The sequence below is a fragment of the Saccopteryx leptura genome, chromosome 1 (genome assembly GCF_036850995.1).
Source record: "Saccopteryx leptura isolate mSacLep1 chromosome 1, mSacLep1_pri_phased_curated, whole genome shotgun sequence".
In the NCBI taxonomy this organism is placed as follows: domain Eukaryota; kingdom Metazoa; phylum Chordata; class Mammalia; order Chiroptera; family Emballonuridae; genus Saccopteryx; species Saccopteryx leptura.
Genome location: NC_089503.1, coordinates 378727305 through 378797961, shown reverse-complemented (window position 1 = coordinate 378797961; position 70657 = coordinate 378727305). Strand labels below are relative to the sequence as shown.

Genomic DNA, 70657 nt, shown 5'->3' with positions numbered 1-70657 from the left:
CTAAACACTGATTTAACTGCATCCTACAAGTTTTAGTATACTGTATTTTTGTTTGAATCTATCTCAAAGTATTTTCTAATTTCCCTTGTGATCTCTTCTTTGACCAATTGGTCACTTCAGTATTTGTTGTTTTATTTCCACATATTTGTAAATCTCTAATATTTACTAATTGTGGTTAGAGAACATACTGCATATGATTTCAAATCTTTTTTTTTAAGCAAGAGAGACAAACAGACACACAAGAAGGGAAAGAGATGAGAAGCATCAACTCGTAATTATGGCACGTTATTTATTCAGTGATTGCTACTCATATGTGCCTTGACCAGGAGGCTCCAGCTGAGCCAGTGACCCCTTACTCAAGCCAGTGACATTGGGCTCAAACCAGCGACCTTGGGCTTTAAGCCAGCAACCTCTGGGCTCAAGCCAAAGACCATGGGGTCATGTCTATGATCCCATGCTCAAGCCAGCGACTCCACACTCAAACCAGTGAGCCTGAACTCAAGCTGGCGACCTGGGGGTTTCGAACCTGAATCCTCAGTGTCCCATGTTGATGCTCTGTCCACGGTGCTACCAATTGGTCAGGCTGATTTTAAACGTCTTAAATTTATGTTCATTTATTTATGGCCTAATATATGATCTATCCTTTGCCAGATGCACTTGAAAAGAGTCTGTATTCTGTATCCTGCTAGGTTGGCAGGGCAGTGTTTTATAGATGTTGGTTAGATCTAATTGGCTTATAGCATTGCTCAAGTCTTCTAGTACCTTGTTGATCTTCTGCCTAGGTGTTCTATCTATTATTAAAAGAGGGGTATGAAGTCTCCTATTAATATTGTTTATTTCCCCTTTCTTTTCTGTTAGTTTTTGCATCATGTATCTTGGGGCACTGTTGATAGGTGTTTATATGTTTATAGTATACAATAAATACATATTCCTGATAGATTGACCCTTTTATCATCATGAAATGTTTTCCTTTGTCTCTAGCAACAATTTTTTATGTTAAAACTTATTTTATTTGATATTGGTATAGCCATACCAGCTGTCTTTTGATTACTGTTTGCATTGCATATTTCTCCCATAGTTTTACATTCAATCTCTTCATGTCTTTGAATCTAAAACATGTTTCTTATAAACAGCATATAGTTAGTTCATGTTCTTTTTTTCATTCTTTCAATCTCTGCTTTTTGATTGGAGTGTTTAATACATTTACACTTAATGTAATTACTGATAAATTAGGATCTATGTTTTCCATTTTGCTATTTCTTTTCTTCCTGCCTTATGTGATTTTTGTTCTTGTATTTATCCTTTACTGTCTTCTCTTGTGTGAAGTAGATACTTACTGTATACTATTTTGATGCCCTTAAATTTTTAATGGCTGTCCTGAGGATTTTATTTCACATTTTAAGAATCTTTGTTCTACTATAGCTTCATTTCCTCCCTCACTCATTTTTGCTATTATTGCCATATAAATTACACCTTTAAACATTATAAACCCATCAACACAGTTTTATAGTTATTGCTGTATGCAGTTGTTTTTTTAACCAGATAGGGGAAGAATTATAAACAAAATAATATATGTAAACTGTCTTTTATATCTACCTATGTAGTTATGTTTCCAGTGGTGCTTATTTCTTCACATGAAGTCCAGTTATTGTTTAGTGTCTTTTCATTTCTGCCCAATAGATTTTCTTTAATATTTCTTATAGGGTGAGACTGCTAGCACAGAAGTCCTTCAGCTCTCATTTTATTTCACCTTCATTTTAGAGAGATAATTTTGATAGCTACATAATTTTTGGTTACAATCTCTTCCTGCTAGATAACAAATCCATAAGTATAGTTGGAATTGCTTAACCCTCCTTTACTGATAATGAGCAAAACACATACACCAAAAAAAATCAGTAAAGGTATAAATATTTGAACAAAACTATCAACCAACTTGACTTAACTGACATTTATATACCTAATTACTGAAAAATACACATTCTTTTTAAGTACATATTTTACAGCATATGCTAGACCACACTATACAATGCAATAAATTTAAAAATATTGAAGCCATATAGAGTGTGTTCTATGACTATGATAGAATTATGAGTGAGGGAGGAATTACAAAAACGAGTGAGGGAGGAATTACAAATCAAAGGAATACAATATCTAAATACTTAAATCATTGGGAAATAATCAACTCTTTTTTTTCAAATAAACCCATGGGTCAAAGAAGAACCTAGAGAAATTAAAATATATTTTGAACTTAAAGATCTAGATAAAGCTGTCTTACAGAAATATAAGGTTTAAATGCTTATATTAGAAAAGTAGAAAGGTCCCCTTTAGGGCAGCATGCTAAGTGAAATGACTCAGAAAGAGAAAGACAAATACTCTATGATATCACTTAGATATGGAATTTAGAAAACCGAGCCCAGAGAAACAGAGTGGTGGCTACCAGGAACTTGAGGGGAGGGAGGAAGAATGGGGAGAAAACTGCAATAATAAAAAACCAAAAACGTGGTCAAAGGGTACAAACTTCCAGTTATAAGATTAGCAAGTTCTGAGGATCTAAGGTATAACATGGTTACTATAGGTAACAATACTGTGCCATGTATGAAAGTTGCTAAGCGTGTAGATCTTAAATGTTCTCACCACAAAAGAGAAATGGTCATATTTGATAGGATGCAGGTGTTAGCTAATGCTATGATGGTAATCATATAGCAATATCTGAGCATATGAAATCAGGATGTTATACATCTTAAACCTACACAATGTCACATATTAATTACATCTCCACAAAGCTAAGGGAAGAATAGAAATGTTTAAAATCAGTGCTCCAAGCTTTTACATTAAGAAGCTTGGAAAAAAAGAGCAAATTTTAAATGAAAGTATATAAAAGGATATAAAAAATGAATGGAAATCAATGAAATAGAAGACAAGTAATAGAGAAAACTAACAAAACTAAGGGTCTTTAAAAAATTGATACATCTGTTAAACTTCAGCTAAACTGATTAAGAAAAAAGAAAAAAGAAAAATGATAAAGAAGCATTTCTACAGATCTCTCTATATATTAAAAGAATGTAATATTATGAAGCTCTTTATGCCTATTAATTTGACAACTTAGATGAAATGAATAAATTAATTGATATATACATCTTACTGAAACTAACACAAAAAGAAATTTAAAATCTAGATAACCTCATATTTATTTTATAGTTATTTCTTTAGTTCTTTTATATTTTCTTGTTTAACATTTATCTCTTTAATTCATTTAGAATTTATTTTAGATTACTGTGTGAAGAGAGGGTAAAATAAAATTTTTTTCCAAATGGTTAAACATGCTCCAGTTCCATCTGTTAAATAAACCTACTGATGTGGATGGCTCTTTGTAATATATGAAATGTATCTACATGTTTGGGCTGTATACATTTGCCAGCCCAGCACCTCCATTCACCTCTGAGGCTGCCTTAAATAGTAACATTTATAGTGATTCACTAACCTTCAAAAAACAAAGGGAATGAAAGATGAGAACACAAGAAAAAAATACCATGTGCTAGGAAAAAAAGAATAACAAATTGAACAAATCTATCACAGAGAAACAAATGTAACAATCTTTTACAGAGGAAGAACTATCAGAACACTAATTTAAAATAAGTATAAAATTGTCAGGAGATAAGGGACAGTATTAGAAGCAAGAAACTGGAGCAAATCAATAGTGAAAAATATTAAATTAGAGATACTGACTTATAGAAAGGATAGAGTCAAGGAATACTATCAGGAAGCGTTTAGAAGGGATAAAGTAACAAAATATAAGAGAAAAATTAAAAGGTATGGAGGACAGAAATAGAAATCTAATATCCCCTGAAAGAAGTCCCAAAAGGAGAAAAAGAAGAATAAATGAAGGAAAGATTTATAAAAATAATATGGAGAATTTAAAGAAATATGTAAGACATCAGATTGAATATGTTCAGAGTTCCGAATGGATAACTAAATACCTCATATTTAGACAGATTATAATAAAAATTTCATATAGAAAATTCTAAAACATTTCAGAGAGATAAACAGGCCAGTCCAAATGAACAAAAGTGATATTAATATCATATTTTTCCATCACAACACTGAAGGTAAAGCAATGATGTTATAATATCTTTGCATTTTTTAGACATTAGCTTAAAGCATAGAATTTATTACAAGCTTAAAAAATAGTGTGGAGGAAATTAAACTATTTTTTTTTCAATTACAGTTGACATTCAATATAATTTTATATTAGTTTCAGGTGGGAAGTAAGCAATTTGAAACCAAGACTGTCAAAATAAAATATTTAAAAGTTATACCTAAAGGTTTGCTCTTAATCCACCTCTTCCTTATTGCTAATGTTCTTTAAATGAATCTCAAAATGTCTGCAGTGTTAGAGTGAATTTGTCCAAATCCACTATATATAGTTCTATAAGTTCAAGAAATCGAGAAATGATTGGGTTAAGCCATGTAGAATTGAAAATCAAATAGCTGTGGCTTCAACACGAGTGTTTACATATATGTATTATTTGTATTCTAAAAATTTCCAAGCATACACAAAAATAAAGGGAGTTATACATCTAACCCCCAGGTGCCATCACTCGGTTTTATTTCTTCTCATTGCCCCTTTTTTTTTCCTGACAAAAATCATCCTATAGGTGGTGCTGTGTACTTCATATAGACTCACAACAGGAAGCACATACTAGATTAGTGGTACAGGTGTCACAAATTGGGCACCATTAAGTGTCTGAGATCCTGCAACAACCCCTCTAGTGCCACCCAGGTATAAATGTTAAATGAAGTCGCACATGATTCCACAAGAGAGTATGATGGAGGATATTTATCGCTTCACTGATTGCAACGTGGGGAATGGAGTTCAAAGCGGCATTTCCACGCTGAGTGACACGCTGCGGAGGAACACGCCCACGAACTGTGCCGCGGCACTGGAAACAGCGGGCTGTGGATTTGCACCAGCAACGAGAGAAGTGAGCATGCAAAGAAGAGTGCCATGATTTCTTTAACAGAGTGAAAAAATACAGTCACCGAAACAATACCAGATGTTTTACAAGAATACGTTCAAATTCAAGGTTAAATATCAAATGCGTTAGCGTGGCTGCCTCTGAGCCGTGCGCAAGCAGGGAGAGAGAATGGGGACAAAAAAATAAACTGAAGGAAGGAAGCGAAGTGGAGCCTCACAGGACGGGTGATGGCCCTGTGGCACGAGCTGAACGGAGAAGACAGTGGTGTGCAGAGAAGTCTGTGCTCCCGTGGGTGGCTTCTCCCGGCCGGTGTTCCGCGGGTCGGCCCTGGGAGCACCCGTCAGCGTCCTGGTGGGCACGAATTCCGAGGGTCCAATGCCCAGGCCTGACTGGATGTGAATTGTTCCCAATATGACTGGTCTTTTCTTGTTCCACGGATGTGACATCCTCTTCTGTTTCCTAAAGCATTTATTTTTCTCTTACAGTCAATTACCCTGTTTGTTTAACTTGATTTTCTCCTTTAAGCCATGACTCTCCTCGCATGGAGAACGAGCGTAAGGGACTGGCTGTCCCGCCCGCTTTACGGGCAGAGCGTTTTGGCTTCCGCTCATGTTTTGAGCTGCCGAGTCATCTGGGTTTTTTTGTTTGTTTTTTTTTGTTTTGTTTTGTTTTGTTTTAGTATTTTTCTGAAGCTGGAAACGGGGAGAGACAGTCAGACAGACTCCCGCATGCGCCCGACCAGGATCCACCCGGCACGCCCACCAGGGGCTACGCTCTGCCCACCAGGGGGCGATGCTCTGCCCATCCTGGGCGTCGCTCTGCCACGACCAGAGCCACTCTAGCGCCTGGGGCAGAGGCCAGGGAGCCATCCCCAGCGCCCGGGCCATCTTTGCTCCAATGGAGCCTTGGCTGCGGGAGGGGAAGAGAGAGACAGAGAGGAAGGAGGGGGTGGGTGGAGAAGCAAATGGGCGCTTCTCCTGTGTGCCCTGGCCGGGAATCGAACCCGGGTCCCCCGCACGCCAGGCCGATGCTCTACTGCTGAGCCAACCGGCCAGGGCCCCGAGTCATCTGTTCTTGCCATTTTAATTGCATCTAATTTTTTTTTTCTCTCCAACTTCTAGGAATTCCTCAGTTTCTGGTCTGCTGGTTACAGCCTTTCTTATTTTCAATCTTAGGATTTATTTTTAAGTCATTTCTGTCTCATTTTAAGACATCTGGGTGGGAGGAGAGGAAGGCTGGGGGGGGGGCTGGCCTGCCTTCTTGCTCAGTTTCCCGTTTCCCCTCCACATTTCGGTTCGAGGGCTTGGACTTGGGCACAGCAGCAAACGCACCGGAGCTCTTCAGCAGCAGAGTCAGGACACAGAAAAGGTGAGGAATCGTGGTGTCCCCTGAGGCAGGGGGAGGGACCCTGGGAACCCTGGGAGGAGCAGGCGCATAGGAGCGGGAGCCGACTGAGCAGGGCTTTGGCCCACAGAGTGGAGGTGCTCACCCAGATGCTGATAAACCTTCCGTGGGTGGTGGGTGTGTGGAAAGGTCAGGGCTGGGTTAGCAGATCTCACTGTACTCAGTACCCCGTTGAAAAGTTCATCTTTGTATTTAGTGTTAGGTAAGGATCCTCTTTTTCGTTTTTGTTTTTGTATTTTTTTTTTTTTGTGTGTGTGTGTTTTGTGTTTTATTTTGGTTGATTTATTTTTTAATGTGTTTTGTCAGTTTTCCTAAGGACGTCTACCAAATGGTGGGCACTTTGCCCTGCTAATTCGTGGTGCGTCCTTGTCATAGGGTCTGTTCCTGTCGGGCATCTATCGGGAACGCTTGGCCTGTCCCTTGCTCAGTCACCAGTTCCGGCAGCCAGCAGCACCCGTCCCCAGTTGTATTACTTGGTAGTACACTGTAATATCTGTCAGACAAGTCCTCTCTTTTTATTTTTATATTTTCATAGTTGACATAGGTATTCATGTGTCTTTACTTTTCATAGAATTGTACAGTAAGTTTATCAAGTTTTTAAAATAATAATTAAACTAAAATTGTGTTTGGGATTACATTTAGAAACTTTTAATTTGGGGGAAATTGACATCTTTATAATATTGTCTCATCCAAGATCACAAACTATTTCTATGTATTCCAATCACCTCCTATAGCACATTGAAGTTTTCTGCAAAGAGGGCTTGGTTAAATTAATTCTTCCCAGATATGGGATAGGTTTCATTGCTATTATGAATTGTGCCTTATTTTGATTAAATTTTCTAAGTGATTATTTCTAGTATACAGAAATTACTTTTGATTTTTGTTATTTGATCTTGTATTCAGAAGGCTTGCTGAAGTCTCTCATGAGAGCTAATAGTTTGTGGATTCTGCTTTTTTTTTTTTCTAAATAGAAGACAGTTTTAGACACTTTCCTTGTCTATCCTTCATTCCTCTTATCTGTTTTCCTTTTCCGATAGCATTGGCCAGGACCTCTAATAGAATCTTAAGCATTAGCGGTGGCTGTGGAAATCCTTGATTTGCATCAAACAGAAGCTTGCTGGTTGGTGAACACGCGGAGGTGCTGAGAGGCGTCTGCGAGGGGAGGGCGTGGAAGCTTGGCACCCCGCCCCCAATGGCTGCCCCCTCATTGCCCCCTCTATCTCTCCCTTTACCTCTCCTCTACTTGGCTATTCCTGGTTGCATCCTTTATAATAAACCTTGGAATGGTCTTACAGACTTTTCCTGCTAAGACTTCCATCTTTGTTTTAGAAAAACAGAAAGAAATACTGTGAAAGACCAAAATAATCTAGATCCCCCAAATAGAAGGCATACACAATGAAACAACTTTGAGTACTTGCCTAGAAAAGGACGTGCACCTGTAGACATTAGAATATCAGGATCTGAAGCACTTAAGAATGTCTCTGCCAAGTAGACAAACAGCTGTTGTCATCCCTCCACTAGAACATATAAATACTAAGAAAAAAAGGGCTATTGACCAATCAACGGCAAGGTCTGCAAAATGTTGTCTTGAAGGCTCCTGGTTACTCCTGGCCTTTCCCGTAGCCTGTGGATGCCATGAAACTAAAGTTGCCTGATTACTGTACCATTTATTTTTTAAAAAATGGATTTAAGTACACTTAAGAAGCACTTAGCCTTGGCCAGTTAAATGCACATCTGGTTGTGGGGAAATTTTTTTTCTTGCCATTTTAAGACATAGTTTGAAGAAATGTTTGTTACTCACCCAGAACATACGGCTTGGATGTCACACTTATTCAACCGCATGTTGAGGATTTCACTCTTTTCCTTAGAGATACTGTGTAAAATGAAACTTCGTATTATACGTATGTGACTTTCAGGGTTGTAATGCTGAAAATAGTTTTACTAAAGGTCGGATAGTCTCTTAGTATATAATGCCAGATGAGCTCTTAATACCAGAAAATATCAAATGATAAGATGCTGATCTTTTTAAATGATAAAAGATTATTTGAGAACACTTTCACTTTACTCTCCGTGATATATCAGATCACTCAAATGTTGCAAAGCATGTCCTGTTGTGACAATATACTCTCAATCAAATAATTATTTTGAATTAAGAAAGTCATCCTAGTAAGGCAGGATAGTGAGAAGCTAGGAAAATTCCTTGGCAAATAGAATGGGGAAACTGAGACAAATAGCTGAACAAACCGGCCAAGCAGTTTACAGCCAGATACAGAAGGTCCCCTCCCTAGAGATATCATCGAGACCTCAGGTGTATTTTAGCGTCAGGCCCGGAGAAGCAGCAAAACCAGGTGGGCAACACCAGGACAGGTGCAATGGGTAATGACCCCCTGCCCTGGTGCTGATCAATCAGTGGAGAACATGACCTCAAAAGGGCACACCTGGAAGAGCTGATGACTATTCTATTAAGATCTCTCCTAAACTCTCGGCCTTTAAAAACCCTCAAAAACAGCCTGACCAGGCAGCAGCACAGTGGATAGAGCATCTGAATGGGACGCGGAGGACCCAGGTTCAAAACTCCGAGGTCGCCGGCTTGAGCTTGGGCTCATCTGGTTTGAGCAAGGCTCACCAGCTTGAGCCCAAGGTCACTGGCTTGAGCAAGGGGTCACTCAGTTTGCTGTAGCCACCCCCCCCCCCAGTCAAGGCACATATGAGAAAGTAATCAATGAACAACCAAGGTGCCGTGATGAAGAATTGATGCTTCTCATCTCTCTGCCTTCCTGTCTGTCCGTCCCTATCTGTCCCTCTCTCTGTCTCTGTCACCAAAAGAAACAACCCTCAAAACAAAGGACCTAGCAGAACTCTCTCCTGAACCTTGCCTTTCCCTCCCCCCTTTCCTTCTCCATCCCCCTCAGGCCTGTATCTCCTAAATTCTAATCTAAAGGACCCCATGAGACTTGCGACCACAGGAGCAGCGCAGCGGGCGGTGGTAGCTCCTCCCAGGCTGACCCCCTGAAACAGCCCCAAGGCCCCCGTTTCTCTGACTGCCCAGCGAGCCAGAGCAGCGTTCCCTAGGCTCCTCACTTTCCTGTAACGTTTCTAGAGAGTCAAAGCGACCCCGCCCAGGCTCTCCTGTCGCTTCTTCTGTCCTAGCCCTTTCTTGTTTCACTGTCCCCAGTTTTAATAAACATACGCTCAGAATCACCGGGACTCATGTTGTGAAGTCTTTCCTGCATGAGGTCAAGAACTCCCACACTACCGGCCAGCGCTGGGCAGGGCCAGGTCCCCTTTCCAGTAACACTAGAATCTGTGGAAAGCAGATAGTTTCACTTCTGCATTTTCTTTACTACAGAATGTTTCTTTCCCGTTTATAGAAATTTTTACTTTAAACTCGGACTCTCAGTTCTGCTACAAAGTTCAGAACTTACCTTGTATAGTTTATTGTCAACTGTATCAACCTTAACTCATTCATGTTTTCTTCACGCTCTTTCATTGATCATTATGTAGCCGACTAGTTATCTCCGCCCCAAGGTCCCCGGCTTGGCCGTGGCATTCCATCATTGTTCAACAAAAGGCAAATGCAGAATATAGAACACTTTGGGGCTCAAAATTCTGCTTTATTTTAAATGAGATGTTTGTTTGTCATGAAATTCAGGTCTCTTTTTTAAAAATCCCACACAGAATATTTTCACATCAGGTATTCCTACCTTTTGTAAGTATCTCTCTCTCTGCCTGACCAGTGGTGGTACAGTGGATAGAACATTGACCCAGGACACTGCAGTCCCAGGTTCAAAACCCCAAGGTTGCTGGCTTGAGTGTGGGTTAACCAGCTTGAGCGCAGGGTTGCTGGCTTGAGCAAGGGGTCACTAGCTCGGCTTGAGCCCCCCACTCAAGGCACATATGAGAGGTAGTAACAACTAAAGTGATACAATGACAATTTGATGCTTCTCTTCTCTCTTTCTTCCTATCTCTCTCTCTCTTTCTCTCTCTCTCTCTCTCTCTCTGTTGCTTAAAAACAAAAGACTCTTTTTTCAGTCTGGTAGGAAGGGTCTGCTAATCTGCGCTACATTCTATTTGGTTCAGTGTAGTTTGCATTTATGTGGTGCTAACTGCTACCTCTGGTTTACATTTCTGAAGTACATTGTGGTAAATATATTTTGTTAGAATAAACAGACCTTTTAATTTTATTGGGATTTGTCATACTAGAAAACATTTTATATAGTTTAGGGCAATGATATTTTCTAATATTTGACTTTTAAGCATAAAACAAGTTGCATTTAATATTTTATTTATTTATTTATTATTATTATTTTTTTTTACAGAGACAGAGGGAGAGTCAGAGAGAGGGATAGATAGGGACAGACAGACAGGAACAGAGAGAGATGAGAAGCATCAATCATCAGTTTTTTGTTGTGGCACTTTAGTTCATTGATTGCTTTCTCATATGTGCCTTGACTGTGGGGCTACAGCAGACCGAGTAACCCCTTGCTCGAGCCAGCGACTTTGGATCCAAGCTGGTGAGCTTTACCTAAACCAGATGAGCCCACGCTCAAGCTGGCGACCTCGGGGTCTCGAACCTGGGTCCTCTGCATCCCAGTCCAATGCTCTATCCACTGCGCCACCACCTGGTCAGGCACATTTAATATTTTAAATTGTAATTGGCATTTGTAATTTTATCTAATTAGGCATTTGTGGCCAAATAAATAAATAAAATATGAATCAAATGTTTCTTAAACGATTGGCAATACCTACAAAATTATCTGAGTCTTGAAATTTCTGTGAGGAAGGATTTTTCCCAAAATACTTATGTATTTAATTATTTATTTATCATTAATTGAATTTATTGGGGTGACACTGATTAACAAAATACAGGTTGCAGGTACACGATTCTATAACACATCATCTGTACCCTGTATTGTGTGTTCACCCCGCCAAGTCAACTCTCCGTCCATCACCATTTATCCCCCAATACCCTCCTTCACCTCCCCCCCACCCGTTCACTCCCCCCAGCAATCACCACTGTCATTCATATTCACGAGGCTCTTTTTTTCACTCAATTCCTTCACCCCCCCCTCACCCAGCCTCCACCCCTAATAGCTGGCAGCTGGTTTTCTATGTATGAGTCTGTCTCTATTTTGCTTGTTGGTTCATTTTGTTCATTAGACTCCACATATCAGTGAAATCATATGGCACTTGTCTTTCTCTGCCTGGCTTATTTCACTTAGCGTAATGCTCTCCAGATCCATTCATGATGTCACAAAAGGTAAGATTTCCTTCTTTTTCATGGTTGTATAGTATTCTGTGGTGTAAATGTACCACAGCTTTTTTATCCACTCATCTACTGATGGACACTTGGACTGTTTTCAAATCTTGTTTATTGTAAATAATGCTGTAATAAACATAGGAGTGCATATATTTTTTAAAATTAGTTGTTTAAATTCCTTTGGATATGTTTCCAGAAGTGAAATTGCTGGGTCACCAGGCAGTTCCATTTTTAATTTTTTGAGGAAACTCCTTACTGCTTCCCACAGTGGCTGCATGAGTCTGCGTTCCCACCAACAGTGCACGAGGGTTCCCTTTTCTCCACACCCTCAAGGATGGCTCTTTTATCCAACATTTCAATTGCTTTAACACTTATCAATCTATTCCGATAAATTTTCTTGTGCTAATCTTGGCATTTTACATTTTGGGGGGAATTTGTCCACTCCTGGGATTTCAAAGAGCATCTGTTCAGGATTTATTTATTTAAAAATCTTTTCAACTTTTGTTCATAGCCTTTATGTCCATCAGTCTTGTCAGGAGTAGGTTTTAAATTTTTCAAAGAATAAATTATGAGTTTTCTTAATCTCCACTTGTTAGATTCTTTTCATTGATTTTAGGCCCCACCATCGTTATTTTCCTCTCATATTTCTTCAGGCTGTTTTGTTGCTCACTCTCCATCTTCTTAATTGCTTAGCTAATTTACTTTTCACTTTTTATGTTTCTGACAAATGTATTTAAACTTACTAATGTCCCCTCTAAATATTAGCTCTGCCTAATAAATTTGATATGTAGTCTTTATGCTATAATATGTTTTATCATATACTTAATGACTTATATATAATATATTAATAACTATTACTTTGTTTCAAAACATGCTACTTTAGCACTAGTTTCATGCATTCTTAATTTTATTTTGTTTGAAAAATATATTCCATATTGTATTAATCCTTTGGAATTTATTCAAGTTTCTTTTATTTCTTTATACAAGATCTACCTCTGTAAATAGTCTATGTGTATTTGAAAGAATGTGTATATCTGTTTTTATTTATACAGAGTGTTTTATATATGTGTGTGCATATACAAAGTTTATATATTTATAAATAAATATTCATAGATAAATATTTATAAATATCTATTACATATTCACAATACATTTATATAATTAAAAACCTTTTAGACCTGTAAATATATATTTTCTATATTTGAAAATATTTTAAAATATATTTTTATATATTATAAATATGTTATAACATATTTATAAGTTATAAATATGTATGGAATCTGAAATTTATTAATCTTTTGGCTTAGAACTTCAATTCCTCTGTTTATTGTTTGTCTCATTGATTGCTATAATCTTTTGAGAGGGATGTGACTCTCCAACTACAATTATTTACTTCTTGCATTTCTGATAGTCTTGCTTGGTATACTATAGGGCCATACTTGTAAGTAGATATATATATATGTAGATATATATATATATATATATATATGATGGTTCTATTTTTTTATTCAAGTGTGCCTCTTATCAATAATTATACACCTTTGTTCCATAATATTTTTATCTTAAATTCTATTATTTTGTTCAATGTTAAGATTGCTAAGATAGTTTCTTTTGTTTCATATTAACCAGGTATATTTTTCCAACTTTTTATTTATAACCTTTTAAAATTTTTTTTCAAGTGTATTTCTTATAGACAATTTTTTTTAAAGTGAGAGGAGGGTCTTGAGATAGTGAGCAGACTCCTACATGCTCCCCAACTGGGATCCATCTGGCAACCCCCACCTGGGGCCGATGCTTGAATCAACCAAGCTATCCTCAGTGCCCAGGGCTAATGCTTGGATCCTTCGAGCACTGGCTACTGGAGGTAAGGAAGGAGAGAAGAGGGAGGGGGAGGTGGAGAGAGGAAGGTGGTCACTTCTTATGTGTGATCTGACCAGAAATCGAACCTGGGACATCTATATGCTGGGCCAATGCTCTATCCACTGAGCCAACCAGCCAGGGCCTCTTATAGACAATTTTTAATAACCCAAGTGAAAGTCGATTCTTTTTCTTTTCTTTTATTTATTTATTTATTTTCAACAAAGCTGCATTTTTTTTTTCAGTATTATTTTGTATTGGTTTCAGGTCTGCAACCTAGTGATTAGAAAATTATATACTTTACAAAATGTTTCCCCCACCCATACCTAATTATCACAACATTATTGATTATATTTTCTATGCTGTACTTTACATTCTTGACTATTGTAATTTATTTTTAAAATTATTTTCTTTCTTTTGGGGAAGTTTGTTTTTTGTTTGTTTTGCTGGTTTAAAGAGTATACATTTTGTTTACTTAACTGAAGATTCATATTTATATTGGTTTACCTCAGTTGCTACCTTCAAATGATCAATATCTGCATGTTACCTCTTATGAGACGAGTCCGTAACCATCCTTAGGGCCTTCTACCCTGTCCTCAGCCCATGTTGATGTTGTCTGGATTGTTATTTTTCAGTGTCATGGATATATTTTCTCTAGTTCTTCATTTTGGTTCTAGCTGCCATTTTTAAAGACAAAAATAGGCTTTACTGAGGTACTTGTTCACACTTACTTCCTCACTTCTTGCAGCATCTCCTAGACCTGCTTTTCATCTCAATTGAGTACTTTCTCCCAGAGAGTTTTCAGTGAAGCTCTTTGCATGTGGCGAACCTTCTGTGGCTTTAGAAGTCCCACATGTCATGATCTCACATTCAAATGACAGTTCAACTGGATATAAAAATAACTTTAACAGTTTAAAAGTATTAATTACTCAAGCCTGACCAGGTGGTGGCTCAGTGGATAGAGTGTCAGCTGAGATGTTGAGGACCCAGGTTTGAAATCCCAAGGTCACCGGCTTGAGCGTGGGGTCATAAACATGAGCCCAGGGTCGCTGGCTTGAAGCCCAGGGTTGCTGGCTTGAACAAATGGTCACTGGCTCAACTGGAGCCCCCCTCACCCTGGTCAAGGCACAGATGAGAAAGCAATCAATGAACAACTAAGGTGCCGCAACGAAGAATTGATGCTTCTCATCTCTCTCCCTTCCTGTGCCTGTCTGTCTGTCTGTCTCTTTCACTCTCATAAAATAAATAAATAAATATTAATTACTCTACTGTCTTCTTGCATCCAGTATTCCTCTTTAAAAAGTCTGATGTGAATCTAATTCTTGTTCTTTTCTGGTGATCTTAACAGTCTTTAGAATTCCTCTTTGTTTCTGATATCTTTACATTTTACGTAATGGGTGTAGGGCCGTGTGTGTGTGTGTGTGTGTGTGTGTGTGTGTGTGTATTTCCTATTCTCCCTTCCAGGCAATGTGTGAGGTGTTTTTTTTTTTTATCTGAGCTCTTTCTTTTCTCTATAATTCTCAGAGATTTATATCCTTTCTCAAGTACTTTTCCTTTCTATTTTTTCTCTTCAACAGAGATTCTTAACAACCATATGTTAGTACGTTGACTTTTTTCATGTCTCTTCACTTCTTTTTGATTTTTTAATTTCCTAATGCTCTCCTCAACTTTTTCAAGAGTTTCTCAACTTTTCTTCCAGCTCATCCTCAGCCACATCTACCCCTTATTTATCATACATATTGTGGTCTTTATTTCAGGTACAATCTTTTTCACAACCAATATTCCACCTAGCAGATTGAACGGTTCTTGTTCGGGGTGCACACAGTCTACATCTTCCCTTCCTCCCTTAGCCACACTGACCGCACGTACTTAGAACTGTGGTGCTGTCAGCTCCCATAGTTCTGCTCCGGGTGGCTCCTGCTGTTCTGGTGTGCTGTCATTCTTTTCAGGTACAGTTCTGCTGAGGTGCAATGTTGCTTTGGCTTGTAAATTCAGATTCGCCAGGAGTTATCAAATACCCAGGCTGGTCGCAGGTAATGAGAAAGCACAGAAGGCTAAAGCTTTCTATCTAGTGAGTTTGAAAACTGGGAAAGATAAGCCGCAGAACACAAAAGGGTGCCCCTCATGTACCCACATTGCTGCCATTCTCATCTTCTGGTCCTGGTTTCAACTTTGAACTCTTTGGGACATCTTCCTTAGTTTGTAATCCACCTGCCTTGGGGTTTAGAGAAGAGAAGGGTTAGGGAGCAAACACCTGTGAGCAGCTGACCATCTATTTTCATCCATACTCCACAGCTTCTGCTGTGCCTCACGGCCCCCTAGAGCACCTGTGACCTGGGCTGTTGTAGACTATTTCTGTGGTGAAGGGGATGCCATGACAGCCTCAAGGGGCATGACGGCACGGGCATGCACCGGGTTTCTCATGACAGCCTCAAGGGGCATGATGGCACGGGCATGCACCGGGTTTCTCATGACAGCCTCAAGGGGCATGATGGCACGGGCATGCACCAGGTTTCTCATGACAGCCTCAAGGGGCATGACGGCACGGGCATGCACCGGGTTTCTCGCACCTGTTTCTGGCTATGTCTCCAGCCCTGTCAGCCCCAGGCTTTGGTCACTCTCTATACCTACCATTCAACACACACCAGCGCAGCCTCCAGCTCCCACACTGTTTGGGCTCCATTTGGTCTCATTCTAGAAATCTGTGTCTATATTTTCTACAGTTCCTGAAAAGTTAATGACCTGAGCCATCCTCCCCATTTCTCTCTCTCCAACTCTAGACCCGAGTCCCAAGGGCTTCTCTGCAGCACCCTGTGCCTCAGCCATCTTGGAAGAATCCTTGGGTTTCCTCTTTGTGACTCTGAGGCTGCATGAACTATCTGGCCATCTCTTCCCATGCCCCTCCCTCCTGTTGAGACCTCTGACCTACCTGTGGTCAGAACCATTGAGGGAAGGTGGGCCAGAGATCCCCTCTGGAGAAGTGATCAGAACTGAGGAACACACACACACACACACACACACACACACACACACACACACACACACACAACAATGGCTGCTCAGGAGACCAGAATACAGAATGAGATTGGCCCTCAAAACCTGTTGAGGACATAGAGAGGAGAGGAGACAGAGCCAACACCTTAGAGCCCTTCAGGCCAGGGGTGACAAGGACCTGGGACCATTACAGCCTACTGAAGTCCGGAAGTCCAGGCTGCCACTGGGCCCAAGGGGAGGAGTTTCTCCCGAGCTGGTGGGAAGCGAGGGGCAGAACTGGGACACGAGGTGCAGGTTCTTTCAGGACAGCGTTTGCCTCCCGGCATACCAGCCCACCGTGACTGTCTCTGTGATCAGATCAGATGGGGCACTTTTTCTCCCTGGGTGTTTTTTTTGTTTGTTTGTTTTTTACAGAGACAGAGAGAGAGTCAGAGAGAGGGATAGATAGGGACAGACAGAAAGGAATGGAGAGAGAAGAGAAGCATCAATCATCAGTTTTTCGTGGAGACATCTTAGTTGTTCATTGATTGCTTTCTCATATGTGCCTTGACCGTGGGCCTTCAGCAGACCAAGTGACCCCTTGCTCGAACCAGCGACCTTGGGTCCAAGCTGGTGAGATTTGCTCAAACCAGATGAGCCCGCGTTCAAGCTGGCGACCTCGGGGTCTTGAACCTGGGTCCTCCGCATCCCAGTTCAGTGCTCTATCCACTGCGCCACCGCCTGGTCAGGCTCTCCCTCGGTCTTAAGCCTAGAAAGTCCTGAGTGTCGTGTCCCACCAGCCCAGGCCCCAGAGGCTCAGCCCCCAGGGGCAGGCTTCCATGGGCCTCCTTCCTGAATCTGAGGTTACCAAGCTGCCTGCACTGAGACCCCACACCTACCTGTACTTTCCAGGGGCCAGGGGTGCGGTCCTCCTGGGGGAAGTGCTCAGGGCTAAAGAGAAAAGAAAGTAGACAACAGTTTTCCAGAGGCCTGAAGACAGAATGAGGTCTGGTCCTACTTCCTGTGAAAGGAAGTGGAGACCCAGGGATAGTCCCTCAAGGACCCCTAGGCCTGGGGTGACCTGTGCCTGAGGTCTGCACACCAGAGGTGTTGGGGTGTGTGTGTGTGTGTGTGTGTGTGTGTGTGTGTGTGTGTGTGTGTGTGTAAGAAAAAGAGAGTCAGAGAGAGAGTCCAGGATTCTGCCTGGTGAGCTCTGGGCACCTCTTCCCACCAGGTGGGGCCAGACGAGCAGAGTGGAGCAGAGGTGACCGCCCTTCTCTGGAGACAGGGGCCTTGATCCCCTTGGACAGCTGGAGTGATGGAGGCACACGAAGGGGTGAGTAACGTTTCTTCCAGGCCTGGGGAGGGAAGGGCCATTTCCTGAAGAAAGGAGCTCACTTGGAGACAGCAGCAGGCTGACGTTTCTGTGCACAGCGACCACATTGCTGGAAGGGTTGTAGCCTCCACACGAGCAGGGCCCCGAGTCCTTCTCCCTCAGCTGAGTCATGGTGACAATGAGGAAACCAGCATCTGGAATGTCCCAGACCACGTATCGAGAGTCCTGAGCTGCTGTTCGGGGCTTGGATCTGGTGACTGATCTGATGCAGACTTTCGGAGATGTCTGCCAGCCCCGGTGTTCTTCCTGCAGGGCCCTCCCTCGGGAGGGAGCAGGCATTGCACAGAGCGGCTGCCCCACCACCTCATAAAGCTCCTCAGGCACTGTGCCTCCTGGGGCACCTGGAGAACCAGTCTTCACATCAGGGCCCTGGCTGGATGCAGCCACCCCATCACTGGGAAAGGGGAGAAGGACCAAATTCTGATGGCCACATCCAGAAAATGGTCCCCGAGGCCAGCCCTCTGGTCACAGAGCCACCCTGCCCCCCCGTCCGGCCTCTGTCTTTCACTCCCTGCATCTCACCTGAGGCTAGGAGCACCAGCAGGTCGGGGTCAGGAGCAGGCAGGGCCCCCCCCCAGGCCATGCCACCTGCAATCTATTTCTGGTGGCGGAGGACAGGAGGAGAGGGGAGGCCTCTGCGGAAAGGGAACCAGCAGCTGGGTCTAATTCTGCACCAGCTTCCCAGCATCTCTGAGCTGGGAGAACTGAGAAAAGCCGACACCTAGCCTGGGGAAGTGGTTGGCCTGAGAGGCGGGCTCTGTGGGCAGAGGGGAGAGAGGGGCAGCCAGGCCCGGGTCGGGGCCACCAGCTGATGGTCTGTGTCTGCGCCTGGAGACCTCGGCCCTGACTCAGTGGTTCCCTTTTGCTTAACTTCTCTTCATCTTTATCACTCCACAGCTGGTCCCCGTCACTCTCCGTCATAGTTGCTGAGGGAACGTCTGAGAATGTCCAAGAAGAAACCATGGTGCAATACGGAGCTGTTCCTCTTTTCTCTCTCAATGCCTATGAGTGGTTGGGAGCCGTTGGTGGCCTGGCTGGAACCCTGAATCCCTCTGGGACTCAGAGCAAGACAGGGACCCCACTCCCAGGCTTGGCGGGTCAACCATGTGTTTTCACCATAGGAGGTTAGAGGGGCAGAGTTTCCATTCCCAGACCTGTAAGGAAGACCCTGGGAAAGGTGAGGTCCAGAGCGGGGTGGGGGTGGGGGGCTGAATGGGGATTTTCCGAGGGGAGGGCAAGAAGGGAGAGGACCAGGGGGGGCTGGGAGAAGGCAAGGAGGGGAGCTCGACGCCATGTCTGTATCTTCAGTTCTCACTCCCTGATGTGCTCCCTCGGTGTTGGGTGCAGTGTTCGTGACGGGGTGAAAAGATGAAAAACCCTTGTGTTTTCATGATGTGTGTGTAAAAATGTGTGGAGGGAAAAATGGCCGAAGTTGGAACAACAGAATTCTGAGCAACAGAATAAGGTGGTATTTTTAAAAATATTTTTATTGACTTTTTTTAAAGAGAGAGGCACAGAGAGAGAGAGAGAGAGAGAGAGAGAGAGAGAAGAAAAAGAAAACATTAATTTGTTGTTCCACTTATGTATGCATTCATTGGTTGATTCTGGTATGTGTCCTGATCGGGGACTGAACCCGCAACCTTGTTACGTTGAGACGATGCTGTAACCAGCTGAGCTACCGGACCTGATCAGGGCTTCTGGTATGGTATTATGTAATGTCACACGTGAGAGTTGTGTGATTTTTTTTTTCCTAATAGGGTTAGGGGTTTGGGAGAGGAAGCCCATGAAGATCAAGTCCATTCTCATCACATCATAGCAAGGGTACATCTTAGCAACATGATATAATCACTGTTGAGCTTAACCTCGATCACCAGGCTGAACTGGTGTTCGCCAGGTTTGTCCACTGTAAACGTACCCTTCCCCGCTCTCCACATTGTGCTCTTTAGAGGGAAGTCTTGGCTATGACCGTTTCTCAGAATTTCCTTATTTTTGATGACTTTGACAGTTCTGAGAAATAGTCACAGCCAAGAGGAGCCTAAAAAAACACCATGACCAAACGTGGTCAGGTATCCTGGGTGCCATTCTGGAACAGAGAGAGGACACTAAGTGAAAGCTAAGGACCGCTGAATGAGGTATGGACTTTAGTCAATAACATATCATTATTGATTGGCTGATTGATTGTGACAAAGGTACTGTAGTAATGTCAGCTATTACTAAGAGTGGGAACTGGGGATCTGGGAACTCTGTAATATCCTCACAACTTTTCTGAGATCTAAACCTATTCTAAAATTCAAAATTTCAAAATGCAGAGAGACTATATGTACAAAACCTATTTATAAATACTCAATAACTAACAAAGAAAATAATATATTCTTCAAAAAGAATATTTTTGAAGTATTCTTTACACAAATACTGACGGCAGCCATGTCGGTGGCCAGTTTACCTGAGGTCCGCTCGCTTTGCTGCACACAGACTGCGCATGTGTGTGTCCCCGCGAAGCGGGGGGGGGGGGGGGGGGGGGGGGACACGACCACACACACACACACACACACACGACTGAACTCATGCGGCTGGTTTCCCCGATGGTTGTAACCAGCTCTCCTTCAGCATGTTCAACCTTCAGAGCGTCCTGTTTGTTCAGACAGTGACTGTTTCACCTCCCTGAAAGGAGCAGACACTCTCACCAAGAAGCTGCCCAGGGAAGAGGGCAAAGAAATGGGGAGGGGCCTACAGCTACTGCTGTCTGTGACTACGTCCCCACCATGGAGCTCAGCTACCCTGCCTTTACTGGATTTCTCGGCTCAATCAAAGGCCTCAACCTGGGCTCAGACCCCATAATCTGTACCCACCCAATGTGTCTAGTCCCCCCACTCCTGGCCGCCATTCTGGTCGTGCCTCAGACTGGGCTGGCGCTGTCCCCTTCCCCAGCCTCTGCAATGCCTCCAGGGCCCGCTCCCCAGCTAGCCTCGCTGTGTGGAGCCAGAAAGGGGGTCCTCTTGCAAGAAGCGGTGTAGAGGACTCCTGCAACCACCACCCCTGCCCCTGTCATGAGCATCTGGCTGCACACTATGGCCCTGACCCTGCACTGTGTTTTGTCACTACCCTACTGTGGACACTCTGTGTTCCTCTCCGGACAGGCTGTGAGTCCCGGGAGAGCAGGCCGGCTGCTCCCATTTACTGCGCGAGCCCTGCCTTGCTCAACCCTCGGTCCTCAGCTGTCTGCGCATGCTCCTTGGTCTGATGCGCAGGGGGCCGGAGAGGGCGTCTCCAGCTGCAGAGCGGGGCAGAGGTCGCCCAGGGTTTCACAGAGATTTCATTACTGAGCTGGGCATTTAAACCCTGTCTTCAATAAACACCCTGCACTCTGCCCACTGCTAGCAGCCCCTGGCCACCTCGGGTCCCTCAGAGTGTCCCCACCATCCATTCAAATGGGCCAAACTTGCTCTTGCAAGTCCAAGGACAAGGTGGCAGCGGAGGAGACTCCGGAAAAAAGGCAAAAGGACCGAGGCACGGAAATCATGCGAGCCCTTTCTCGGAGAAAGGAAAACTTAAAAAATCAGAAGTGTGATTCTCTCTTTAAGAAGAAAATCTGCTTTAATGAAATGGAAACTATAGGTCAAACTACCCAGGTGTAAAAGTCCCATGTGCTCTAGAAAGTTTCCATCTGTATCAATAAGAATCTAAGTTGTAACCAGGAACTGAAAGCTCTGTTAGCGGAGAAATGTATGAGAATATCTTTGTACGTTGTCTAAAGGACAACATTCAAAATGTGATTGTCCAATGCTCCCTTCCCAAATATCACCAACATATCAACTGGTTGATAAGAGAAAGCTGAGTTTATGATATTTGGGAAGCCAGCGTTCAACAACATAATTAAACCATCCATTTCTCCCTTACGACTTATGTTTCGGGATCTTACTTCAGATGGTCTTCCCAATCAGAAGCACAATCATATTTTGAATACTGTCTTTTACACAGTGTACAAAGATACAGTTTTGACATTCACAAGCACAACGCAACAAAAATCTCCCTGTGAGAGGGGCGGGATATGGGTCAAGTTCATCTCAGTCATCTAGAGCGAGGGTGTATATTTGCGTTATAGTTCATTAAAATTAAATAAAGAAAATTTCAGTTCCTCAGTCGCACTTGCCACATGTCAGATGCTCCACAACCTTGGTGGCTGGTGGCTCAACTATATTCGGAGGATGCCTATGGGGGAAAGGATAGGAAGTGCAGCTAGGGCAGGGGTCGGGACCCTTTTGGCTGAGAGAGCCATGAACGCCACACATTTTAAAATGTAATTCCATGAGAGCCATACAATGACCCATGTACGTTACGCATTATCCAATAAAAATTTGGTGTTGTCCCGGAGGACAGCTGTGATTGGCTCCAGCCACCCACAACCACAAACATGAGCAGTAGAAAATGAATGGATTGTAATACATGAGAATGTTTTATATTTTTAACGTTATTATTTTTTTTATTAAAGATTTGTCTGCGAGCCAGATGCAGCCATCAAAAGAGCCACATATGGCTCGTGGGCCATAGGTCCCCAACCCCTGAGCTAGGGGGTAAAGGTGGGAAAACTTAAAAAAACCACATTAAACCAGAAGAATGGTAAAGTATGTCCATGGGTGACCATGTGTGTGGACTAGGATGCTGAGAGTGGGGGAGGCTGTGCATGTGTGGGGACAGGGGCTGCAGGCGAACTCTACTGTCTCTTCAGTTTTGCTCTGAACCTAAAACTGCTCTAAAAAATAAAGTCTATTTTTTTTAATGATCAAGAGATGAAAACTATATAATTTTATTTATCAATGTCACTGCAATCAATTTAATTTAAAAAATAAAATAAAAGCCTCTGCCTCAGGCACTAAAAATAGCTGGATTACAAGCATGGGCCTAGATGGGCAGAGCATCAGCCCCAGATGGGGGTTGCTGGGTGGATCCCGGGTAGGGCATATGTGGGAGTCTCTCTATCTGCCCTCTTCTCACTTAAATAAAGAATAGATAGATAGATAGATAGGCAGATAGACAGATAGATAAATAAGTAAGTAAAATGTTTTTGTTTTTTTTTAATGACCAGAAGAGTGAGGAGTCTTGCTGTAGGTTTTACCAGAGGGCCAGAGCCGTACCCAGCAGAGTGAGTTTGGGATCAAATATAAGATTTATTTGAATGATACTCTGTGAGTCCCAGTTGTTGTATCATATTTAATGCAAACAGTCATGTCTCATTTCCTTGGCCTCTGATTGGCTCAGTGGGTCTCTTTCCACCCAGCCCCAGGCTTCCCCACTCACTGCTGGAGCAGAAAAGGGCTGGGCAGGGGTCTCACAGAACAAGTTTAGGAAGCCTTTTGTTTCCCCGAGAGAGAGATTGATTTATTCGTTTGGTCGCTGAACAGAATAAACGTTCAGAATAAATGTTTGCTGGGGGAGGCGGGATGCCCGTCAGCTCCGGGAAGGCTCGGCTGGCTGCTTCCCTGGGTTTGGCTCGCCTGAGGAGTGAGAGAAAGGGGCAGGATTTGAAAATGATCCACTCGTGCCAGCCCCGAGTCTCCCCGCCTCCTCTGAAGAAAAGACTGGTGGCCACGCAGCAAAAACCTCACTGGCCTCTCCCACCCCCAGGTCCTCCTGTCCTGGGGAGCCCGGCCCAGTGCCTTTCACATCGTTCTGGGGGGTCTGGCCCCGCCTCCTGTCCAAACAATCCCGTGAATGGAAGTGTAGGAACCCCGGGGACAGGCTTCCTCTAAACCCACTTCTGCAGCCACCGCCCAGGTCCCTACCATTCATTTCCACCGCAAGCCTCGCCCAGGTCCCCACTCACCTGAGGCACAGCCTTTCCAAAGGAGGACAAACATGACTGAGAACACCAGGCCCTTGTTCAGGATGAAGCCACAGGCCAGAACAATGGTCAGCAGAGGCAGGCTGGAAAGGTCAAAGGCGAACAGCCCGCCTGGAAGGTCAAGCGCAAGCGTTGGTATCCTGGGTTTGGCCCTCCTGAATCTGAAAGGGTGGGAGTCTGCCGAGTGTTCTGCCCTGAAGCTCAGCCTGCCCCCTGCCTCCCTGCCAAGAGAGCAGCTGAGCAGGGATTCACATACTTCGAGGCACGGCCTTACTTTTCCCATGATCCTTTGCCCTGGCTCTGGCCTCTAAAGGAATCCACCTGGTCTCCTGCCTGGAACATCTCCCTTCCGCACACCTCCTGCACACAGCTCCTGGGTCACTCGACACTGGGCCTTCACTCCTCCACCCCAAGGGCCAGGGTAGGCCCTTGCGCTCCCACTTGCCTACAGGACAAAGTGCACAAGGCTGCCTGGCACTCAAAGCCCTCACAGCCTGAGTTCACGGCCCTGCTTTAACCTCACCCTCCTCTCCGCTGAGCCACCCTGTCTACCTTCGGAGCCAACACACTGAGTGTGCATTCCCGCCACCTGCTCCTGGCATAGCGGCCATCCCCCCTTCTGCATACTTTACTCCTCTGCTACCTTCCAAGATTCTCCTCCTCTCAGGAGTGCTCTCTACACCCACGTCTGGCCCCCACACCCCAGCAACTCCGGGTAGGGAAGGTCTTCAGTCCATCCCATTCCTTTAACTCCAAGAAAGAGGCCGCAGGTAGCTCCGATTCCATTCACACCCGGCCCACGTTTCCCAGGTGGTGCCTTGTCTTCAGGGGTATAACACACCTTTACGACCTTAGCTCCCCAATCCCCAGCTCCTTTCCTTTGCGGCTGGTGGCCAGGACTTCCTGCTGCCTTGAAGAAGTAACATCCAAGGCTTGCTTGGGGTTCAGGACTCCCTCGGCCTGCCTGGAGCAGGAGACAGTCCCCCAAGTGGTCTAGCCTGGCTCTCTGGAACCCACAAGTGAGGCCTGAGCCAGCGGTCCCAGCTAATTATCCTACAGTATTATTCTGCTTTGCCGTGCCCTCTGCACAATGACCCTTCTTCAGAGACAACGTGTGCCCTCTGTGCAATGACCCTCCTTCAGAGACAACGTATGCTGAATCCAGATCACCCTTTAGGGTGGAATCGCTTTGGTAGGTGTCGTGTTCCAAAAGAGATGAAAAGCTCTTGAGGGCCTTGACTGACACCAGGCCCCTACCGGTTACCCAGAGAATGCCTGATAAAGATGGGATGAGACAGCTTACCCTGAGCTTGTCAGGCTGTCGGCAAAACCTGGCTGACTTCATTTGAACCAGAGAGGGACCTTTAAGATGTTTGGGACAATTTTTTTTTTTTTCTATAGCCTGAGCAGGCATCTCCCAAGTTTATTGTCACGGGACTATACTCTATTTGGGGGATAAACATTCACAGGGTCCTAGAAAGTCAAAGGTGAAAGCAACATTCACCAGCATCTAATCCAGGGGTAGTCAACCTGGTCCCTACCGCCCACTAGGGGGCGTTCCAGCTTTCATGGTGGGTGGTAGTGGAGCAACCAAAGTCTAAATAAAAAGATAGATTTAACTATAGTAAGTTGTTTTATAAAGATTTATTCTGCCAAACAGCGAAAATCTGACATAAAATACTTGGTAAGTAATTATTATATGCTTTAACTTGCTGTAACTCTGCTTTATACATTTTATAAAGTAAAGTTACTTCCCTACTTTATAAATGACCATTACTAAGGAACCGGTGGGTGGTTAGAAAATGTTACTACTAACAGAGATACAGAAGTGGGCGGTAGGTATGAAAAGGTTGACCACCCCTGCTCTAATCTGACCCCTAAGGAGCGTCACTCAGGAAACAGCAGCAGAACCAGCACAAGGACCCAGATCTCCTGGCTCTTTGCTGTGTATTTCTATGACATCCTACTGGTCTCAGCTTTCAGAGTGTTGTCCAGTGAGCCTAGCCCAATGTTTTATTTTAATTTTTCTGTTGATTTGAGAGAGAGCGAGAGAAAGAGAAGCATCATCTCGCTGTTCCATTTAGTTGTTCCATTCAGTTGTGCACTCATTGGTTGCCTCTCCTACGGGCCCTGACCGGGAATTAAACCCACACCTCGGCATACCGAGACGATGCTTTATCCACTGAGCCACCTGGCCAGGACCTAATTTTTTAGCTCCTAGTTCTCACGTCCACCCAGCCTGTCACAGTCTACTGGCCCGCTCACCATGTCCCCAACAAGTTCCACTCTTGCTTCTGACCCATTGTGGAGCTTTCCATCGGGCAGAGAACTTCCCTCCTGCTGCCTCCCGTGGCCCACCTTCTCTCCCTTAAATCCCCACTTCAGGCCTCTCTTTCTATAGTAGGATTGGGAGGACAACATCCATCACCTCCATTTAGCGTCCCGTTATGCAAATTTCTGTCTGTGGGCATGGGCATCGGCTGCTGTGTCGTCCCTGGAAAAGTGAAGAAAAATACACACGGGTTCCCCACAGTTCAGGGAGGTGAGGTCCGTTGAGCTCTGGTTAGGCCCAGCACCACTCCAGAAAGAAGTCTCTGTGCATTTGTTGTCACCTAACTGAAAACTGTGCAGCTGCCGTTCCCCATCCCCCCCATCCCCCACCCCCACGCCACCTCAGTGCTGACTGCGCGTGTCCTTGTCAGAGGGTTTCCCCTGGGAGATCATGAAACCCTTCAGGCAGGGACAATCTGTCCGAGACTCAGTTTCCTTAGCTACATCCGCCTAAAATGTCCTCCAATTACTGGGGAAAAGAAATACGAAGCTGCCCTGAAAACCCCACTGCTTGCTGCTCGTGCTTTGATGAAAACAATCACGTTCACATTTATTCTGTGTTCACCTTGATACCGTTCTCATTCAACAAGATGGCCTCAGTCATTCTCAATCATTTCTCTTTCCAGTGAGCCATACATTCAGACCTGGTGGGCCCAGGCTGTCTACGGGAGCAGACAGGCTTTGCCAAGGGCAAAAGGTGAGGCCTTTGTTTCTCCAAACTTCAACACGGAGAAACCCAGAGAACTGGACCCCTTGAATGTCACAAGGGAGAAAGTCTAGAAGGGCACCCACGAGGGGCCCGCTCCAGGTCACTGAGCCGGGTCAGGGCTGCGAGGGAGTAGAAATCCCGGCCAGTGCGTGTTTCCTTGTCCTGCGCAGACTCACGTGCCTTTGTAACAGTTTCCCTGCTCCCACGTGTGTGGGTAGTAAAACAAAGTGAATGAGATGTTTCTGAATAGAGGAGAACGGAACCGCTTAACTGACCGCTTAAATCATTTGTAACCAGCCTGTTAATTATTGGGCATCACTGGCTGTTCCTAAAGAAGTGGGGGATGCTTTTTTTCTATTATGTGGGTTCAGTGGCTCCTCTCCATTCCCGCCCACTGTGTGGTGGGGACCTCTCGGGCTCATTGGCTCACAAGGAGCAGGTTTACTGAGAAGCTGGAGGCAGGAGTGTTGGGTTAGGTGGGTAAACAGACTTTCTAAGAGGAGGGGGAGAATGGGCCGTGCCCCCAGCAGCGAGAAGCCACTCAAGGTCACTGAAAAGCCCTTCATCTTGCTGTCTAATATCTATTACGTGTCTTTTGAGGAAAAGGGACAGTATTTTACTGGTCACCCTGGCCCACTCCAGGATTCACCAAGGACAGTCAGATCAAACGGGTCTCTGTCTGATTCCAGCTGCATGCACGACCGAAAGGCGCAGTGAGGAGCTCTTTGCCCTCCTCCCTTGAACACGAGGCAGCAGTAATGCTTGGCTACGTGCAGAGTCCGTGTTTGGTTATTTGGTTCCTCTGGCAGCTGCTCTGCCATCGAGTAAGAGGATTTTTTGAGATCACCTAGTCGTACTTTCCTGCCTTAACAGGTGAGAAAACTGGAGTCCAGAGGGGAGCTATGACTCTCAAAGTCACAAAGCAAGAGAACAGAAGAGTCGGGTGCTCTGATTTTGGGTGGAGATCTTTTCCTATTACTCTGTGCTCCTCTCTCTCTCTCTCTCTCTCTCTCTCTCTCTCTCTGTCTCTCTCTCTCTGTCTCTCTCTCTCTCTCTCTGTCTCTCTCTCTCAAGCAGCCCCGGCATCAGATGGGGCCCCGGCCTGAGACTAAGGAGCGCAGCCTCCACACCCCTGCCCCATCCGGGTTCTCTCCGCTGCTCACCTCCGCACAGTGCCAGCCGGATCCGAGGAGGCAGGACTCGGGGTGTCCGGGGTGAGAGGTCAATCGCGCACTGATACAGTCCCGCGTCCTGCCGCCGCAGCTCTGTCACTGTGACCTTGAACTCGGAATTGCTGGGATCATCCTCCAGCAGGTATCGTCCGTTCTGGACCAGTTTTTTACTTAGGCTTGTAGTGTTCGTTCTGATCAGTGTCTGCGGGGGGCCCTGGCTCGGTACGCGCTGCCAGGCCTTCAGGCTGGAGGCGAAGAGCGTGTTGTAAAGACATTGTACGGTCAGGTTCCTCCCCTCTAGTAGGCACTGTGATTCCTCTTCCTCTGCAGCTCGGAGTCCTAGAATGAGAAACCAGTGCTCACTGAGCCACCATTTCTCCCACCATCCCTACACACACACACACACACACACACACACACACACACACACGGGTCCCAGTGCTGCCTTCTTCAAGCACTTAGGAACAATTGAAGATTTCTATAAACTCCTGTGAATTGACTGGTTCAGCATTGTCAGGAATATACACACACATGGAGCAAATAAGGCAAAATATTGATGATGGTTCAATGTTCGAATGTAGCGGATCCAATCTATGGTGGCTATTCTTTCTATATTTTGTAGATTGAAAACTCTTCATAATAAAAAGGTAAAAAAAAAAAAAAAAATTGAAAAAGCTGAATGCTCTTCCCATTCCTCTCCACCCACAGCCACCCTCTTTGGTCCCAGAGGGCATCTACTGATAGGTTCCAGCTGGCACTGACCTCTGTCTCCTCCTAACCCTCCCTGCCATGGACCCTACAGCCCATTGCATCACCATCGTCATCGTCTGTTTCATCACTCGTTCCTGCTGGGTCAGGGCCCAGCAGTAGAGTCTGCACTCATTACCTTCCTATTCCCATTCCCGTCTCTAACACGTGCATTCCCGTCCTCCTATGGAAGTGAGAGGAAGCCCCGCTCAGTGGGCCCCTCCCTTGGCCACCTGCACCCCTCTCCCGCTCGCCTTACCTGAGACCCAGAGCAGCAGCAGCAGCCGGGGCCACCCCCTGAGCCGCGTCCTCCCCATCCTATCTGCTGTGTGCTGGCTGGCTGGCGGCTCTGGCCGTTGGCTGGAGGATGTTACCCCATAGGGCTATTTTCCGTCTTCCCTGAGAGGTTTAGCGGTTACTATGCAATTGAGAAACCCAAGGGAAATGTGATGAGAGGGACGAGCTCTGGAAAATGCAGAAGGAGGAGAAGAGAGAGAGCACTGCCCTTGTGAAATCTTCCTTCCCGTTTTCATTAGGTCACAGCCCTATTGGGCAACACTCGCTAGCTCCCTGCTCTCCACCACTCACTAGCTCCCTGCTCTCCACCACTCGCTAGCTCCCTGCTCTCCGCCACTCGCTAGCTCCCTGCTCTCCGCCACTCGCTAGCTCCCTGCTCTCCGCCACAGCACATCTGCACCCACCTGGTGTCCCACCGCTGCTCCACTCACCTCCTCAGGTCACCGAGGCATTCTCATCACTGGACACTGACCACCACATCCCCAGGCCCTCCTGCCACTCACCCTGTCTGGAATGAATGGGACATTCACCTTTGGTTTGCCCTTCAAGACCCATTCAACCTTCCCGATGACACACCTTCATTAATTTTACCCCACACCGTTGTTCTCAAGGATTGGCATGTGACCAAATCCCGGGGAAGCTTGGCAAACACACACATGCCTGGGCTCCAGCCCCAGAGACTCTGATCTGGTAAGTCTAGAGAAGGCCTAGGAACTTGCATTTTAAAAAAGCAGCCCAGGTCAGGGCACACAGGAGAAGTACTCATCTGCTTCTCCACCCCTCCCCCTCTCTCTTCTCTCACTCTCTCTCTCTCTCTTCCCCTCCTGAAGCCATGGCTCAACTGGATCAAGTTAGCCCTGGGCACTGAGGATGGCTCCATGGCCTCTGCCTCAGGCATTACGAAAAGCTTGGTTGTTGAACAATGGAGCAATGCCCCCCGATGGGCAAAGCATCCCCCCTAGAGGGGTTGCTGGGTGGATCCTGGTCAGGGTGCATGCTGGAGTCTGTCTCTGCCTCCCCTTCTCTCGCTGAAATAAATTAAAAAAAAAAAAAAGCAACCCAGGGGATTCTGAGCTAATTCCTTAGGCAAGTTGTCGAAACAGACGATGCCTATGGAAGCTCTGTATGAGGTGAGAGGGGCCCCATGGCTTTCTCAGGGTACCCCGCCTGTATGTGAGGTGTATGCTTCCCTGAGCCCCCGGTCTAGGCAAAGGCATGGAGAACACAATTATAATGGTATAATAGTACTGGGGGTAACAAGTACTATGGATTGAAGGCCTATGTGTACCAGGTGTCTTACCCAGGGTATCTCATTTAATCCTGTCAGCTTTGGGAGGCTGTGTGGAAAATATTTGTCATCTTTTGGGTTTCCCAATGCCTGTTCTGTCTGGGGGATATGCCCCAATGTGTGGGCCTCACCAGGACACAGAGCTCCACTCCCCCCCCCCATTGATATGGAGGCGGGTTCCACCTGCCCCTTCCCCCCAGCACCTATGACACAGGCTTGTGACTTGACCTAAGCTTGGCCAAATGCATGAGTCCGCCCAGGATTCGGGGTCCTACAGGTGCGATACAAGATGCAGGGCCAGTTGAAGATGACTGCACGTTGAGAGTCCATGAATATATGGTGGTGAGTACTTGGTGGCTTCAAGTGTGCGGGAGCAGTGGTGTCAACGGCAAGTTCATCACTAGACTGTCTCACGTCAGAACCTCAGCTGTCCCATTCTCTCTCGGTTTCTGCTGTTTTCTAAACCTGATCCTCCAGCCTTCTCAGTGACTCTGTGAGCTACTGGGATCTTTCCAACTTCCCTGGCTGCTTGAGACAGCCGGAATTGGGTTCAGTTGTTGGCACCGAGAATCATGGCTGGTGTTGGTTCCTTTGCCCATGAGGCAATCAGGAATCTCTCCAGCATGAGGCCCAGAGAGACGAACTGAATCCCTCCCGATCAGACATATCTCGAGGGTGTTGTTTAATTCCAAGGCCTGTGTAATGAACCACATAACACCATTGTCTCAGTCAAGGTCCCAGCAAGAAATGGTGGCTCACTGAAACTGAGTAATCGAGAAATGTGTTTGATAAAAGTGTGATAGAATTTGGGAAAATCGGCAAGAGATGCTGCAATATCTAGAGGCTAAGTGACAGGGATATCATTGCCACTTCTAAGCCTAAAGGGGCACAGGGATGGAGCGGTTGCCCGAATTTGGAGTTGGTAGCTGTTTGGTGAGGGCCTTAAAGGGGCCCCCGGTAGAGAAAAGCAGCCATTCCACAGCGGGGGAGTCCAGAGAATAAAAACCCCACCCTCACTCTCTTTCCATCCTCTGCTCAGTTTCCATGCTGCCCACTGGCCAAGTCCAACCAGAAGCCGGTGGGCAAGGGGGCCTGTGGATTTAACCCACCCTGGTCAGGAAAGAAAAGGACGGCCAGTGGGCCCACAGGTGCCAACGCGACAGCATCCAGCACAACTATTTGTCTTCCGGTTTAGCGTACCTAATTCCTTAGGCAAGTGTAATACATTGGACTTAAGCACCACGTACTTGATAATTGAGTTAAGCACACAAGCACACCAACTTATGCAGTTGGTTCTCTTCACCACGATGGGTGTGTCGTGGTGTTGGGTAAAGAGCATGATGGCTTCCTGGAATCCTAACTCCCAAACAAGCTTGAGAACCACCAAGAGAGAGCCGCACGCACATGCTGGGATTCAGTAGGAACAAAGAGGCCCCTGGAATCTGCATTTTATTTTATTTTATTTTATTTTATTTATTTATTTATTTTCATTTTTCTGAAGCTGGAAACGGGGAGAGACAGTCAGACAGACTCCCGCATGCGCCCGACCGGGATCCACCCGGCACGCCCACCATGGGGCGACGCTCTGCCCACCAGGGGGCGATGCTCTGCCCATCCTGGGCGTCGCCATGTTGCGACCAGAGCCACTCTAGCGCCTGAGGCAGAGGCCACAGAGCCATCCCCAGCGCCCGGGCCATCTTTGCTCCAATGGAGCCCTGGCTGCGGGAGGGGAAGAAAGAGACAGAGAGGAAAGCGCGGTGGAGGGGTGGAGAAGCAAATGGGCGCTTCTCCTGTGTGCCCTGGCTGGGAATTTTTATTTTTTTGAAAGAGAGAGAGAGAGAGGAAGGGAGAGAGATGAGCAGAATCACTCGTAGTTGTATTGCTTGAGTTGTTCATTGATTGCTTCTCATATGCGCCTTGACTAGGGGGCTCCAGCCAAACCAGTGACCCCTTGCTCAAGCTGGTGACCTTGGGCTGCAGGCCAGTGACTTTGGGGTCAGGTCGATAGTCCCTCATTCAAGCCAGCAACCCTGCGCTCAAGCTGGAGACCTTGGGGTTTTGAATCTGGGACCCCAGCATCCCAGATCGATGCTCTATCCACTGCACCACCACCGGTCTTTTAAACAAATGTTTCAGGAGACTCTGATGCAGGTCGTCTAAGAACTAGAGTTCAGAAACACTGCCCTGACGCGCTCTGCCTCTCCTAGATGACACATAGCAATGGCACCTCCCTTGCCCTGGCCTTTTTTCTTGACTTCGTGAGCAGGGACAGCATTGGACCTGCTAAACCGAAGGTCCCAGACCAGCAACTTCAGAAAACAAACACTTCAGGCCCTGTGGTTACTGCCTTTGAGCCGCTCAACTCTCTTAGGCAGGTAAAATAGATGCGCTGAGAGGAAGTTTCTGGAAAAAGTGTTTCTCAAGAGACATGAATTCCTTCACACATCTTTGGATGGCCTCAAAGTCAAAGGATCAGAGAGAATCTCTCTGGGTCAGTGCCATCCTCCTGGAGGCTTCCGACAGAGCGTTGCTTTCCGGTTGATGGGGACGTCCTCGTACGGTGGCAGCCGCAGATCAGGACGGGGCAGGGCGGGCGGGACAGGCCGACCTGTACCTGAGCATTCAGTATCGTTTTCCAGTGGGGGAAAGTCACACTGAGTGTAAGAATACGTTTTCCTAACACATGGTGGATTATGTGCTGGAGGGTGTGTTTGTCCTTGGGGAATTTAATATGAAATTGGCCTTGGTCATTGCTGATTTGGACTAAAAGGACCCATCATATTTTTTTTTTTCCAGAGAGGAAGAGGAAGGCAGCGTGGGGGGGCTGGGCGTGCACACGGGGAAGGGCCCCGGGAGCCTGACTGGTGAGACCTCGTCACCCCACCGTCCCTGCCCCTCGTGCGATACACGGGAACAAGGCACGCGGAGGCATTACAGGCACAAGTCCCGGCTCGTCGCTTGTGCACGAGGCTTAGCCTCCAGTAAAGGAGCTCTTCTGTTTCTGCTCCTGCCAGCAAGTGGTGACTGGCTGCTCAGGTGGTCGCGTTCCGGCCACACACCTCCATGCCTGACCGGTCGCTCTGAGGACCCAATGACAGACACGCGTCCTTTGACTCCTGTCTCATCCGCCCAGCACTGCCCCAGGGTGCTGCCTTCCGGTTCACCCGGTTCCTCTCTCCCAGATGCTGCGTTCTCCCTGTGGCGTCGTGCCTTCTCTTCGTTGCATGGTTCCCACAGCCTCTTCTGGGAGCGCTGGAAAGGACCACAGATGAAGGGAGAAATACAAGCATCTGGTTCTAGAAGAAAGGCAGGCCCCGGTGGCCAGGAGAGCAGCTCTGTCCAGGGCAGGCCACGGCGCAGTGGTCCAGGGTAGGGACCAAGGCGGATGTGGCAGCTGTGTCCTCTGCGCCTCACGGCCCTCACTGGACTGCGGGTGACAGTGAAAGGCATTGGCCTCTGTCTTATTTTAACGCAGACCCTGAGCTGCTGGGGGAATGCGGGCCCCAGGCAAGTTGGGGGCTGTGTCTTCTCTTCTGATGGGCGAAGCCCCAAGGTTGTTAGTGCCATGAAGGGAGTCAGCAGGGCCAGGAAGGTGGGATCCTGAGCCTCGGGAAGAACCCGTGTTACAGGCTCAACTCAGCCCCTGTCCGCCCTTCCCCCCCCTTCCGTCCTTCCCCCCCTTCCCCACTCTTCTCTGGCACAACTGCCCGATGGACGTGGATGGCAGTTCCAGGGCATTTGTGTAGGTTCGTGGGCCTAGGGGCCCAGTGTCCTCTGTGTGACAACCAGCAGGGCAGTGAAGACCAGGCTCTTGCTCAGGATTCCGCACACCACGACCGTGATGATGCCGGTGACAGAGACCCTGGGGGAGACAGAGAGCAGTGAATGTTGCCCCCGGCGACCAAGCTCCCTCACGCTTGAGTTTTCCTCTGCAAGGTTCTTCACACGACTGGCTGTATCCGCGTGCTCCCCATCCTGGCCCGCCCTGTGCATTTAGCTTCTCTCATTTCTTCAAACTACTAATCGGAAGTTGACCCAGTAAAGAGCACAGGGCCACGAGGAGAAAAGGCAGGTTGATTAAGCTCCTCCTCCACTGTGATGAGTAAAGAGAGAGAGGTCCCAGAGACAGAAAACCTAGTTTCTATTCTCAGCATAATGACCCACTTCCTGGGAGAGCACCCCCCCATACACACACACACACACTCACACACACACACTCACACACACACTCACACACACACACACTCACACACACTCACACACACACTCACACTCACACATACACACACTCACACACACACACACACACACTCACACACACACTCACACACACTCACACATACACACACTCACACACACACTCACACTCACACATACACACACTCACACATACACACACATACACACACACACACACACTTCTTTGGTCTCAGAGTTCTCATTTATCAACTGAGAAGAACCCAATCCTTGGCAAAAATCCCATCATGAATTTTGTTTAGATTTTTAGCAAAAATGACTCAAAGGTCCTGGGTACATGCCAGTGGCTAGGATAAGATAAGGAAAGAAATGAGTGAGGACACTTGGCCTGTCTAGAATCAGGAGACATGGAAATAGGTTCTAGCACAACTCACCTGCTTGATAAGACACGGGACAAAGAGAGAAGTAAGGAAGCTGTGAAACGGACCTAAACCCAGAGACAGATCCCGGGCTATGGAAGAGTTAACTTCGAAGGTCGAAGGTCGTCCGTGGGCAGCCCAGTGGGCAGGCAGGAAGGGGGAGGAGCCTGGGTGGCCATATGAAGGGAAAGTCGCCCTTTCTGCGGTTTATACCTTACAGAAAATAATCCCCCCTCCCAAAGATGGGCGAAAATTTTAAACACATTTTTTTTTTAATAATAAGAAAGTCACTGAGAAATAGAAAACCAAGCACAGGTAAGGAATAAAGCAAAGCAGCAGTTTTAGGATTGACATTTGCCGACACAAAACTGAAAACCGGATGTACAAACTGGCAGAGGGACAAACGACATAATGGCCACAGAGAGCGGGAAATGGCGCTCTGACGCTGACATCCACCCCCAGCCTGGGAAACTGAATGTTGCATGCAGCCTCCCTGGTCAAGTGCAGCCTCTGGGGGCGTTGGCCAGGGCGTGGGGCAGGGGCCAGCCAGCCCAGCGCCTCTCTGACGCTTCTCCGTGCAGGTGGGCAGAGGTTGAGCCCTGCTGTGGGAGGGTCCCAGCTCTGGGCTCTGATAACTCCACCTCCTTCCAGTCTCTCCGGGCCGGTGTCCCACGTTATCCCCTCCCAACCTATCTACATTTTCATGCAGGGAGCTCCTGGGTGTGTTCACCCTCCTGGGCCAGCACACAGCCCTTCCAGAGATTGAACACACGCTGTCAGACCCCTGCAGTGCCTGGGAATTCATGTACCTCTGGGCCACCCTCCCCGAGGACTGGAAATAATATAAATAATACTATAAATAATCTGCCTCTCCACCCCCAACACAGACAACTCTAGATGTGACCTGTGGGTCCCCAGGACCCTCTGCAGGACTGAGCTCCCCCTGTGGGACTCAGCTAGGGTATGATAGATATGCTTTGCTAGGTTCCCTTTGCTCCTGGTTCCACTTCCCTAATGGTTTTAGCTGGGATCCAACCCAGCCCTGCCCTCGCCACCCACTCCAGAGACCTGGAAACCATACCCGATGACATCCCTCCCATGTGTGGTGTTGACTCCAGGGCCAGGAGACGAGAAGCTGGCTGTTGGCATAAGCAGAAGTTTAGTCACGGTCCTGGGGCTGGTTTGGAGCTTGCGCTGGGCCTTGGTGGTGATAACAGGAGGAAGGGCGGAAGTCTGAGCTACACTCTGGGTAGGCTTATTGTCTGAGGCAGGATCTGCAAAAAGACACATTGGAGGATGGATGGATGGATGGATGGATGGATGGATGGAAGAATGGTAGGGTAAATGGAGCTGAGGAGGGTAATGACATAGACTTTCATGAGGCAAGGTTTAATTTTGCTAAGATTTTTTTTTTTAATGTGTGGGGTCCTCCTGGGTCAGTGACAGGAAAGAGGGAAGGGAGAAAGAGAAAGAGGGAGGAATTCTCTGTTCGCGTCATTGGAAATGCACTTACCTGCTATTTTTCACCAATCTGTTTGTTCCACCTTCTTCAAGAATAATTCCTTGATTAGTCTGGTTTTTAACATCCACTCTGCTTCACAAGTCATCTTTTACTAATATATGGCATACGTTGCCTTGTCTTCTTCAGGCTTAAGATTCCCCAGATGCTAGGAACTTTTAGACCTATCTCTCTTTCCTCTGCCCTCCTTAATTTCTCAGATCAACATCTACTACATTAATCACTGGGGGGATTTAGAGCTGAGCAAGGCACAGGCTCCTCCCTCCAAAAGCTCAGAGATGAACGAGAGAGACAGATAAACTGGCCACTACTACCCAGTGAGACAGTGCTGTCCATGAGGAGGGGTACAAGGTGAGCTCTAGAGCTTTGCTACCCCAAACGGGAACCACGGACCCGGACGATGGAACCTGGGAGGGCAGAATCTAGGTCCCACTCTGGACCTACTGAATCAGTCCGTATGGGGAATCAGACCCCCGGTCGGTCTGCGCCCACAGTAAGGTCAAGGAGAACCACTTTGTAAGCACATAGGAGGGCCCTCAAAGGCGTCTTTGGGAGGGGGAGGGTGGATCACAGAGGCTTCCCGAGGAAATGACTTCCACGTGGAGGAGACCTGAAGAACGAGACTAAATTATCTGAAATCTACCAATCCCCTTTCTTTCACTGTACCCCCGCTTCTTATAAGAGCACCCAAAATAAGCCTCTACTACCCAAGAGGGGTTCCACACATGGAAACCATTTCTTACTGTTGGGCCAAATGCCTCTCAGGGACCTCAAAGGAAATGGAGCTCCCGGAGGCAAACAGTCTGCTGGGAACCCCGAACCCCAGCTGCGGCTACCACCACGGCCCCTCGCCCCACCGGTCCGGCTCGCCCACCCTCTACAGCCCAGGCCTGGGTCACTCACTCACCCTTTGTCACCACCAGGCGGACAGGATGGAACAACACGAGGGGGTCTTTGGGAGGCTGGTAGAGCACACACTGATACAATCCAGAGTCCTCCACTCGAAGGTCGGCCATGTTGACACGCAGCATGCCGTCAGTGGGGATATCCTGTAGGAAGTACTTCCCCACCTGGATTTCAGTGGTAATCCTTGAAGTCCCTTCTGTTTCTGCCAGCGTCTCCACCTTCCCTCCGTCTGTCAGCCTCTGCCAGCCCTTCCGGTTGCTGGGGTACTTCCAGACGGTGAAGGGACACTCCACAATCAGGGTCTGCCCCTCTGTTCGGTGATAGACCTCTTCTGATGTAGCGGCAACTCGGAGTTCTGTAAGCAGGGGGTCCAAGTTAGGCTCTGTAAGGAATAGCTTTCCTTTCCTCTCTTTGGAAAAGGGGAGAACCACCTCTTTTTTTTTTTTCTCAGAGACAGAGAGAGAGTCAGAGAGAGGGACAGACAGGAATGGAGAGAGATGAGAAGCATCAATCATTAGTTTTTCGTTGCGACACGTTAGTTGTTCATTGATGGCTCTCTCATATGTGCCTTGACTGTGGGGCTACAGCAGACCAAGTAACCCATTGCTCAAGCCAGCGACCTTGGGTCCAAGCTGGTAAGCTTTGCTCAAACCAGATGAGCCAGCGCTCAAGCTGGCGACCTCGGGGTCTCAAACCTGGGTCCTCTGCATCCCAGTCCACTGCACCACCACCTGGTCAGGCAGAACCACCTCTTTTTCTTCCTCAACCACCCAAGCAAGCACCAGACGCCAGGTCTTTCCACTGTGGGTACTTTTTGTTCGTTTTTTAACTACAAGAGCTAGGCTGCATATGGTTCTTGCAAATCAACTTTTATAAATGGTTTTTTCTGAGAGGAAGAAATTGCCTGATTAGAGAGAGGACATAGGATGTATGCTGAGACTATGAGGATGCGGCACAATGAGAGGGAGAGATTAGAGAGAAAGACACACACAGAGAAGAGTGGATGTGCAGACACAACACCAGCAGAGAGCAGCCCGACAGGTAGGGGGACTCCATCTAAGTCAGGAGAAAGAGGTCAGTTCAAGAAACCATTGAAAAACCAGTGCGGCAGCCATCTTGAGGACATGGCAGACTGAGATATCTGACTCTCTGGTATTCCTCGGTGCCTTCCTTGGGTATCAAAACACCTTTCTCAGGGGATCCACTCTTTGTGGCTTTGTTGACAGGGCTGTCCACATTCTCAAGGATGGACCCATACATAGTACAGTCTTATCCAATCAAAGAACCCCGTCACCCTGGCCACTCTGATTGGTTTAAGAATGGGCACATGACTAGGGCTGAGCCAATTAGAACCCTCCTGGAGATGACTGCTGTAGCTATTAAGAATAATGCTCTTCCTTGCTGGAGTTGATAAGTCGGTGGAATATGAAACTTTAAATGCTATATTTCCACTGAGGACAATTTTGCCTGGGAGTACGGGGTGCTATTGGAATCTAATGGATAGGGGCCAGGAATACTGCAAAACATCCTACAATGTACAAAACAGCCCCATGACAAAGAAACATCCCCCCCCCAAATGTCAGTAGTGCCACAGTTGAGAACCCTTGGGTCACAGGGACAATAGTTTCAATCATACTCTTGAAGGTTGAATCAGATTAACACCCTAGAGTTGGGAATGATCCAGTCTGATTGAAGGGAACCTTGCTGACAGCAGGGCCAGGTTGCTTAGCAGTGAGAAGAAGACCCAGGTCTGTGTTTCCAACTGGGCTCACAGGGCTCTGTAACTTTATTGAGGGACGACAGTGTCCCTCCTCGGGCCTGGGATACCTTCTGCCACAGAGCACCGGTTATCAGCTGGACAGTCATGCCGAATGAAATTCTAGTTCAGACTATCACCACTATTAGTACTTTACTGCAAACACACACTTCCCTCCTGAGCGGTAGCTCTGAGAGTGTGCCTGGAAGCATGTCAACAGCTGCCCCCTTTTATTTTATTTTATTTTTTTGGATTTTTCTGAAGCTGGAAACAGGGATAGTCAGACTCCCGCATGCGCCCAACGGGGATCCACCCAGCAAGCCCACCAGGGGGCACGCTCTGCCCACCAGGGGGCGATGCTCTGCCCCTCCGGGGCATCGCTCTGTCGCACCACCAGAGCCACTCCAGCGCCTGGGGCAGAGGCCAAGGAGCCATCCCCAGCGCCCGGGCCATCTTTGCTCCAATGGAGCCTCGCTGCGGGAGGGGAAGAGAGAGACAGAGAGGAAGGAGAGGGGGAGGGGTGGAGAAGCAGATGGGCGCCTCTCCTGTGTGCCCTGGCCGGGAATCGAACCCGGGACTTCTGCACGGCAGGCCGATGCTCTACCACTGAGCCAACCGGCCAAGGCCTAACAGCTGCCCCTTTGCTGGAGTTCCTGGGCTATAATCACAGCCCGCTCACATGCTCACCTCACCACGGGCCAAGAGCTCTAGCAGGCCCACCTACTTCAGCCTGACCTTGGAAAGACCTAACTCAAGGACTACTGAGTAGTTGGAAAGTGAAACCAGCCCTGCCCGGTTGGTTCACTGGTAGAGCATTGGCTGGGCGTGTAGAAATCCCAGGTTCCATGAGTGACAGGAAGGAAGGAAGGAAGGAAGGAAGGAAGGAAGGAAGGAAGGAAGGAAGGAAGGAAGGAAGGAAGGAAGGAAGGAAGGAAGGAAGGAAGGAAGGAAGGAAGGAAGGAAGGAAGGAAGGAAGGAAGGAAGGAAGGAAGGAAGGAAGGAAGGAAAAGAGAGAAATCAATCAATCAATCAATCAATCAATCAATCCCGGGTTCAATTCCCGGTCAGGGCACACAGGAAAAGCGCCCATCTGATTCCTTACCCTTCTCCCTCCCCTTCCCCGTTCTCTCCTCCCTCACCTCCACCCCTCTCAGTCAGGAGTCAGTTGGAGCAAATTGGCCCCAAGCACTGAGGATGGCTCTATGGTCTTGCCTCAGGCACTGAAATAGCTGTTGCCAGCAATGGAGCCACACCCCAGATGGGCAGAGCATCGCCCTGTAGAGGGCTTGCCCAGTGGATACTGGTCAAGACGCATGCGGAAGTCTGTCTCTCCGCCTCCTCGCCTCTCGTATAATTGAAAAAAAAAAAAAAGAAAAAGGAATAATTTAAAAAAAAAAAAGTGAATCCAGGTAGTTCGAAGGCCAATTCTAGGACTAGACTTCAGTTTCTAAGGAAACCTTGAAAATAAACTCCTGGTGATGCCCGTGAACTCTGGTCAGAAAAGCCATTCCAAGAGACAGGTGAGCAGAGAGGCTAAGGGTCGTCTGAAACCAAGTTTGGTTCGCTCGTTTATTCACGCACCCACCAAACCGTGGGCGAGAACCCACTCTGTGCCGGGCACTGTGCTGGCTCTGAGGAAGATACAGGGGCTCCACTCTCCACCTCTGCAACACTGAGAAGCCCTACTCTCCTAACTAATGCTATAGGTAAGTTATCTGCCAAGTCCCTAGGCAGGCTGGATGCTATGGTCTGAAAGTCTGTGTTCCCCCACAATTCATAGGTTGAATCCCGACCCGCAGTGTGATGGTGCTAGGGGGTGGGGCCTTAGGGATGATAATTAGGTCAGGAGTGCTTCTCCCTGTTGAGCAGGATTAGTTTCCTGTGAACCAGGATCCAGAGACCCGCCTCCCCTCCCCTTCCAGCATGTGAAGACTCTGGCGAGCAGTCCACAGCCTGGAAGAGGCTCTCACGTGACCCCGCCCCCGCTGGCACCCTGAGCCTGGACTTCCAGCCTCCAGAGCTGTGAGAGATGCATTTCTGTTGTTTGAAAGCCACCCGGCCTGTAGTATTTTGTTAGAGCAGCCCAAATGAGTTGGGATTGCAGGAGTTAGTTACAGGACGCTGAGGCTGCTCACAGACTCACCTGTCCATCACGGGTGCGGACAGGCAGACACTACCGCAAAAATGCTCTCTGTGCACCATTTCATCCACCATTTCAAGAAAGGAATTCTTTATAATATGTTACTAAAAATCAACAACACCACTCATTGCTAAGTGTTTAAAAGACTATCCCATTTAACCTTCATAACTTGACCCTTTCATCTTATCAGCTTGATATTGCTCTTGTTCCTATTCGAGAGTAAGGGAATCAAGGCACAAGCTATTTAAAAAAGCAGAGATTACTGCTCGCCCAAGGTCCCACAGTAGAAAGCTATAGAGTCGGGGCTCAACCCCAAGCAGTCTGACTCTAGAGTCAGACTTTGACCCCTGAGCTACGTGGTCTGCAGTAGCTGTCTGCTTGGGACCAGAGCAGTCCCAGCCCGGGTGTGGATGGGTGCCCCGTGACTCTGTTCCCTGGACGCAGAAGCTAGAAGGAGCTTTTTGTTAACCCAGAGCCTACCCCCACGGGACACAACCAGAACATGACCTCAGCCCTCCACCTTCTCTCAGTTCTCCTTTGGGAAAACATCAACACAAGGAAACACACTGGCCCATAGGAATCAAACTTCATCTGCCCACCAGGATTATCACCCCAGCTCCAAGAAGACCCAAAGCGAGGGCTGTGAGCAAGTTCTGCAAGGTGACTATCTTGACTGTGACCTTGCTCAACGTGGTGGGTCCCCGGAAAACACGCCCTCTCTGGGATCTTTCATGTTTTTCCAAGGCAAGCCTTATTCTTACATCACTGTTGACATTTTCCCACTCTCTGATTATCTTCCCATTTTGCTTATAAGGATTAAGAGGAGGAGCCACTAGAGCCCCAAACTTCCCCAGTTTCAGTGACGGTGTGAGCTGTGCAAGAGGAAGAGGGAAGGAAGGGCCTGGGGAGGGAGCAGGGGGGGCAGCAGCGCCTCCAGCCCAGCGGCCGCAGAGCCTGGGAGCAGACCCTCCACGGAAGCCGGCACAGGACTCCTCTGTTCACTTCTGCGTCCTCAGCGGTAGCCTACTTCCTGGCCCTTAGAAGACCCCTGGGAAGTATTTGTCGAATGAATTATGACCTTTGGGTGCAATAAACTGTCAATATCAAAAGCACCTTGATGGAACATAGGAAAGAAAAAAAAACAAACACCTTCAAACTCAACATTATTTTGGAGCATGTCAAGTTTAGATTTACTATCATTTTTCCCACTCAGGGTTTTGCACGGCTCTGATGACATCAGAATGCATGGACCTCCTGTTTCCCACCCTCTTTTATCTCTGTCCTCAGACCCCATCTCTCCCCAATTGTGCTACGTCTGAGTGGAGAAAGCCAGCCTTCTGTAACTATTGGTTGGCTCTATCTGGGGTGGTCACGTCTCCGGGGGCTTCGAAAGAAAAGGGAGACCGTTCTCACGGTGGGATCTCCCAGAGTCCTGGCAGGGTCTCCTGGGGTCCGCACCTGCTCACACCTTCCCGTCGCCTTACCTAAAATGAAGGCCATCCAGAGCAGCCCCGGGAGCCTGGTCTTCCTCATCCTTCACGGACACCAACTCCAACTGCCCCTGTGGCTCCTGGGCCAGCCACAAGGCACCACTCTGACCCACAGGCTCCAGAGAGTTGCACAACAGGATGTGATGCTACGACTGGGAAGTCCTGAGGCTGCCATTGTTTTCGTCACCGGCTACCTCGGCTCCAGACGTCAGAGACACCGCAAGCATCCAGAGACAGGGCTCAGGGCTCCGCAAGACCTACCCACACCCCAGTTTCCTGTTCTCTGGGGGCAACGACAATCACCTTTAAAACCAACCTCCCGGCATTGCAGTGAGAATAATATTTTTGTGTAAGCAAAAGTAAGGCGTTAATGTCACCAATGGACTAGAGGGCCGCCTTGCTCTCCAGAGACTATGCTCCATCCCTATCCTGTTCAGCACAAGGCGGAGGGCCAGGCGCCCAGGGGCATGGGCTGGAATAATAAAGCCTCGCCTTTAGGGCGGTCATGAGGACTAAGTGAGGACCTCATGGAAAGTGCTCAGTAACTTGCCTAACACACACATTATTTCCACATCGGCCCCTGCTCAGCCCCGCCCTGTCTCCCTGGGCTTTTTCTGACGTGACGCCCACTCCTTCTTCATCACTGGGATGGCCCGCACTTGACCTCAGCATTCTGTACCAGACATAGCCTAGGTGTAGGAAAACTCAGAAACAATTTGAGAGGACATGGCCACCATTAAATAAGAATGGACTTAGATTAAAAAAAAAAAAAAAGGAAACAGGTGCCAATAGGACACAACAGTGATGAAAGAAGAAAAAATGCAGCAGATTCCATAGTAGAAGCAATAAAAACAGATTTGATGGTATGAAAAATCAAATTAATAGCAGAAGAGTCATGTAAGAAATATTCGCATATGCAGAATGAATGAAGACATTCTGAAGAGCTCAGAAGTACTTTGGAGGACAAGTCGTAGAAATCCAATCTACAAATAATCTAGAAATAAGAGATGTCCTTGAAATATAATATGGAACAATGAGTCATAAATAAGGATAAAAAAAAGTATATTTTAAAAAGACGTCCAGGACAGTGTGGCAACCATAAGTAACAATATTGTATTGTATGTTCGTAAGTTACTAAGAGAGTAGATCTTAAAAGTTCTCACCGGGGCCCTGGCTGGTTCACTCAGTGGATAGCACGTGGGTCCAGTGTATATGTCCCGGATTCTATTCCCAGTCAGGGCACACAGGAGAAGTGACCACCTGCTTCTCCCTCCTCCCTCCCCCTTCTCTCCCTCTTCCTATGGGTGGCAGCCAGTGGCTTGATTGGTTTCAGCATCAGCCCCAGATGGAGGCTGCCAGGTGGCTCCTGGTCAGGGCACATGCAGGAGTCTCTCTCTCTCTCTCTCTCTCTCTCTCTCTCTCTCTCCCCTCCCCTCACTTAAAAAAAATAGTTATAAATGTTCAAACTCAGACTTCTTCTCCCGCAAAAGAAAATAAAGCCACACCATCAGGTCACAACCTTGTGTAAATCTAAAGTCACCACTAGAGGAAGCAATTTACCTGGTTTGAAAGTAACCTGAATGTCAACAGAAAAATGGATCAACAGATCTGGAATATTTTCATGCAATGGAACATTGCTCAGGAACAAAAAGGGACTAACACTGAGACATGCAGTGACATGGATGAAACTCAAAAACATCGTGGTGAGTGAAAAATGCCAGACGCCGAAGAGTCTACTCGCTATGATTTTGCTTATAAGAAGTTCTAGATGAGACAAAGCTAATCTATGTGAAAGAAATCACGGCGTTTGCCTCTGGGGATAAAGTGGCGATGAATAATTTTACATATTGATATGAGTGGGTTGCATGCATGTGTCAACACTCCATCAAATTATACATTGAAGAGCTGTGCATTTCACTGTATGTAAACGGTAATAAAAGTATAAGCCTCAATCAAAAAGGTAAACAAACAAAAACAATGAAAAGTAAAAGAGAAAAATGAGAAGTTTGCAGGATAGGTCTATAAAGCCTGACATTTCTATAATAGAAATTCCACACAGGAAAAGAATAAAACAAAAAAATAAAGAAAGATTAAGAAATAAAGAATGTATGCCTCAGAGTTAAAAACATGATTGTCCAGATTGTAGAGACCCCCTGGGTCCTCAGCACAAAATAAATGGCAAAACCCCTACACCAATACACATGGCATCTCGTAGCACTGGGGGCAGAAGAGAAGATCCTAAAAGCATCAAGAGCAGAGTGAGAAGGAAAAACAAATCTCTTGGTCAATGTATTGGAAATAAAAATGGTATTTGGCGCCTAACCAGGCAGTGGCACAGTGGATAGAGCGTCAGACTGGGATGGGAGGACCCAGGTTCGAGACCCTGAGGTCACCAGCTTGAGTGTGGGCTCATCTGGTTTGAGCAAAGCTCACCAGCTTGGACCCAAGGTCGCTGGCTTGAGCAAGGGGTTACTCAGTCTGCTGAAGGCCCACAGTCAAGGCACATATGAGAAAGCAATCAATGAACAACTAAGGTGTCACAATAAAAAACTGGTGATTGATACTTCTCATCTCTCCTTTCCTGTCTGTCTATCCCTCTCTCTGACTCTCTCTCTGTCTCTGTAAAAAAATAAAATAAAATAAAATAAAAGGCATTGGCCATTTCAAAAGTAAGGGAAGGTATTGGAAGGAATGTTCCCATGAAAAGAGGGATAAACCCAGAAAGAGAAAGTTATCAAATTCAGGAGAGAGCACGTCCAATACTTGATGGAGGCCAAGGGATCCCTGAGAAGACAACGAGGGGGACCCCAGGGCAGCTGTGCAGCCCCTCAGCACAGGCAGAGTGCACACCTGGGGGTCCCTCAGGAAAGGATCTAATTGATGGTGTCGTGTGTTTGAATTGACTGAGATAAAATTTACACTGTTGGTGGAGAGTTTAGAAATGAATTAGTAGGCCCGACCTGGGGTGGCGCAGTGAATAAAGCATTGACCTAAAACACTGAAGGCACCGGTTCGAAACCCTGGGCTTGCCTGGTCAAGGCACATATGGGAGTCGATGCTTCCTGCTCCTCCCCCTTCTCTCTCTCTCACTCTCTCTCTCCTCTCTCCTCTAAAAATGAATAAACAAAATCTAAAAAAAAATTTTAAATAAATTAATTAGTAATGAAGACTTAGAAAAGAAAACAAATGAAAAATGAGGCAATTGGGGGAATAATAAAAAGTTATATGCCCCAGCCAGAGACCTCAGTTGGTTAGAGAGGTTGTAAGCTTGATCTCTGGTCAAGGCACACACAGTATCAGATTGATAACTCTCTCTCTCTCTCTCTCTCTCTCTTTTTTCCTCTCTCTCTAAAATCAATATTATATAAATATAAATATATAAAAGAAAACATAATCACAGTACATTCATTACATGGTTAGACTATAAAAATATTTATAGAGTCAGAGTACATAAAATCTAAATATCCATTTTATAGACAGCTGTGATTTGACCATATTATGAGTTTAGAGATAGAGGAAGTGGGGGTGGGTGGGAAAGTTGTGTTAAATGACTCAATTCTTATCTTTATTAACTGGAGATTAATGGATGATACTGAAACTGGAAAATCAAGAGGGCAGTATATGCTTTATTTTTTTCTTCTTGCAAAAATACAGAAGTAAATATCAGAATAACAGATACAAGATTTGAAGTGAATATCTTCAGGGGAATGAGCTGGGGGCCTGGGATGGTGGAGCAGGGAACGGCTTTGGTTTCTTGAGTCCTGTACAATGATTTGTCTTTTCAAACACTGCCAACCATCACTCGCGTCGAATTACTTAGAAAATTTTTAGAGCTGCTGCTTCCCAGGCTAGGTGCTTCTTTTGGCTTTCTTTTTCTGCCTTTTTAAATAAATGTTCCTAACAGCCTTATTCACAACAGCCAAAAATCAGAAACAACCCAAGTATCCATCAGCAGTGGAATGGATGAATAAATTACTTTCTCTGTCTTTTCATTCATCACCTCCTTGCCCTCCAAGAGGAGGCTATCAATTATGTCCTCCCAACAATTCATGAGGGTCCCCTCTCCCTACCTCGCTGCAGTGCGGAATGTGATTATCATTTATTTTAATCTTCCTTGCACTGCCGGGCCAAGCGCGGGGTCCGCTTCATTTCGCGGCCCTTTGATTACCAGCCATTTTGAACACGTGTTCATACGTATTGCTTTTTCTTTATTCTGTAATGAATTCCTTGTTCATATCCTTCACCCTTTTGAAAATGGAAATGTTTGCCTGATTCTCATTTGTTTAAAAGAAAGACATGTTTGTGTACTAAAAAGCTAGTAGCCCTTTATTGCGGCATAGAGGATGGGAATATTTTTCCTGGGTCGCCATATTCTTTCTAAGCTTATGTCATTTTTAGAAAGATCAAATATACCCTGGCTGGATAGCTCGGTTGGTTAGAGCATCGTCCTGAAGCGCAGAGGTTGTTGGTTCTATCCCCGGTCAGGGCACGTACAGGAATAGATCGATGTTCCTCTCTCTCTCTCTCTCTTTCTCCCTTCCTCTCTCACTAAAATCAATAAATAAAAAGAAAGGTCAACTATTACATGTTTATACGGTATGGACCAACGGTAGTTCCTTCGATGGGAGAAAGAGGAACCAGAACTGACCCCGTGGGCGATGGCAAAGTGGGCGATGGTCAGTGACCAGCTGACCCGAGGAAAAGCCCGGAGGGCGGGGAGAGGAGCAGGTTAGGAAAGGGTGCCGGCCAGATGGGTTTGGTCCTGCTGGGGGGAGCCGGGTGGGAGCAGGCTGGCCCACAGGCACTGGAAGAGTCCCACAAGTGGTGGGTCCACGCCCTGGCGCCCTGGGGACACGAAGTTGGCGAAGGCACACTGTGGGTCCTCAGCTTTGGGGCAGAGGCGACACCACAGCAGTGGACTCAGGTGCTGGAAGGTGTCTTCCAGGGCACAGAGATGGCCTTCTCCTCAGAGGGCCCGGATCTCAGTGGGGCAGGAAGAGGTGAGGGGACCCCAAGCTGAGCAGGGAGCGCCCCCTGGCCCTGGGGCCGTGGCAGGGCAGGGGGCAGCTGTTGCTGCCACTCCCAAAGTACTGGGACAGCCCTGGACAGTGAGGAAGAGGAGGAGCTTGTGAACGAGTGGGAAGTCCATTCAGTGACTGTGCCCCACCTTGTCTCTCACCTGACCTCTTCCCGGCCATCCTGTCCGGCTCCTTAGTCTCTCCTTCCACCGGTTCTCTCTCTTCCTCCTCCTGCCCACACTCCCCCCCCCCCACCACCACTCGGGACAGAGTGATACAAGTCCTGGGATGGGAGCTCTAGAGTGTGAGGCTCTGCCTCTCCCTGAGGGTTGGGGGACCCTTAGATCATGGAAGACGCCTGAGATCAGCCTCAAATCTGGGCAACCCGGCTGCTGTGGGTGGACACGACCCAAGGGCATGAATTTGCAGGTCAAAGGAACTGTTGGTTTGTAACAACCAGAGTGTGAAGGGACAGCCAGGATAAAAGACTGTTTAACTTAGTGTACGTTACAATGGACACAATGCTGCCTGTGTGATCCCTGGCTACTCCTGTCCTGCAGCCCCCTTCCCAGGAGAGAGGCTTCCCCAGCCCGCCCCGGCCCCCCACACCCCCGCCAAGGCTCCGCTGGTCAGGAGCATGAGGAGGGCTGTAGCACCAGGCCCTTGGCCATGACCAGTCCACCCAGCAGAAGCACGAGAAAACTGTTACCGGCAGAGAGGGAGGAAGGACTTTGGTCCCACAGAGAGAGAAGGGAGAGAGGACGCAGGCTGGGGAAGCAGCCCCTGAACTGAGCATGGTGCTTGTTTATAAGCCAGACCCCCGGAACTCACTCGTGTCAGCCACAGGGAATTCCTGGAACAAGGTCACAGGGACCCAAGCGTCCTGAGTGGAGGGAGAGGTGGACCAGGAGAAAAGAAATGACCAACGCTGTTACTTCTCTGGCTGACACTGTCCGAGGGGCCACAGCAGCACCCCGGATTCCCCAAACCCACCTGGGTTCGGAGCCACAGATGGAGGCCGCAGAGGCTGTCGCTGAAACGGCAAGTGTGAGTGGTGACCACGCAGAGAAGGCGGCAGCAGCCCGGAGTCCCCTGCAGAGAGAGGGGTCAGTCCCCAGTCCCGAGAGGAAGGGGGACAGAGCCAGCCCCTCAGGGTGCCTTAGGCCAGGGCTGACTGGGGCCCCAGGGGAGGGAGCTTCTCCCCAAGCTGCTGGAGGAAGAGGGGCGGGCCGGGCAGGGAGAGACCCCCCACAGGCAAGGCAAGCAGGAGGGCCCCTGTGGAGGCAGCACAGGCCGACTCCTGTGCTGGGGGGTACGGGCTTGCTTGAGGGGGTACAGCACGTGGTTCTGGAACAGAGAAGCCCAGGAGCTGAGCCTGACTCTACCCAGAGGGACAAGATGGAGGAAGGAAAGGCCCTGACTGGGTAAGCGTGAGACCCAAAAGGTGGGTTCTACGGACAGCAGGAGAGCTGGGCGCCCTGGAGAAACCTCCAGTTGCTGGGACCATCTCTGCCCTGCAGGAGCCCCAGCCCTGCTCAACCTGGTGGCCCAGGCACAGTGGCTGCTGCTTGGCTCCCCGTGCACCCCCACCCCCACCCAGCACTTACCGGGGGAAAGTGAGAGGCTACCCTCCTTCTTTCCACCTCTCTCCCTTTCGCGTCATCCTTCCAGAGCCCTGGCTTTCTCTGCCCACCGCCAGGGCCTCGAGGAGAGCACCTGCTAGAGATAGGTAGAGGCTCGGGGGAGTGGCCAGCTCTCAAGACCCTCGAGTCCCCAGGGAGAGCAGTGGAGGGTGCATGGTTGAGATGACACAGGGCACACCTGCTCCCAGACTCTCCCAGCCGCTGATCCTGTGTCCTACCGGCCTGGATTTACTACAACAAATAGGAACTATTAAAGCAGTCTCAGACCAGCCCACCTCCAGGCAATTTCCTCACTTTGCACCTGAATTACCAGTTCCAAGATGTACGGCCAAGTTTTAAACACCAGGATGCCACAGACCTCATTATTTCATGTCTAATAATAGTCTCTTTCGTGAGTCGGTGTGCATGCCAGACACACGGAGCCTACACGGCCTTGGATACATATTACAAATTACATTTCCCTTTCACACTGTAACAGACATTGCCTGTGATGTAAATAAAGATGAAATAGGGAATTGAAGCTACTAAGGATTTTATCTAAATTAGACCTGGGCCGTTTGTGCCCCCAGTTCCCTGAACCCTCCGCCCTGACCGCCAGTTCCATTGGGGGAAATGCCCAGACCCCTGCAGTTCTGAGATGACCACTCTCCCTGGACTCAGGACACCCTGTCTCCCTAGTGCTTGCAAACTATTGTTACAGTGGGTTTTTCGATTAGAGAGCTCACTTTGGATAGATAAACCTGGTGCAGGGAATAGAAATGACTGTTTGAGTAGTTCCACTTCAGCTCCGGAGGGAAGTCTGCATTTTCCATTTTGAAAGGTTACGCAGGAGCTGCAAGGCGACAGGAGATGGAATTTCAATTTTATGCAAACCAAGTGTGGGGGGAGACCTTAAGAAAAAGAGTAAAGACGGACTTGCAACTCAGAGTTTACAAAGCCTGGTCACATGAGTATCTAACTCTGGAATTTCCAAACTCATCTGCATCTGAGAATCACCTGGAGGTTGGGGGGTGGGGGGAATGCCAATGCCCAGGCCAAGCGCCAGACCAGTGACGTGAGTCCAGTGTGACGACAGGACCCGCCATCAGTGTGTCCACAAGTCTGGGAAACAGTGGTCTCAGTTAACTTCCACAGAATCCTTGGGAAGGCAGCCCTCATTACCCTCTTCCACAGTGAGGAAACTGAGGCACGGGAGTCTTGATAATTCCCTGCAGGTTCCCCCAGGAATCTGGCATCCCCGGAGCTCAGGCTTCGGCGAGCAGAGATCCTAATACTGCGGGTGGCGCCCTCCGCAGGACGGAAGCCGCAGCCCGCGGTCGTCTGCAACAAGCCGGAGGTCAGCCCGAGACTTCCCCGCGTGGCGCGCGGGCTTCCCCCGCCCTCTGCTGGCCAGAGGGCGCTGTGACCGCGAGCCTGCGTGCGCGCGCACGTGTGAGCAGCGCGCGGGTTCTGGCTGATGTGTCCTCCTCCCCAAGGTCACCTCTTCCCCACCCTACAACCTGCGACCGCTGCCCTCCTACTTTGCCCCTTGCTGTGTGACAAACGGGCTCTCCCTTCCCAGCAAACAGTGAACATTCTCTGCGCTGTGGTCTCCCCACCTGTGTGTGTGGGTGGGGGGGGGGGTGAACACCGAAAGTGCAAAGCCGGGGTCTCAGACCACCCCCCCCCCAAAAGTGCGGACATTGCTCAGTATCTGGGCCTTAGGTCCTGTTCGAGCTCAGCGAGATCCCAGGGGGATGGAAACTGCAGAGTGAGGGCCCCAAATCCATCGTTGGTCCCCAGTCCTGAGAAGGGTGGCCTCTTCACAGGCCAGGAGGAGCTTGAGGCTCCTGGCTCTGTGGGAACTGGGCTCTGGGGGTGCCGGGAAATGTGGGAGGAGGGGTCACCGCCCCGTTACCTCTGGAATCCCACACTGCTGACCTGGGGAGTGCTCCCTCCCCCACCCCAAGGCTCAGGGCATCGGAAGACTCTGGGAGACACTCAGACCACAGTAGTCCCAGGATGGGGAAGGAAAGGCCGCTCTCCCTGCCACTCCTCCCTCTCAGTATGGCTGCAGGGACAGAAGGGACTCCCTTTGTTTCCCTGTCTGTGAGGTAGGAATACTACACCTTCTCTCCCATCAAGTCTATGAGGTTGGTTAGTAGCTTGGCGTAAACTTCCAGAGGCCTTTCCTTAGATGTTTTCCCCTGGCTCTTCCTGCTTGGGGCCCTCTGTTGGGTCCCCTCCAGAGGTTTGTTCCAACCCAGGAACAAGTTCAGGGACAGGTGTCTTAGAGCCAAGTGGCCCTGAGCTCCTTCTTTCTCAACACCTCCTACCACTCCCGGCCTCTCAACACACACACACACACACACACACACACACACACACACACACACACACACACACGTGATCGGGCTTATCAGGCGCGGAGCTCCTCCACACTACTAAGGCTGCTCAGCCCAATTCTGTGTCCTCCGGGACCAGGCACAGGAGATGCAGCCCACACCGCAGGGGGGACCCTGCGTGGATAGCCTCAACCCTAAGGAGCCTCCACCACCCCCAGCTGCTGTCTGATCACCAGGCCTCAACACTGACCCTACCCACAGAGAGCTCCTGCCCTGGACAGTCGTCCGGTCACAGTGGTGGGCCATACAGGAGCCAGGGAACACATTTGTGTGAACCCATTGAATTGGGGTTGTTCATTACACCAGCAAAATCCCACCTGTGCCGAAACCAGTTTGCACCTCTTTCAGCAATTAACCCTAGAGCATCGCAAAGGTCTTCCATCACTTCAGAAAATCTTTCTCCCAGTAAACGTATACTTGTTGGGTGTCTCATTCTTCCGTCCTCTCCTTCAGAAACACGTGGCTGCCTCTCCATTCTCGGTCATCTCCCATCTCTGAGCTCAGCAAACTTTTCCTGTAAAGGTCCAGAGAGTAAAGACCCCGTGCTTGTGGGCCATATGGTCTCTGTTGCAATCACCCACCTCCGCCATCGTAGCACATAGCACATCATAGCAGGAAAGCTTGCATGGGTAACACGCAAATACAGGAGCAGGCCTGCAGTTACTTTATTTACAAATTCAGGCAAGGGACTCGGATTTGGCTCAAGGGCTGTAGTTTTCCAACCCTTGCCCTAAAATGAGGCAGCAATCGATGGATAGAGCATCGATCTGGGATGCTGAGGACCCAGATTTGAAACCCCGAGGTCACCTGCTTGAACGTGGGATCATAAACATGACCCCATGGTTGCTGGCTTGAGCCCAAAGTCACTGGCTTAAGCCCAAGGTCTCTGGTTTGAGCAAGGGGTCACTGGCTTGGCTAGAGCCCCCCCCCCCCCATCAAGGCACATACGAGAAGCAATCAATGAACAACTAAAGTGCTGCAACTACGAGTTGATTCTTCTTACCTCTCTCCCTTCCTGTCTGTCTCTGTCTCTCTCTCACATGCGCGAAATAAACAAATAAAAATAACACTGCATGGGAGCCGAGGGAGTTCCCAAGGAGGTGAGGAAGGGATGTATCAGGAAGGTGGTTGTGCCCAACGCCGAGAGGGACCTGGCCCAGATTGGGGCAGGAGGACATTACACCATATGGGGACGTACTGGGGGAACAAAAGCGGTTGATAAACTAAATCATTCAAACATATTCAGATGACATTTAAATTTGAGGATAGAGTTTACAGATGAAGTAGTAATGGTACCGGACTACAAAGCAAGGAAAAAATGAGGTAGTTAGTAACTCCGTGGAAAATAAAAATTGGAGCAAAAAGGAAATGTAACCCTATGACAGTATATGACCGGGCCATGCAAAAGATGTGCACAGTCATGAAATATAAAATTTTAAGAATTTTACTGATAAGTAGATTTGACTATTGGGAGAATAAGGGTAGGGGAAAGGGGCAAGCATGAGAGCAATGGCAAGGATGAGCAGTCCTTGTCCCCACGGGCACAACTCATGGCTAATGCCTAAAACTGTAACTTAGGGACATATCAATACAAGAGTTAACATGCAAACACTTAAAATGGAGTTCCTAGTAAGAGAGGGAATTGGGGTCCAATGTTGGAGCACAGAGCTGCTACTACCTTTTTATTAATATGTGTTCTATAACCTGTAAGTTTTGGCTACACGGTTTGAAGATACACCTATGCATTATTTTGATGAAAAACCAAAAAAGAATAATAATAATAATAATATTGCAACAGCCATTGTACCTTTTTTCAATTCCTAGATTTAGAATTGCTGAGTTAAAGAGGATTTCTTTTTCATATGGGTTTTGATTCATCTCAACCCACTGACTTTCAGAAAAGTGGTATCAATTATTTTATGCCCAGCAGAATATGTAATTGCCTTTTCCCTAAAATTTCGCCAACCCTGGTTATCATCATTTATTTCCCTCTTGTCAATCTGATGAGAAACATGGTGCCACATTTATTTTAATAATATCCACTTTGAATGAATTTTATTAACACTGTTCACATGTATTTCTTCTGTAGAAAGAAGAAATACCTGCTCATAGCGTTAGCCCCTTTTTCTATCGAAATACAGTATTCGTTTTATGTTATTATTTAATACTTGTTTTTATATGAAGTCTAATGACACTTTATCTGCTAAATAGGAAAGAAACATTTATTTGTTATGTTATTGTATCGTTTTACAATGTCCAAGTTTAACTTGTATATAGTATCAGTTACTATTTTTCCCCTATATTGTTTCTGGCATTGGGATCATGATTTGAAAGCTCTGCTCCACCAAAAAATTACATAAATTTTATTTTTATTTTCTTTTAGAACTTCTCTGTACAGTTATTTCATATCGACACATATATATCATTTAAAGTCCAGCAAATCTGATGCTGTGGATGTCAATTATTAAGGGGAGATACCATGAAATGAGCACTTCTATAGATGTTTAGAAGGCATTACTCATTTATTCCCAGGGTAATCATATTAGGAATCCATCACTACATATTTAAGAAAGGAAGAAACAGAGTCTTTTAGATGTGTAACAATTGGCTCAAAAATTTCAGAGCCCCCAAGAGGCAGAGTAGGAACCCAAAACAGGGAGTGTGTCTCAAGAGCCCGGGTTCTTAACAGGGTGACTTTACAGCCTGGACGCCTTGAAACCTAGAGTTCGTGGTGAGTGGGGATGAGTCTGATGCACGTCTGAGAATGAATGCCCCTTCAGCTCCCCTGTGGGGACAGTTCCGGGACCCAAGGAAATATGCGTCTGGCATGCCTTTCTTGCTGCCTAACTTTTTTTTTATTTGCTTATAGACAGATTCAGAGAGCCAGAAAGACTGTCAGGGACAGACAGACAGGAAGGGAGAGAGATAAGAAGCATCAACTCGTAGTTGTAGCACTTTAGTTGTTCAGTGATTGCTTTCTCATACGTGCTTGACTCTGGGGGAGGGGGCTTCACCTGAGCCAGTGACCCCTTGCTCAAGCCAGCGACTTTGGGCTCAAGCTGGTGAGCTCACACTCAAGCCAGATGAGCTCACACTCAGCCAACCACCTCAGGGTTTCAAACCTGGGTCCTCAGCATCCCAGGTCGACGCTCTATCCACTGTGCCACCACCTGGTCAGACATGATTTATTTTTTTAAATTTTATGTATTGATTTGAGAGATAAATGGGGGGTGAGGGTAGCAGCAAGCATCAACCTGTAGTAATTGTTCCTCGTATGTGCCTTGACCAGGCAAGCCCAGGGTTTCAAACTGGCAATCTCAGCATTCCAGGTCGATGCTTTACCCACTGCGCCACCACAGGTCAGGCAGAATTCCTTTACTTTTAATAATAGCTGGTGTTCATTAAGCACCAAGCTTTTCCATGCACTATCACATTCAATTTCGACAGTGACTTGGTGAGCTAGGTACCGACGGTCTTCTCCGTTTTGCAGGAGGTGGCGCTGAGCACAGGTCTGCCTGATTCTCAGGTTCACTCCTGATGGCTCAGGCGCGTTGGCCTTGGTGAGCTGACTTCACATGAGTTGGCTGCAGCCACCGTGGCGCTGGCCTGCCTTGGAGTCCCCGTCCCCGGAAAGAACTCCTGGAGGCAGCCCCCACCTTGGACCTCCACCTCGTAACTAGCTATGACAGCGGCGTGGGTGGCTGACCATCCCCTCCCCCACTCAGGGAAGCTGGACAGCACAGGGTACTCCTCATCATGTCTGGGCAAGCCGAGGCTCGGGTCAGAGGGGCTGGGGGCGGGGGGGGGGCTCTGGGGAAATCTCTCAGGGCCTGGCGAGGGTCCTTCTGCTCCACTGTGGGGAACCTTTCCGCAGACCCCAGCAGAGGCTGCCCACGTCGTCCATCAGCCCCCCGACCCTCCCTCAGGGGCTCTAGTCCTGACCACTTTTCCTGGGCACAGGTTGCCCAGAGCCCCTCTCTGCAGGCGTCCCTCCTCAGCAGTGGGTCCTCACCGATTCCCCTGGGCTTTGTTCAACTGGTACCATCTTCACGGGCATTCAGACAAGTCCCCCAGCTCCACGGGGCACAGAGAAAGCACAGCCCCGTGTTCGCCTGGGGCTGTCACCGCAGGCCCTCCTGCGCTGACCTCAGGAGGCTGCTGAGTGGCCTGCGCGTGGCCCATTTCCCCCACTCTACCTCCCTTACCACTTAAAGTACTTTCTATCATAACATAAAATATAGCCGTTACACAAGCAACGTATAAATGTATGTTTATAAAGTCTCTGTAGTAAAAATGGACACTGCATCGTATAAAGAATTAAAGTCCCCTTCACCCTTCCTTCCCCCAGCGCTAGTCATGCTCCTTCTCACCCCACCCCCCACTATCCCCCCCACCACCCCGCATCCTCTGTCCAGGGAATGTGCAGCGTCCCAGACATCTCAGCGTTTCTACAGGCATAGGTTGATGTGCTCAAGCAAACACACAGCCTGAGTTCGTTGTCCTTGACGGAAGAGGCGTTCCGCTTGCCTTCCGGAGCCACCATTCCATTTGACAAAGTGCTTGGAGACTGAGCCGTGTTCACGCGGAAGGTATGCCCCGCCCTTGCTGAACTGCTCCGTGCTGTGACCTGACACTGCCCAGAGGAAGTGCACCCTAAGTCAGCCCATCACTCCCCCTTGGGGCTGCTAAGACTTTGTTACATTAACATTTGCTAAGTAAAGCACAGGGTGTCCCATGGTGAGCTGGAGTTCATCGAAAAGCCACAAGAGAAACTGAAATAGAGAAGTTGCCTGACCTGTGGTGGTGCAGTGGATAAAGCGTCGACCTGGAAATGCTGAGTTTGCCGGTTCGAAACCCTGGGCTTGCCTGGTCAAGGCGCATATGGGAGTTGATGCTTCCAGCTCCTCCTCAACTTCTCTCTCTGTCTCTCTCTCCTCTCTCTCTCCCCCTCTGTCTCTCTCTCTCCCTTTCTCTCTCCTCTCTAAAATGAATAAATAAAATTTAAAAAAAATTTAAAAAAAAAAAAAAAAGAGAAGTTTATCGCGCACGGGCGCTGGAGGAAGTGAGTACACAGCACACCTGGAGGAGGCAAGGCACAGACCAGGTCAGAATCCGGGGCAGGTGCCTTTATTAGGGCCTGTGGGTGTGACTGGGGTTCCCAGGTTAAGTCTGGAGTGGTCAATTCAAACCAAGAAGAGCCGGGTTGTGGTAGGGGCGGGCCCCGAGAGGCCGGGATGTTGTTGATCACAGGGCTGTTGGGGAAGTCCGATCAGGAACTTGCATTTGCCTGTGACTCTGCAGGTTGTTCTCTACCGTGTGCGCTTGCATGAGGGGACTAGTGTCTGATTAAGATCCCTGCAGGTCACCTAGCCAAAAGACACGTGTGCCAAGGCAGGAATACTGTGGAGGAGCTTAGCTCATCTCTCAACAGGAGCTATTATTCCAAACAATGAGCAATGAACATCTTCGTGCAGATCCTTTTGTGACCCTGTGTGTGTTCTTCTCAGGGATGAATACCTAGAAGTGAAATCGGCAAATCAAACATTGTACCCGAGGCCCTGGCCGGGTGGATCAGTGGATAGAGCATTGTCCCGGCATGCAGAGGATTCACTCTCTGGTCAGGGCACATATGAGAGGCAGCCAATGAGTGCACAACCTAAATGGAACAACTCAGTGAAACGAAGAGTCGATGCTTCTCTCTCTCTCTCTCTCTCTCACTCTCTCTCTCTCCACCCATCCCTTCCTTCCCTTTTCTCACTCTCAAACCAATGGAAAAAAGTTTTCTAAATTGTACACATGAAATTTCATAGGTTTCTTTCAATTCACCTTCAAAAATGCTGAACAGTTATATTCCCACTGTGAACATATGATAACACCTATTTTTCCACATCCTTGATGACACTATATCTTTTTAAAGATCTGTCAGCCCTGGCCAGTAGCTCGGTTGGTTAGAACTTTGCTCCAAAGCAGAGGTTGCTGGTTCGATTCCCAGTCAGGGCACATCTAGGAATAGACCAATGTTTTTGTCTCTCTCTCCCTTCCTCTCTCTCTCTCTCTCTCAAATCAATAAATAAAATTTTAAAAATAAATAAATAGCAATAAAAATAAAGATTTGTCAAATTAGTGAATAAAAATATCAAAATTTGCTTTAGTTTGTAAATGCCTGATTAACTAGACAGTATAATATCTGTAAATATCTCTGAGGATCTTTATTTCAGTTATTTAAAGTTTCTTTCCCATTCCATGAATTATTACTATTAATTCTAAATTCAGGTGTTGGTGTTCTGCGTGCTTTTGCTAAATCTTTATCATCATGCTATTAATTTTCCTCACATGCGTGGACTACCTGAGAGTCAGAGTATTAATGAATTAGGGAATTGCAGGCATATTCTCCTGCTTGTATTTTCAGCTATTGAGCATTCTGTTTCTGACATACTAATTTTTATGATCTTAATTTTTATTGAAATATATTTAACATGTAACACTGTGTAAATTTCAGGTATACAACATGTTCATTTGATACATTTATATATCATAATATGATCGCTGTTGTAGCAACAATGAGCATCTCTGGCACGTTACATAATTATTTTTGTTTAGTGGTTAGAATAATGATGTTCTAGTCTCTTAGCAAGTTTTTTTTATAAATAAATTTTTATTTTAATGGGGTGACATCAATAAATCAGGGTACATATATTCAAAGAAAACATTTCCAGGTTATCTTGTCATTTAGTTCTGTTGCATACCCATCACCCAAAGAGAGATCGTCCTCCGTCACCCTCTATCCAGTTTTCTTTGTACCCCTCCCCCTCCCCCTCCCCCTCTCCCTCCTTCCCACCCCCCACCCCCCGTAACCACCACACTCCTGTCCATGTCTCTTAGTCTCACTTTTATGTCCCACCAATGTATGGAATCCTGCAGTTCTTGTTTTTTTCTGATTCGCTTATTTCACTCCGCATAATGTTATCAAGATTCCACCATTCTGCTGTAAGTGATCCGATGTCATCATTTCTTCTAGCTGACTAGTATACCATGGTGTATATGTGCCCCATCTTTATCCAGCCCTCTATTTTTTTTTTACAGTGATTAAAAGCCTTTAAGCAAACTCTTGGCCAATACATCAAGAATCCATAAAAGAGCAGTGTCCTTAACATGTTCACCAAGTCCAAGTTGGCCCCACTCTTAGCAAGTTTGATGGTTATAATGCGATATTGTCCATCTTCACTACAGTGCTCATTAGATTTCTAAGGCTTATTTACTACCTATTGCAAGTTTCTACCCTTGAACAACGTCTGTCTATGTCCCCACCCTGATTTTTAAGAAATCAAATCTTACCTCTGTTGATGATCACTTTTCTCATTTAACTTAGATTTACCTTCTTTTTAATTTAGTTTGCTGCCACTTCCAAACTTTGGGAGCAGGCAGGGAGAAACGCCGGCAAGCCTGGCAACCCTTTCTCACCCTGCACACTTGAATGTGCCGCCCTAAAATTCTAAGCACAGGAGGAAACACACACCTGCCTTGCCAAGACAGTGGGGTTTCCTCTGGGTGTGCATAAGCACATTTGAGCTGGAGGTGGCAGAGGTGGGACCCCCACACCAGACCTGGCCTCCAGGAGGCTGGAATGAATTGCCTGTGGAGAGGCAATCCCGGCAAGCTTCTGAGAGGGGGTGTGGCCATGTCAGAATTGCCCTGGAGGGATAAACCAGGAGCCTTCTGCAGAGCCCCTGGAGAGGAAGAGGCTGAGAGTGGGGGCCAGTTGGGGGCCAGGCACCCAGAAGAGGTTGTGAAGGGGAGCAGCTTGTGAGGGGACGAAAAGGACGGAGGCCCCGGAAGGCAGAGGGAACTGCAGCTGACAGAGTGGGCGTCTGGGTGATTCATGAGCTGAGAAGCAGCAGAAGGGCGGGAGGAGGAGGACTCTAAGGGTGGGGAGAAAGAGGCTGCGTTGGGCTCGGGCCCCACTGATCGGAGCATTGGACCAGATGCACAGTGAGTGCCCCGAAAGGGATGGGTCTGGCAGGTGCCAGCACAGTCACGGATTCAGGGACAAGGGGGCATCTTTTAAAGACACGGACGGGCCCTTTCCTCAGAAAGGATCACAGTGGTAACGGAGAGACGACAGCAGAGGTGTGGGGACTGCGTCATTCGAGGGCCTGAGCTGAGCTGGGGCCATCAGGAGTCTCTTCTGCCACTGTCCCCAAAACATTCTTATGGCCCTGGGGGTGAGAGGAAGGACTCTCACAGAGCGAAGTGCACGCACTGTCTGGCCTGCCCTGCCCCTGCCCCTGCCCTGCCCCTGCCCCTGCTCTGCCCCTGCCCCTGCCCCTGCCCCTGCTCCAGCCCCTGTCCTGCCCCTGCCCCTGCTCCACCCCTGCCCTGCCCCTGCCCTGCTCCCCCCCCCCCCCCCGCCCCGGCCCCGCCCCTGGCCCCGCCCCTGCCCCTGCCCCTGCCCTGCCCCTGCCCCTGCCCCCGCCCCCACCCCTGCCCCGCCCCCACCCCTGCCCCCGCCCCCAGCCCTGCCCCCGCCCCTGCCCCTGCCCCGCCCCTGCCCTGCCCCTGCCCCTGCCCTGCCCCTGCCCTCCCCTGCCCCTGCCCCTGCCCCTGCCCTCCCCTGCCCCTGCCCCTGCTCTGCCCCTGCCCCTGCCCCTGCTCTGCCCCTGCCCCTGCCCTGCCCCTGCCCACCAGGCCGGTGTGAGTCACTCCCCCAGGGTCTCACTGCTTCCTGGTTGAGCGGGTTGGTTGTATTAAAGGAGTGAAGGAGGCGTGTGTGTCTGTGTGGGTGTGGGCACCCTGGGCAAGGGGCCTGAGAGTCTGCAGGCAAAGGGTCTTGGTGGCTTAGAACGAACAAATGAATAGGCAGAGGTGGGCGGAGTGAAGGGATAGTCAAATCCGTATCAACTCTGATTCTCAAACCCCACATCTGTGACTGCAGCCTCCCCCTCCAGCTGACACAGCTGTCCCCAGCTGTTTTGCCCCTGCCCTCCATCCCCAAGCCAAGCCCAGCCCCACTTACCAGGCACCTGTAGCGCGAGAACGTGACCAGAGCTGACAGCGCCAGGCCCTTGGCCACGAGGATCCCACACAGCACGGCGACCAGGGCACCGGGAGCCGCGGGTTTGGCGGAGGTGGGAGCGAGGAGCCTCAGAGAGAGAGAGAAGGAGCTTTCACAGGCTGGGGTGATCGCCGCTTCCCACGCTCCCCGAGACCAGAGCTGAGGGCTCTCGGGGCTGCAGCCTGACTCTGGGCCTGACCCAGAGGGACTCACTGTGAGGGGCAGTGGCTCAGACCGTAGGCAGGCCACTCACTACCCACAGTCCCTCGGACCTGTCTGGTGAGGAGTATGGACTTGGAGTCCAGGTCAGGAGGAAGCTGGCACTCTGAATGTCAGAGGGTTCTAAGAGACCAGGAGGGGAGCAGAGTCCATTGGTCACGAGGGCAAGGCTGACCCAGCCAAGCGGAGAGACTGGGCTGGGGCAGGAGCCAAGAGCCACCAGGCTAGAGGGACAAGCAGACAGGGGGGGGATGACAGGGAGAAGACACCAGACACACAACAGGCGAACCTGCATGGGGACCACCCAGAGGAGCCCGGAGAATCACTGAGCCAGGAGGAGCCCTGGACCAGGAGGCAGAAAGCCCTGGTCTAGTCCTGCTTCGGCCCTGAGGAGCCCAGTGACTCTGGACAGGCCTCACTGCTGTCACCTGTGAGCCAGCACTGCTGAAGTCCCCGCAGCCTGAGAGGCGGCGATCTCCAGGCGCTGGCACGGGGGAAGTCCAGGGCCGCTCCTTCTCCCCGGTCCGGTCCAGCCCAGCTCTGTGCTGAGACCTGGGGCCCCCTTCCAGACTCTCTGACCCCTGCTCTCTCCCTTCCTGAGTCAGAGGCCACACAGTCACCTGTCTGTCCCTTCCCAGACCACCCCCTGCTGGTGAGACCCCAGACCTACCTGGGCTCAGAGACTCCGATGGAGGCTGGAGCGGCTGTCACTGAAAAAGCAAGTGTGAGCAGTGACCACACAGAGAAGGCCACAGCACAGCAGCTCAGCGTCCCCTGCAGGGGGAGGGGTCAGTCCCCAGTCCTGAGAGGAAGGGGGGGCCAGGTCTCAGGCTCCCCCAGGCCAGGGATGACTAGGTCCCCAGGGAAGGGAGCGTCTCGCAGAGCTGCTGGGGGTAGAGGCAGGGTTAGGGTGACGGTAGGGGCAGGCAGAGAGGGAAGCCTGGCACTGGGTCCCCTGAGGGCAGGCAGAGCTCAGACTTGTCCCAAAGGCCTGGTCACTCATGACCAGAGTCCCCGTCACCCTGAACATCCAACACGTCCAGCCTGGGGGACCTAGGCCACAGGGTCCCACACAGACACCCCGTGCCTACACGGGTGGGGTGGCCACAGGGTCCCACACGGACACCCCGTGCCTACACGGATGGGGTGGCCACAGGGTCCCACACGGACACCCCGTGCCTACACGGGTGGGGTGGCCACAGGGTCCCACACAGACACCCCGTGCCTACACGGATGGGGTGGCCACAGGGTCCCACACAGACACCCCGTGCCTACACGGGTGGGGTGGCCACAGGGTCCCACACGGACACCCCGTGCCTACACGGGTGGGGTGGCCACAGGGTCCCACACGGACACCCCGTGCCTACACAGATGGGGTGGCTGGTTCCAGGGTGGGGGTGAGGGTGTGTCTGAGCCAGAGTACGGGCTGGGGTTCTCCACCCAGTGAGCCGCAAATGTGGCTTCTGCCTGCCTGGGCGGGACACCCAAGGAGGAAGGTGACAGTCCAAATCTGGGGACTGAGAACCCAGCTGCACACAGTCATTATGGGAGGGAAGAAGAAGCTGGTGGCAACTGGTGCAAGGGAGGCTGAGGAGGGGAGACCGGCTTCCTGTCCCCAGTCTGGCCCTCCACAAAGAACTCACCTAGAGTCACCACTAGGTGGATACGTTTGAACGGAATGATGCCAGCTGTGGAGCTCTTCCTGGCAGCACACAGGTAGTGTCCGGAGTCCTTCTCTTTGAGCCTAGCCATGCGGACTTCAATGATGCCTGAGCTCGGGTCATCCCAGATGCTGTAGCGAGCGTCCCAGGCCCACGTCCTGGGCTTGGAAGTGGAGACTAAGCGGATCCGCTCATCTGCTATTTTTCTAAACCAGATTTTGGCGGTATATGAATTTCTTGCTTTGGCTGAGTATTTGCACGTCTCAGAGAACGTCTGTCCCACTGTGCTGTGTCGCAGCACCTCTGCCTCCAGTCTCTGTGCCCAGAAACCTGCAGAGGAGGCCCGCAGGTTACACTGAGGGAGGGGGGGCATCCCCTCACCCCAAACCTGACCCCCGTGGCCCTCCAGCCCCGCCACCGCCCCTGTCTACCCGCTCACCCTCACCCTACCACACCTCTGCTTCTTCCCCTCCATCTGCCCCCTCACCTGAGGCCAGGAGCGCCAGCAGGACCAGTGGCCGGTGTGAGGGCTCCGGAGCCATGCTGCCTTCTCCCTGTGCCGGGGTGTGTGGCGTATAGTTGAGGTGCAAGATTAAGAAAGGGACATCCTTGCTTGTGTAAGTGGGAGGCCTGCAGGGCGGGTTCTGAGAATGGCGGGGGCGGGGGTGAGGGGAACCCTAGCTGCTGAGAGCATCTCAGCCCTGCTGGGCCTGGGGCTCCTGGGGTTTGGCTCTACGTGCAACCCACCCCCAGCCCCACCCCAAACATGCACTTCCTCTCTCCTCTCCACGCTCCTCCCTCCCCACACTTGCCTCCCTCTCACCCTCATCACCCCAGGAAAAGGACAGGCTCAAGGCTGACTGGAGATCAGGGAGCTGACCAGCCTTTAAGTCCCGTTGGTCCCCAGGGAGAGCAGAGACACCCCCTCCCCCGCCCTGGAGGGTACATGGTTGAAATGACACAGGGCACACCTACTCCCGGACTCTCCCAGCCCCTGAGAATGTATGGCACAGTTTTAAACACCCAAATACCGTCTACTGTGCGATATAATTGTTAATAGTCTCTTTAGTGGTAGGTTTGTGAGCAGTAGGCAAGGACTCTATACGGTATTAGATACAAATTACATTTTCCTTCTACACTGTGATGAGCGCTGGTTGTGATGTAAATAAACATTAAATAATTGTGGCTCCAGGCATCTGGCAGAACTAAACATTGGGAACCCAGGAATTTCGAACCCTCCATCTGTCCCTTGGGAAGCAGGGCCTTCCACACCTTCTCATTGGAGTTCACAGGCAGCAGGAATGCTCTCATTTACACACACTTATACTTTCAACATAGTGGGTTCTCAAGTTGGACCGCGGTTTGTGGATAACTTTTTTTGCAAGTTATAAGGTGACTATTTGCGTACCAAAATTAGTATAAAAAAAAAGAAAAGAAAAGAAAAGAAAAAGAAAAAAGAAATGTGTTCTTCTCTCCCCCCCACCCCCAGTAAAAGACACTTGAGTTTATCTTTGGAGCAATATGCCCCCAGTGACAGCTATGATTCTTAGCTTTCCTTGAAATGGAGGTCATGTAACTAAGATCTGATAATGATTTGTAAACAGAGGTCTTATCTGTGCTTCCTGTGAAATCATTACTAGTACAAACTCTTTTATCTTTATTTTCCTCCACTGCTGCCTAGTGAAAATGTGATGGCTGGAGCCCTAGCAGCCATCTTGAGTCATGTGTTGACCTTGGGAATGGATGCCCTGCATGGTGGAGCAATGGGAAGGATTCTGCTATTCTGGAGCTAATGCTAGCCTTAGATTCCTTATTTCTGAACATCTTTTTTTTTTTCTTTCTTTTTCTTTCTCTTTTTAGAGAGAGGAGGGAAGAGAGAGACAGAGAGACAGGAACATCGAGCCATTCCTGTATGTGCCCTAACCAGGGATCAAACCGGCAACCTCTGCGCTTCAGGACAACGCTTCAACCAACTGAGCTATCCAGCCAGGGCTTAATATTTTATTTTTATTGATTGATTTTAGGGGGACAAGGAGAGAAAGGAGAGAGAGAGGAAGGGTGTTGGGCAGATAAAATGTATTATGCTCACTTTGTTAAAGATGACACGAGGAGGCCGTAGCCCAGGTGATATTAATGTGTGTTGGGGGTGGGCTAAAGGCAGGCAGAATCATTGTAGCCTGGGGCTTGGTTTTGGGATTAAGCCTTTCCTACCCTTTTTTGATGTAGGGTGGTACAATCCAATCATGCCTCAGAGAAGTGACTTTGTATTAGAAACTTCCCTATTTTGTATATTGGATTAAGGGTTTGGATTTCTACACTATAAAATAGGGACGGAGCGGTAGTTTGTGCGCTTGGTTCCTGAGATTAGCAAGAGAGAGCAGAGGAGAGCAGAAGGAGGCCACGTGGAGAAGGCCAGGAGAAGCAGCCAAGATGGCGGAGTACTGAGTGAGATGCCAGTCTGTGTAGAGTTTGTATCTGGGATAAGGAAGGAGATGGGGAACTGAGGAGAATAAGGTTGGTGAGCTAGAAACCTTTGATTCTAGGAAACTCGGATAAATCAGTGGCTTTGTGAGCACTGAATGTGACTGGGTTTTGGAGCCCAGTGTGTATTTTTACTTGCCCGCCGGGTGCAAGGTAGGATTAAAGGCTATGGCCCACCAGTTTTTGGCTCCGCTGTTTCTTTACCGACTGTCCGAATCCAATGCGAACCTGCACGGGCTGGGCGGCTGTGATGGCAGCCCTGATAGCCCTGGCCGTGCCTCCTGGCTTTACATTTGGCGTAGTCTGTGGCAGGATTCGATACAGATCGGCAAGGAGCCTTTGAGCAGTGGAGTAGAGGACTGGCTAGTGTTAGGGTTCCCCATGGCTGTCCTTTTGGGGATCGTAGGCTGGCTGACTTTTACAGCCATGCATGAGGAAACTGAGAGCTCTGTGAAAGAGGCTGCCCAGGACCTGCCTACCAAGCAGTGGAAGGAGATGGAGCAAACGCAGGAGAAACCGATGCTGACCCTGGAGCTGGAGGAAATGCTGGAGGAGGAGGCCAACCAGGTGTTCGAGATTCGCCTGGAAATGGAGCAAACGCTGGAGGAGGATTCAGAGGTTCGTGAGTTGCAGCTTGCCCTGGATGTTGCGGAGAGCCAGCAGCGGCAGGAGGCCAGGGCTGAGGCTGAGGCTGAAGCCGAGGCCGGGCCCGGAGCTGCAAGGTCTGCGGAGCAGAAGGCTGCGGCAACCCGGGGCTCGAGACCGGCAGCGGGAGCTGGTGTTTTCAGTTCCTCTTTGGAGGATGAGGAGAATCGGACTGGAGTTGTGATCTGCAGTCTCCAGAAGATGGAAGCCCAGCTGGAAGGAGCACCTACTACAGCCCTGGTAGGTCTGCGATTTTGGGGACATAGGATGGACGCTATCATGCTCTCCAGAGCCGAGATGAAAATGCTGACTGCCATTGTCATGTGCCCCTCTTTGGGACAGTGTAAGACCTGCCAGGACGGCAGGAATGAGGGGGGTGGCTGAAGCCTCATGTGTGTGGACTGATTTTCTGGACTACGACCGGAGTGGGCATTGGCTCCTTTGTTGAATGGACTTACGGATTACGGATTTTGGACAATGTGAAATACCCTGATGGGGGTGAGGGGTGGCTTTGCTGGAAGCACTCCCCTGCCCCGGGAAGCTTTCCCATGGCTAGAAAAAAGGCCGAGGACATTTTGCGCTTTGGGCTAAATGCTGAGAGACTGGTGAAATGTACCTTTGTAATTGTTGAAACTGTATGATTTTTGCTGTTGTAATCTGTGTAATGTTCTAATTTCCTTACACAGGAATGCTGGTGATGTAAATTGTGGGTAGTAAAGTGAGCATAGGGGTGGATTGTTGGGCAGATAAAATGTATTATGCTCACTTTGTTAAAGATGACACGAGGAGGCCGTAGCCCAGGTGATATTAATGTGTGTTGGGGGTGGGCTAAAGGCAGGCAGAATCCTTGTAGCCTGGGGCTTGGTTTTGGGATTAAGCCTTTCCTACCCTTTTTTGATGTAGGGCGGTACAATCCAATCATGCCTCAGAGAAGTGACTTTGTATTAGAAACTTCCCTATTTTGTATATTGGATTAAGGGTTTGGATTTCTACACTATAAAATAGGGACGGAGCGGTAGTTTGTGCGCTTGGTTCCTGAGATTAGCAAGAGAGAGCAGAGGAGAGCAGAAGGAGGCCACGTGGAGAAGGCCAGGAGAAGCAGCCAAGATGGCGGAGTACTGAGTGAGATGCCAGTCTGTGTAGAGTTTGTATCTGGGATAAGGAAGGAGATGGGGAACTGAGGAGAATAAGGTTGGTGAGCTAGAAACCTTTGATTCTAGGAAACTCGGATAAGTCAGTGGCTTTGTGAGCACTGAATGTGACTGGGTTTTGGAGCCCAGTGTGTATTTTTACTTGCCCGCCGGGTGCAAGGTAGGATTAAAGGCTATGGCCCATCAGTTTTTGGCTCCATGGTTTCTTTACCGACTGTCCGAATCCAATGCGAACCTGCACGGGCCGGGCGGCTGTGATGGCAGCCCTGATAGCCCTGGCCGTGCCTCCTGGCTTTACAAAGGGGTAGGGAAGCATTCATTTCCTGTTCCACTTGGTTGTGCACTCATTGGTCACTTCCCGTGTGAGTCCTGACCAGGGATCAAACTCACAACCTTGTGGTTTCTAACTGACTGAGCTAACTGTGCAGGGCTATCTCTGAACTTTTTTCAAGAGGAAAATAATCTATGTTATCTAACCTGTTTTTGTTTTTGTTTTTAATTCTTTGTTACTCCCAAGTGAACCTATGACTGATAAACCTGCCATGGTGTTTCGGTCAGCTATTGCTACAATATAACTGCATTAAAAAAAACCCTCAAAACTTGAAACAACTTTCATTTATTCTTGTTCATGCATCTGTGGCTTGGCTGAGGGCCAGCTGTGCTTGGCTCAGAGTGGCAGGTAAGATTAAGTGTAACGTGAAATGTGAAAAATCCTAATTGATGTTTACCTAATGCAGGAATGCTGTCACCTCTTCCCAAGCATGCCTGGCTTTCTGTGGGTGGCTTCACTGCTTAGGGGATTAGAGTAAGCACCTTTAATTAATATCAAGATACAAGTTTAGTTCATTGATTGGGAACTCTGGAATCCTTACATAGTCTCATCCCCCAAAACATGAGACGAACGAGCCCAAGCAGACAAAATAGACAGACACTAATCACTCAATAACAACGGGACTCTCAAAACTGAACCACACAAAGTGATATGTAGGAAATTTTGGAGAAGCAAATGAATGCTTCCCTTCTTCCTCCCCTCTCTCTCCCTTCTTCTCTCTCTCTAAAAGTATGTCTTATCTCACATCCCAAAATAAATAAAGCTGCCTGTATATATATAAATCGGCCCTTTATTGCTCTTGTTCACTCTGTCCCCCAAGTCCTGCAGAGGTGCCCAGCACAGGCCCCTGAGTCCCCACCTCCTCCTCCTCAGCTCCTCATGGGGAGGGGGACCTGCCGGACCCTCAGAGTTCCGACCTCTCCCTTCCTCCAGAACCAGTGGTTCCTGAGTGCTTCCTGGATGAAGCCAGGACCCCCAGCCGGGTTAGCAGCTCCGCGGTGAACAGGCGGGTCCCCCTCACCCAGACTGAGCCCCCACCACCACCACCGCGAGGCCCGCCCACGCCCACGTGCAGGCAGGTGCGGGAGAGCGCAGGGCTGGGGGGAGGCAGCTGAGGGCCTGAGCCGGGTGATTATGGAACAGACGCTGTGCACCTGACCGAACTCTCGGAAGAATAAAACGGTGAGGAATATAAAACACCGGGATACGGAAGATGCGAACCAGTGCTGAGCCGAGGTAGTGGGTGTGGGGCCAGCTCCACGGGGAGTGGAATCAGAGCTGCTTCTGATCAGTGCCTGTGACATCTGACACCTGTGTCTGCTGAGGAGGGGCTCGGGAGAAAGCTGCCAAGATCCCCTGCAGGGTCCCCAGGGCAGGAAACCAGGGAGCTAAAAATAGATGGGCCAATAGAACAGAAGGTCTAATCTGTCCATTCTTCAGAGGAAACCGAAGCACTAGCTGGCCCAGACCCAGTCTGGGAGAGGAGGGCGTGGACAGCCTCCCAGCAGCTTCTGTGAGTGTGACTGTGAGGTCCGGAGAAGCTGAGGCTGCGGTTCTAGGCTTCGCCTTGAAGAGGGTGGGCGGAGCCCCGAACTCGGGCCTCTGGGCCCTGTCCTGATAGTGGCTCCTTGCCCCCATCTCCTGAGGACGCCTCTGAAAGAGCCCCAAATACCACCATAATGACGGTCTTCGGCCCTTCCTGCAGAAGTGCAGACTCTGGCAGTTCTGCAAACGCTGGCAGGGCTTCCTGTGAGCCCCCTGGGAACCAGCCCACCCTAAGCCCAGATGCCCCCTCAAACTCCCACAGAGAAGCCCAGGACTGCCCGGCATCTTTGGAGACAGCGTCTGTGCCTGGCACATAGTAGTTGCTCAGTAAATCTATGGCCACAAACCATCCCCCACTGGGTTGGTATCGTGTTGGTCTGTCCCATCCTCTGGACCCAGATGAGGGGTTGGCAAACTATAAGCTGGCAGCTAAAAATGGTTTTTAAATGGTTAGGGGAAAATTGAAAGAAAAAAAATATCCTGTGACACATGAAAATTATAAGAAGTTCAAAATTCAGTCCATAAATAATTTTTTAAAATACAACCACGCCCTTTTGTGCATGTATTATCTATGGTTGTTCTCTTGCTTTAACAGCAAATTTGAGTAGCTGTAACAGAGATCATACAGCTCCCAACCCTAAATCTGTCACTCTCTGACCCTCTAAAAAAAAAAAGCTTGCCGACCTTAGTCTAAATCAGAGTTTTTCCAAGTATCTGTGGTTGCAAGTGGACTGAATGCTTGTTTTCCCCAAAAGCATATGTTGAAATTCTAACTCCCAGGCCCTGGCTGGTTGACTCAGTGGTAGAGCATCAGCCCAGCATGCTGAAGTCCCAGGTTCAATTCCTAGTCAGGGTACACAGGAGAAGCAACCGTCTGCTTCTCCACCCCTCCCTTTCTCTCTTCTCTTGCTCTCTTCTCCTCCCACAGTCATGGTTAAAATGGTTTGAGCAAGTTGGCCCCAGGCACTGAGGATGGCTCCATGGCCTCAGCTCAGGTGCTAAAATAGCTCGGTTGCTGAGCAATGGAGCAGTAGACCCAGATGAGCAGAGCATCGCCCAGTAGGGGCTTGCCAGGTGAATCTCAGTGGAGGCACATGCAGGAATCTGTCTCACTGCCTCCCTGCCTCTCACTTAACAAAAAAAGAGAAATCCTAACCCCTAATGTAATGGTGTTAAGAGTGGGGGGCCTCGGGAAAGTGATAGGTCATGAGGGGGAGGCCCCTATAATTAGTGTCTTTATAAAAGAGACCATCGTAGACCTCATCCTCTTTCCACCATGTGAGATCACAACCTGGAAGAGGCTCTCATCCAAACTCCCCCCCCACACACGCTGGTGCCCTGATCTCAGATTTCCAGCCCTCAGAACTGTGAGAATTAAGTTTCCGTGGTTGCTAAGCCACCCAGTCTGTGGTACTTCGTAGTAGCAGCCTGAGCAGATGAAGAAAGTGGTAGTAGGGGAATCTTAAAAAAAAGGAAAAATCCCCAATCCATCAACAACTATATTTTTTTGGGTAAAATATAATAAAAATAAATTACTAGAAACAATGACCCCAAAAAAGCAAAGCAGACATACAAAGTACAATCCCCAGATGCTTACTGGATTTGGCAGACATAAAGTTACATTTCAACAAATACAGACAGCACCAACATAAGATGGGGGAGGGGTAGATGATACAAACATCACACAGTGCCCACTGAAAGTTTGCCTATAAGTGATACCATAGCTGAACATTACACCTGTAAGGCCTTATACCCTCAGTCATAACTAAACAAAAAGCTAGAAGCAAGAGTGAACTTTTACATATCAAATACCAATTTTTACACTTTGAACAAATACTCTGAATAGCCACA

General features: G+C 48.5%; 2 protein-coding genes and 1 non-coding gene across 4 annotated transcripts; all 3 read right to left on the bottom strand.

Moving 5' to 3' along the window:
* Positions 1–23073: 23073 nt before the first annotated feature.
* Positions 23074–29004, bottom strand: LOC136389579 (triggering receptor expressed on myeloid cells 3-like). The gene is made up of 5 exons (XM_066361416.1): positions 28924–29004; positions 27909–28256; positions 26134–26199; positions 23688–23816; positions 23074–23358 (listed from the first exon to the last, which is right to left on the bottom strand). The coding sequence occupies exons 1-5, from the start codon at positions 28979–28981 to the stop codon at positions 23312–23314; spliced, it is 648 nt and encodes a 215-aa protein (XP_066217513.1). The 5' UTR covers positions 28982–29004; the 3' UTR covers positions 23074–23311.
* A 4947-nt stretch (positions 29005–33951) lies between these two features.
* LOC136389578 (triggering receptor expressed on myeloid cells 1-like) lies at positions 33952–42785 on the bottom strand. Of its 2 annotated transcripts, none has more exons than XM_066361414.1 (4): positions 42671–42785; positions 37292–37645; positions 35947–36139; positions 33952–34111 (listed from the first exon to the last, which is right to left on the bottom strand). In XM_066361414.1, exons 1-4 carry the CDS (start codon positions 42717–42719, stop codon positions 34006–34008), a joined length of 702 nt encoding a protein of 233 aa, XP_066217511.1. In that variant the 5' UTR covers positions 42720–42785; the 3' UTR covers positions 33952–34005. The 2 variants fall into 2 exon arrangements, with proteins under 2 accessions (XP_066217511.1, XP_066217512.1); XM_066361415.1 differs by having other exon boundaries at positions 35947–36004.
* Positions 39597–39672, bottom strand: TRNAG-GCC (transfer RNA glycine (anticodon GCC)). The gene has a single exon. It is a non-coding gene; the product is annotated as a tRNA-Gly (tRNA).
* Positions 42786–70657: the final 27872 nt, after the last annotated feature.

Coding starts and splice junctions, on each gene's coding strand:
- LOC136389579 (XM_066361416.1), bottom strand. CDS start 28,981: ATGGGGAGGACGCGGCTCAGGGGGTGGCCCCGGCTGCTGCTGCTGCTC. Junction 26,200..27,908: donor CCGGCTGGCACTGTGCGGAG/GTGAGCAGCGGA, acceptor TCACTTTTCCAG/GGACGACACAGCAGCCGATG. Junction 23,817..26,133: donor TAACGGGACGCTAAATGGAG/GTGATGGATGTT, acceptor TTGACCTTCCAG/GCGGGCTGTTCGCCTTTGAC.
- LOC136389578 (XM_066361414.1), bottom strand. CDS start 42,719: ATGAGGAAGACCAGGCTCCCGGGGCTGCTCTGGATGGCCTTCATTTTA. Junction 37,646..42,670: donor CTGGATGGCCTTCATTTTAG/GTAAGGCGACGG, acceptor CCCTGCTTACAG/AACTCCGAGTTGCCGCTACA. Junction 36,140..37,291: donor CCGCCTGGTGGTGACAAAGG/GTGAGTGAGTGA, acceptor GTCTTTTTGCAG/ATCCTGCCTCAGACAATAAG.